This window comes from Nerophis ophidion, linkage group LG28 (genome assembly GCF_033978795.1).
Source record: "Nerophis ophidion isolate RoL-2023_Sa linkage group LG28, RoL_Noph_v1.0, whole genome shotgun sequence".
In the NCBI taxonomy this organism is placed as follows: Eukaryota; Metazoa; Chordata; class Actinopteri; order Syngnathiformes; family Syngnathidae; genus Nerophis; species Nerophis ophidion.
Window position 1 is genome coordinate 21,311,778 of NC_084638.1, and position 72,089 is coordinate 21,383,866.

The 72,089-nt window shown below is 40.8% G+C and overlaps 1 protein-coding gene across 3 annotated transcripts; it reads left to right on the top strand.

Moving 5' to 3' along the window:
• The first annotated feature begins 5,898 nt into the window (after positions 1-5,898).
• On the top strand, positions 5,899-55,065 carry LOC133545251 (cAMP-specific 3',5'-cyclic phosphodiesterase 4B-like). 3 transcript variants are annotated; one of them, XM_061890642.1, is made up of 10 exons: positions 5,899-6,290; positions 33,944-34,037; positions 42,111-42,310; positions 42,395-42,493; positions 44,521-44,685; positions 44,957-45,056; positions 46,806-46,960; positions 48,144-48,266; positions 48,334-48,516; positions 52,067-55,065. In XM_061890642.1, the coding sequence occupies exons 1-10, from the start codon at positions 6,027-6,029 to the stop codon at positions 52,361-52,363; spliced, it is 1,680 nt and encodes a 559-aa protein (XP_061746626.1). In that variant the 5' UTR covers positions 5,899-6,026; the 3' UTR covers positions 52,364-55,065. The 3 variants fall into 3 exon arrangements, with proteins under 3 accessions (XP_061746626.1, XP_061746627.1, XP_061746628.1); XM_061890643.1 differs by lacking the exon at positions 5,899-6,290 and adding an exon at positions 23,788-23,986; XM_061890644.1 differs by lacking the exon at positions 5,899-6,290 and adding an exon at positions 29,553-30,008.
• The last annotated feature ends 17,024 nt before the right edge of the window (positions 55,066-72,089 follow it).

Sequence of the window (72,089 nt, forward strand, 5' to 3'; positions counted from 1 at the left end):
AAAACAATCTTGCCTTCCTTCACGCTTCCTACAAACGGTCTGTTTGAAATTTGCCCCCTTCTGTGACGTTGTTGCCATAGGTGACATCAACGGATTTTCCACAGGTGTACTGCACTAACTTTCAGCCTCATCTGAAGTAAAAAGTACCTTAAAGGGGAACATTATCACAATTTCAAAAGGGTTAAAAACAATAAAAATCAGTTCCCAGTGGCTTGTTGTAATTTTTGAAGTTTTTTTCAAAATTTTACCAATCCCGGAATATCCCTAAAAAAAGCTTTAAAGTGCTTGATTTTCGCTATTTGCGATGCAACTATCCGTTTCCTTGTGACGTCATACAGTGCTGCCAATGTAAACAAACAATGGCGAATAGCACAGCAAGGTATAGTGACATTAGCTCGGATTCAGACTCGGATTTTAGCGGTTTAAGCGATTCAACAGATTACGCATGTATTGAAACGGATGGTTGGAGTATGAAAGTATTGAAGAAGAAACTGAAACTATTGAGCAAATAGCTATTGACGCTATTCATAGCCATAGCATGGCCGAATAGCCGCGTTAGCATCGCCGGTAAAATGTGCGGACCAAGTGATCAGGACTTTCGCATCTCGTGACACTGGAGCAACTTAAATCCATCGATTGGTAAGTGTTTTTTTCGCATTAAATGTCGGTGCAAGGAAACGTAATACAGTTGCAAATGCATCTGCAGGTTATCCATACATCTCTGTGCCGTGTCTGCTTTAGCACCGCCGGTAAATAGCATGTTAGCGTTGATTAGCGTAGCATGTTAGCATCGATTAGCTGGCAGTCAACATCAACAAAACTCACCTTTGTGATTTCGTTGATTTTATTGTTGCAAATGCATCTGCAGGTTATCCATACATCTCTGTGCCATGTCTGTCATCGCTGGTAAAATGTGGAGACACTTTGGTACATTCAATGGGGGTCTGGCGGCAGACACTTTCGCATCTTCGGGCCAGTGGTGCAACTTGAATCCCTCCCTGTTAGTGTTGTTACACCCTCCGACAGCACACCGACGAGGCATGATGTCCTCAAGGTTCCAAAAAATAGTTGAAAAAACGGAAAATAACAGAGCTGAGACTCGGTGTTTGTAATGTTTTGAAAATCAAAATGGCGGCTGTATTACCTCGGAGACGTCTCGTTCTGACGTCATCACCACATGAATGATAAACAGAAAGGCGTTTAATTTGCCAAAATTCACCCATTTAGAGTTCGGAAATCGGTTAAAAAAATAAATGGTCTTTTTTTGCACCATCAAAGTATATATTGACGCTTACATAGGTCTGGTGATAATGTTCCCCTTTAATTTTAACTTTTATGATTCGTGGCAATGCGCCTTCAGCTGTGAGGAGTCGCTTACAAACACAGACCGTCACAAAAAGTAACGTTTAGGGCTCGGTGTCTACTATTTATAGCAATGGAGGAGACAATGAAATAAGTATTAATAGTGGGTTGGAAATGTGTGAATAACACACGTTGGTTCAATTTGTTGTGAAGCTAACTTGGCCATCTAATGTGAGACAATGATGAAATTGTCTCACATTAGAAGGCCAAGCTAGCTTCACAACACCGTCCACTGGCAAAATAAAAAATGATCTTCTTAAAAAGTACTTTTAATTAGTTCAGTGCCAATTGTGTTTGGCAATGGACAAGTTAGTAATTTAATCCGTTATTGATGATGTAGCCCGTAGCATAGCTATTTGTGTTAGCTGGCTCGGGTCTCTATTGTTTACAAGGTTTGAAGCAGCGGTGCAGGAAAATTATTAACATGATTGTAGAAGTTGCTTCCTCGCAGTTCCACTGTACACACGTCACCGAAGCCAAGCATGCAGTTTTTTAACAAAGTTTTAATGCTCAACAATGAATCAAGATGTCTTTTCAGAAGGCTGTGACTTTTCTGTCCCTTCTCCTCCCTTCCCCTGCTCTCGGACGCTTACTGTTAAAAAGAACAGATGTTAGAATAACACGTACTACCTGTGAAATCTAATCATCTGTCAGCTGTGTATCGCCGTCAGCATTTGCCCCACCCCCATCTGATGGTGCTCGTCCTCAGCACCATAGACAGAGGCGGTGACCTTTGCTCCTACAGGCACACTGGCCACACCTCCCTCTACAATGATAAAGAATGGAAAAACATTTTATTTTCAATATACACATGTTTACGTCCAGTATCTAGCATTGGAGAGATAATGACTTGATAAAAGTTTGACCGTTTCCTACCAGAAATGTCCACTAACATTAGCCGACAACATGGTCTCGCGATTCGGCATGTTGTGTTGTCGTGAAAAGTCAAGTAAAAATTAGATGGCTGGTGGTAATCACCGCTATCCATATTCCATACGGACTTACAAAAACAACCACTGCAGTAAACACGCCTCCTGGGGAGGGTACAAAAGCGTAGTCATTGTGAGGGGGCGTGGCAATGATGGCGTCATTTGCACCTAACAACTCCGCCTCTCGAAACTAACCGTTTTTGGAGGTAGCCAAAAATTGACTTGAAGATAGGGGCTTACAACAAAATCCATGCCAATGTTTTCCCCAATAAACCATCATTACATCTTATGTCGGGGGTCAGCAACCCGTGGCTCTTGAGCCGCATGCAGCTCTTTAATGCCGCCCAAGTGGAGCATTTCTAAAAAAAGGTTGAAAATTTAAAGAGATGGGGGAAAAATATTTTTTTGTTTTAGTATGTTTTTTGTTTGAGGACAAACATGACACAAACCTTCTAAAAAGTTAGAAAGCCCACTGTTTAATATGTTTGTGTGTTCAATGATGAGAGAGTATTTGGTGAACATCGTTTTGTCCTACTAATTTTGGTGGTTCTTGAACTCACCATAGTGTGGACTGTGACGCAACAGTTTGTTTACATGTAAAATCTTCCACTCTTTGTCTCATTTTATCCACCAAATGTTTTATACTGTGCTTGAATGCACAAAAGTGTGCTTTGTTAATGTTATTGACTTGTGTGGAGTGCTAATCAGGCTCATTTGGTCAGTGCATGACTGCAAGTTAATCAATGCTAACCTGATATTTAGGCCTGTTGTATGTACATATTGCTTCATTACGCGTCATTTGTAGGTATATTTGAGCTCATTTAATATCCTTTACTTCTATCCTCTTCGTATATCATTTAGTTTTGCATCTCTATTGACACATTATATGTATGTAATATTGGCTGCATTTCAGATAGTTGTTTGTGTGCCATGTTGTTCCAGACCACAGCAAACATTACCCAGCTTGCCAAAGATTGTAATAAATCTTTTAAAAGTAGACAGATTGCCATTTTCTTTAACTTGGACACACACATCTATACCTTTTGGCCATTCAGAGCCAGTCATTTCCAGGAGTTATCTCACCTTCTGAGTAGCTTCTGATATAGTAATGGCTTCTAATCTCGTAAAAGTGTGTAAAATAAATATTACATTTCAACATTTCTGTCAACGATGATTGACTTCAACCTGCAACACATAGTCATTTTGATAGTAGGTCATCGTAGCTAATACAGACACTTACGTCAGTGACACAACAGTTTGTTTACATGTAAAATCTTCCAGTAAAAATAAACACATGTTTATTTTTTTAAATAACAGAGAAGGCACACAGTCTGTAAACACAAACACATAAACCACAGTCACATGGGTGAGCTGAACTTCAGGGTAAACTAAGGCCAAAATAACAAACAAAACAACCCACCACTCAACCAGTCCCTGCTTTGGGAGGAAAAATAATAAACAAACATACTAGCTTCTAAACTCACTAACTGACTGTAAAACAGGAGAAAAATGTGTGAAGAAAATGGCAGTATACCCCTACTGAGACAAACACGCGTATCATTCCGCGACCATTTCAACAGGAAACTCTGCGCGAAATTTAAAATTGTAATTTAGTAAACTAAAAAGGCCGTATTGGCATGTGTTGCAATGTTAAGATTTCATCATTGATATATAAACTATCAGACTGGTAGTAGTGGGTTTCAGTGGGCCTTTAAGAATATGGAGGTAATCCTCCTTTTTCATTGTCCCATTTAAAACACCAGTTCAATTGGCAGCAAAACAGGCACAGAGCATAAAACTACCACCATCATGCTTCACGGTGATCATGGTGTTCCTGGGATTAAAGGCTTCACCTTCTCTCTTCCAGACATATTGCTGGGTATTATGGCCAAGCAGCTCAATTTTTGTTTCATTTGACATCACATGGACAAATATAAGCCCTTCTGGAGGAAAGTTCTGTCATCAGATGAACTGCACCAATTTTGTCAAGAGGAGTGGTCAAAAATTCCACCAGAAGCTTGCCAGAAGCTTGTGGGTGGTTACTAGAGATGCGCGGATAGGCAATTATATCATCCGCAACCGCATCACTAAAGTCGTCATCCACCCGCCACCGAACCCGAACCAACATTTCATCAAAGCCTCACCCGCCCGCCACCCGCCCGTTGTTATATATCTAATATAGACGATGCAAGGCATTAGCGAGGTTAGAAAGTGTAACTCCTTCCAAATAGCACAGACACAATGGCTTTCTTGAACTGATTTATTTGAAGGCTTCCTTTCCCTTCAAATTAACCGTGAAAACTGTAATAACATGCACAGCACGTGGATCAAACATTTTACCAAGTAAAATACCAACAAATGACAAATACCTCGTTGGCCATACCCGGATGTAGCTTCCTTACATCCGTCGACAGACCAAACGAGACACTTCAAAATAAAAGTATGCCCACATACTGTTTCAAGGAGTGCTGCTCGTTTTTCGTATGTGGTTAACAACATTTAACTATTTATAAATGGTTGATTTCTATAGGCTAGTAAGGTAAAGTGTTGAACCTGAAAAGTTTGGGCTACCCTGCTTCTGCAGCCTTCATCAGAGGTATCACGTGATGTTAGCGTGACGTTGTCTGTGACGTATTATATGGATTGTACCATCAAGAGTTGTCAGCTACAACACTTTACCTACTAGCCTATATAAATCAACCAGACGTCAGTAGGCCAAATGAACCTCTTCAACATAACATTTAACTATGTATTATGTAGCGGCTGGCTACGGGGTGTTATCCAATGACTTTGGCGGGACTTCCGGGAGAGATAGGGAAGTGACGTTATCGACAGGAAGTGAAAGTTCGAGTTGTCCCGGGAAAAGCGTTAGAGACATGAGAGCTGTTGTGTGGTTGTATTACATCTTGTGCAATAAAGACAAGACAAACGAAGAAGTTGTATGAGCCTACATTCCTGGGATTTAGTTAAAATCTATTTTTTCGTCATGTCACCCGCCCGACCCACGGTTTATCCACGGACTCCGCAGTTGTGACCGCAAACCGCACATCTCTAGTGGCTACAAAAAGTGCCTTAATGCAGTGAAACTTGCCAAGGGACATGTAACCAAATATTAACATTGCTGAATGTATACTTTTGACCCAGCAGATTTGGTCACATTTTCAGGAGAACCATAATAAATTCATAAAAGAACCACACTTCATAATTTTTTTGTGTGACAAAAAAGTATGTGCTCCAAAAATAAGAGCTGTAGAAAGTATTGGAAACTCAAGACAGCCATGACATTATGTCCTTTACAAGTATATGTAAACTTTTGATCGCGACTGTATGTACGGCTTTTCATTTTGACGGCTCCGTACAGATTTTTTTTTGTATTTTTGGTCCTTTTTCAACATGTGCAAGCCATTTTCCTTAGTAGCCATTTTCCTCAATTAATATTAGCAGGAGTGTGGTCGAGGTAGGAACAATACACGGACAGCAGGAGGCAGCAGACCGCCTGGATTGCATTTTCCTTGTTCTGTAGACTGGCGACCTGGGTTGACTGAGAGCCTCAGAACGGGTGGGGGGGAGAGACAGAGTGGGAGGGGGTTTGCAGAGCCTACGCGTCTGGGGGGAACGCAGGAGCTATGGAGAGAAAGGGGCTACAGAGCGAGAGTCGGCAAACAGTAACTGAAGCCTCAGTTTGTCTGAGAGTTCAACAACCCTGAACTTTCTGTAGTCACTTGGCGCTGCAAGATGAAGGAGCTCTGTGTCCACAACTCCCCGTCTTCCTCTGCGTCTCCTGGGTGTCCGGCAGACCCGTCCACTGGACTATCGAGCCTTTCTGGGACTCTCGGACCTCCGTGCATGGTGCCAGGGGGCTCTGGCATGGATCCCATGGAGCCTGACTACATGTCCATGTGTCTGTTGGCAGATGAGTCCTGCCAAAAACTTGCTATGGAGGCCATGGAAGAGCTGGACTGGTGTCTGGACCAGTTAGAGACCATCCAGACTTACAAGGTACATTTTTTGTGGTTTTTGATGATTCTTTCTGGTGTTGTTTCTCACTGTAATATACTCTGTCCTTTAAAACAAGCAAAGACGAGTTATGTATTAATGAGGTCATGTTATGAATTTTTTCCTGTATTCAACATTTATTTAATTGTGGTGTACATAACATGGTTATTTGGTTAAAATGTTAAAAAGATTGTTTCACAGACCATCTGCAAGCCGCTTTCTGACCGTCTCATTTGGATGCAACATTTTTTTGGCGGTCTTAATTACATGCCTTCTTTATGTTGTAGTATTTTAGTATTTCCATTCAGACTACTGATATATATAAGTGAGAATTAAATCTACATTATATTAGAAATGGCAAAAGCCGGAGATGCATTTGCATGTACGAGCCAGTCTGCCCCACAACAAGAGGATATGGAAAAAGAAAAGGTTATTCGCTATAGAGTTGGACTACAATGGCGGACTCGCGCAATTTACTTTGGGTAAACCTTTACCAAATAAGGAGATATCCGCTGATGTAACTGTTAGGGCAAATTACCCTAATTTTCACACATAACCAAAAACCAGTGTAGTTGGCACTTTGTGTAATTCGTAAATAAAAACAGAGTACAATAATGATTTGCAAATCCTTTTCAACTTATATTCAATTGAATAGACTGCAAAGACAAGATATTTAACGTTCTGAGAAACTACCTTTTCTTTTTTCTAATAATCTTTAACTTAGTATTTAATGGCAGCAACACATTGCAAAAAAAATGGGCACGGGCATTTTTACCACTGTGTTACAAGGACTTTCCTTTTAAAAACACTCAGTAAACGTACGGGAACTGAGAATACCAAATTTTGAAGCTTTTCAGGTGGAATTCTTTCCCATTCTTACTTGATGTACAGCTTAAGCTGTTCAACAGTCTGGAGTCCTCATTGTTGTATTCTGGGTTTCATATTACGCCACACAGGTCTGAAGTACAGTCAGGCCAGTCTAGTACCCCCACTCTTTTACTATGATGCCACGCTGTTGTAACATGTGGCTTGGCACTGTCTTGCTGAAATAAGCAGGGGCGTCCATGATAATGTTGCTTGGATGGCAACATATGTTGCTCCAAAACCTGTATGTACCTTTCAGCATTAATGGTGCCTTTACAGATGCGTGAAGTACCCATGCCTTGGGCACTAATACACCCCCAAACCATCACAGATGCTGGCTTTTTAAGTTTGAGCCTATAACAATTCAGTTGGTTCTTTTCCTTTTTGGTCCGGAGGACGCGACATCTACAGTTTCCAAAAACAGTTTGAAATGTGGACTCGTCAGACCACAGGACACTTTTTCACTTTGCAGCAGTCCATCTTAAATGACCTTGGGCCCAGCGATGGCGGCAGCGTTTCTGGGTGTTGTTGATAAATGTCTTTTGCTTTGCATAGTAGAGTTTTAACTTGCACTTACAGATGTAGCGACCAACTGTAGTTACTGACAGTGGTTTTCTAAAGTGTTCCTGAGCCCATGTTTTATTTGCGGTTTTGTGAATATCTCTGCCATGCCTCCATGGTTTGAGTTCAAATTTTCGGGACTTATGCAAATCCCAAAAACACAAAAAGAGGTACAAACAGTTGGTATGGCATAATATATTTTAATCCAACAAGAAAAAAGGCCACATCAAGTGCTGAAAAGTGTCTAACCAATGCTGAGAAATGTTTTTTTTTATGAGAGTACAAAAAGTTGTCAATATATTTTTATTTTTAAGTTAAGCAATTAGAAACAATGAAGACTACATTTCCACAGATCTCTGAACTTCAATGAATACATTGGAACATGCATCTACCCTTAAAAGGACTATTTCAATATATATATATATATATATATATATATATATATATATATATATATATATATATATATATATATATATGTATATATATATATACATATATATATTGTATATATATTTTGCACTTGTAAAACAGCAACAGTGCGCAATTTAGTAGCAAAATCGCTTCTCCTTTCTCACATAATTGACGTCTGACTCCCTTGTTCCTGTTTTTTTCCCAAATTAAATTGTGATCCAGTCTGTTATTGTTTTGAGGTCAGTGTGACATTGGTTCACTTCTGCCAGTGATGTTTCCACAAAGGGCCACAACTAACTGAGCAGTCGGTTCCCTTAAAAGTAACAATATATACCAGAGACTGGTAAATCTAGCACTTAGCACTTCTGATACGGACAATGCCAACATGTCAGTATTCAAAAATTCCTTTTATCAAGATTTATACATACTAGGGATGTTCAGATCAAAGTTTCATGCGGCAGATTCCGATACCGATCATCCATGAGTGAGATCTGCCGATACCAATACCAATTATATGTAATAACTGTAATTTTTACCATTTACATAGAGTGAGTGCTATTGACAGGTTAACGATGCATTATTTGAAGTAGTTCCTTATTCTATTCCATTGCATACAACTGTTTGAGCAAAACAAAGTACATAGCATACAATAACTAAAGAAAAGGAAAAACTAATATCTCGTGTAGTTTTCAAACTATGGACTGATTTACACCAACGAAATGATAAAAAAAAAAAAAAATCCATTTATTAGTCGCACCTAACTATAAGCTGCAGATATAAACATCGTGAAATTAGTTATTTATACAAAGGGATTTTGTAAATGTTTATTTACATACCTTAATTGTTTCCAAACGGTGTCTGTAACAAGGCAGTAAAACGTTTGATCAAACAAAACAGAAGTCATCCTTCTGGACACATTCGCTGCGGGAGCTAACTCTTTAATCAGATAAACAGACTCAATAACCACACGGTTTTAAATGATTTACTGAGGAATTTGTAAAACTGAAACAAAACAAGGTGAATGCCATTTTAAGTTAATAATCCGACCATGGACAGTCGTAAACGTGTTCGCATATTAGCTAATGCTAACAACGCCAGCTTCATTGCATCAAGATAGCACGTACAATTATGCGAGACAACACTCAGACAGACATCATGCATGGGACGGTTTAGTAAGCAATAATTGTTTTAGTTATATTGTAAAACCAGCAAACGTGGAGTGATGAATGAAGAATCCACACGAGTAGAAATGCCACGGACATCTCTTCCACTTCCGGTTCATGGCTTTAAACAGCAGGAATTCACATTCACCCAGCAGCACCTGCAGTGAGCAAACTTGTCTAAAAGATGGCGCCATAGCACAAACAATAACACACCGTTTAAATGTCTTTGCATGTGTATAATGAAAACTTTTTGCATTACGGACTAGCCGGACCGTTTTATAAGCCGCAGGGTGCAAATTGTAGGTAAAATACAGCGGCTTTGAGTATTTCTTTATTAAGTCCCCCTTTGTCTATGGAATTATTCCGTAAGTTTGAAAACATTGACAAAAACCAACAACCGAACATTTTTGAGAAAATATCGACCAAATCACTACCATCCTTGGTATCAACACCATCGATTTATACCCTCTTATGTGTCGTGTACTGGCTGTACAGCTGCTGTTATTTAATCCTCTCTCCAAATCTTATCAAGATACATGTTAATTTTCCTTCCTGCTGCAATGCGGTTCCATCTAGACTCAACATTATCAAGCGCTTATTTTTTTTTTTTAATTTCAAAACCTAGATAAGCTGTAAGCTCTCTGTGTGTAACATGTTTTTGCCTCGTCGCCCAGTAACAATTAAAAAAAAAAAAGGACGGAAATTGTCCGATACTATTTAGGGGTGTATACCATTGTCCTGACAGATGGGTGACTTTAAAGGCCTACTGAAACCCACTACTACCGACCACGCAGTCTGATAGTTTATATATCAATGATGAAATATTAACATTGCAACACATGCCAATACGGCCTTTTTAGTTTACTAAACTACAATTTTAAATTTCCTGCGGAGTTTCTTGTTGACGTCCCGGGTTGCAGGGGACATATTAGCGCAGCACCATTTGCGGCCAAAATTCGTCTCTTTTCATCGCGCAATTAAACAGTATTCCAGACATCTGTGTTGCTGAATCTTCTGCAATTTGTTCAATTAATAATGGAGAAGTCAAAGTAGAAAGATGGAGGTGGGAAGCTTTAGCCTTTAGCCACACAAAAACGGCGTTTCCCTGTTTAAAATTCCCGGAGGTGAAGCTTCACTACGGATCAGAGTGGTCAAGCGAACATGGTTCCCGACCACTTGTCAACCGGCAGGTTTCGATGAGAAAATTGTGGTAAAAAGTTGCCTCTTTCCGGAGATCAGCTGAACTTGCGCTGTCCATGCAGCTGCCGTCGACTTCCCTCGACTATCAGGTACTATTTAATCTCAATAAAACACTAGCAACACAATAGAAAGATAAGGGATTTCCCAGAATTATCCAAGTAAATGTGTCTAAAACATCTGAATCTGTCACAATGCAATCGCCTTTTTTTTTTTTACTTTATTTATTTTTTGTAGTCCTTCGCTATCAATATCATCATCCACGAATCTTTCATCCTCGCTTAAATAAATGGGGATATTGTCGTTTTCTCGGTCCGACTAGCTCTTGGCGCTGGAGGCTCAACATTATAAACAATGTGAGCACCCTTGTGACGTCATCGTCTGCGACTTCTGGTACAGGCAAGGCTTTTTTATCAGCACCAAAAGTTGCGAACTTTATCGTCGATGTTCTCTACTAAATCCTTTCAGCAAATATATGGCTTTATTGCGAAATGATCAAGTATGACACAAAGAATGGACCTGCTATCCCCGACTGTGCAATAGACTGCAACAGATGCTATATTTTTGCGAAGATTAAGATTGTACGGCGTAAGCAGCCACATCATGATGATTTTCTGCCTTGCCATTGTAGAGAGCATCATTAGATACGGGATCACCTCATGGTTTGGCAACCTAAAAAAGCAAACTGGCCGGCATGCATAAAACGGCAATGAAAATCGTAGGGAGGAAAGAATATGAGCCTATACAGAGCATCTATGAGCAGGCAGTTAGGAAAAAAGCTAAGAAAATTATTTCCAATTCACAACACCCACTCTTCCTTGAATATGGAACCCTGCCACCAGGGAGAAGACTCCGGGTCCCAATATGCAAATCTAACCGCCTTAAATTATCATTTGTCACTGACCAACAATGTGCAATAGAATGTTAATACATAGGTTAGCATTTTTTTTTTTTTTTTTTTAGCACACAGCCCTTTAGCACATAGCACTTTAGAACTAAACGCTTTAGCACACGGCACTTTATCCATGAGCTCTAGTGCAATGCACACTGGTACTTTATCTTTATCTCCATACTGTAGATTTTATGCCTCCATCAAAGTGCCACCCATGTCTATCAAGCTCCATGTTCTGATGTTTAGATGTTTCAATGTTAGTTGTCTGGTTGTGGTTGTGTCTGTGCTTGTGTTTTTGTTCTGTTGTTTTTGTGTATGTTAAGAAAGCAATGATGCACTGTGTCCAAGACAAATTTCCTCGCGGGGACAATAAAGTTGAACCTTGAACCTTGAACCTTTAAATAAGAAAATCTCATTTCAGTAGGCCTTTAACCTGAATTATAAATTCTCACCTGAACAGACTCTTATTACAGGTTCTTACCATTAACACCTTTGTCTGTGTTGTTTCACATTTGGCATACACTTTAATGTTGGCAAATTAGTTGAAAAAGATCAACCTTATCAGACATTTATACTACTACCAAAATGTAAAATTCTTTAAGTTTTATATCCCACCAAAGAGCAGACTTTGCCATATTTTTCTTACAGCCTGCTTTGTTGAAACAATAGTCAAGTTGTCTCTATAGCTTAAAAAACAAAACTTTGCATTGTGGGTGGTCCCGATACCTTTTAATTTAATATACACACAGGACCCAGTGTTTATTTGATTTCTGTGAATTTAAACTGAGCCCACACTGGCAATTATTGCCCCGCCCCCGCACGGACAGAGGAGACAGTGTGCTGGCGTTACGTTCTAAACATTCAAGGTGATGTTGACCATTTCCGACCATACACTATGGTTCGTTGAGGAGGGCTGCTGAAGGCTGACTGTGACCGTGACACCAGTTTCCTGTCTGCGTATTTCCTCTGCTGCTGTTGCCCCGCTCCATTTTTCTGGTTCGCAGACGACAATGGATGGTGCTTTGACTAAGAGTCCTTACAGGCAACCACGTCACTGGAAGACAAGGAGCCCAGGCTCTTGCATACGCTTGACAAAAAGTCTACTTCAGTGGTTCTCAACCTTTTTTCAGTGATGTACCCCCAGTGAACATTCTTTTAATTCAAGTACCCCCAATTTTTGGTTGAAAAAAAGAGATACAAAAGTAAAATAAGTGAAGTGTGAAGTGAATTATATTTATATAGCACTTTTTCTCTAGTGACTCTACACTGAAAAAAGTGACTTTTTGGTGCTATAAACTCTATTAGAGTAACTGTCGTAATTTATACCTAGTATTTTTAACATTCAGTAAGAACTAGAGTTTCTTAAGTAAAATTAATCATTTTATTAACGTAATACATGAATTATGGGGGAAGAGTACGTTTTACTTATGTTTCCTCATACTATTTAAATGTTTAATAGTTGTACGTACATAAACCTAAAAATATTACATAAACTTTACTCTGAAAATCTAGTATTTTGAAACGCATGCTAGACGACACATGCGCACAGCACAACAGGCTCTGGCCGACTGGCTCTGCTCCGGCCGTTAGGATCACTTCACAGAGTACAACAAGGTGGCATTATGGGTAATTCTTATCTTGCATTTATTATGTGCCACAGAGCCAATGCGCTCCAGAAGTGTGCTTGGTGTGGGTTCACAGAGTGTGGCGCATATTAGTAAGAATGTTAAAGTTGTTTATATCACAACCGTCAGTGTAAAAGGTATGGCTGTTGAGCAAGTATGCATTGCAGTTTTGTATGAGAAGCAATGATTCCCATGTGTTCTTCCGGTACTCTGAGAGCATGGTGTAGAAGCGGGCGCTATGACTTGTTGTAGAGCAGCGGTTCCCAATCACCGGGCCGCGGTCGCTGAATAAACATGTAATATATAATTGTTTGTCATTCTCACTTCTTTACTGCATGCAATTGTTGGTGCAGGTTTGAGGAGAGGTTTGAAATGTATTAGCGCCCTGGCTGCTATTCAAGGACATACGTTATTTAAAATTACTTAAAATTTTGAGTAAAAGGATGTCCCTGGCGATGAAAAACAAGTAGACTTTACTTGATTTGTTTAAATAAATATAACTTAAAACTTGGATGTAATTAAGTAACAGCTACTTAATATCTTCACAACTGTTATATGGCAAGTAAAATTTACTTGATACTGGCAAGTCAGTGTTACTTGATATTTGCAGCATTAAATTGTACTTAAATAATTTGCGTGCAAATACTTACAATAATTAAAAAAAATAATCTTATGAGTTCTTTTTTTCAGTGTAGTGGCGCTTTACATAGTGAAACCCAATATCTAAGTTACATTTAAACCAGTGTGGGTGGCACTGGGAGCAGGTGGGTAAAGTGTCTTGCCCATGGACACAACGTCAGTGACTAGGATGGCGGAAGCGGGGATCGAACCGGGAACCCTCAAGTTGCTGGCACGGCCACTTTACCAACGGAGCTATACCGCCACAAAATACAGCCATATGTCATCAGTTTCTTATTTATTAAATTGTATAACAGTGCAAAAATATTGCTCATTAGTAGTGGTCTTTCTTGAACTATTTGGAAAAAAAGATATAAAAATTACTAAAAACTTGTTGAAAAATAAACAAGTGATTCAATTATAAATAAAGATTTCTACGCATAGAAGTAATCATCAACTTAAAGTGCCCTCGATGGGGATTGTAATAGAGATCCATCTGGATTCATGAACTTAATTCTAAACATTTCTTCACAAAAATATAAATCTTTAACATCAATATTTATGGAACATGTCCACAAAAAAATCTAGCTGTCAACACTGAATATTGCATTGTTGCATTTCTTTTCACAGTTTATGAACTTACATTCATATTTTGTTGAAGTATTATTCAACAAATATATTTATAAAGGATTTTTAAATTGTTGCTAATTTTAGAATATTTTTTTAAAAATCTCACGTACCCCTTGGCTTACCTTCAAGTACCCCCAGGGGTACGCGTACCCCCATTTAAAAACCACTGGTGTACTGTATCGACCAGACTATAGAGCGCAACGGTATATAAACTAAAACCTCTTAATATCCGAAGAAAAACATACTTTTTCCATATATTAGCCGTACCAGACAATATACCACAAATACAAAGGTTGGGATTTTTTTTTTTTTTTTTTTTTTTTACACAAAAAGATTTTTCCTTAATTGTTGCCTAACTGGCAGTAAAACGTCTGATCAAACAAAACAGAAGTCATTGTCATGTACCCACGAGCTTCGGAAGCTGGTTCTCCAATCAGCTGAACAGACTCAAAAAATCCACAGTGACGTATTGGGAAATTTACGAAATAGAAACAATACAAAAAGAAAACCATTGTAAGTTAAAATTTCTAACGCCGATGCTTGTAAACGTGTTAGCATATTAGCCAATGCTAACGACGCTAGCTTCATTACATTACAATAGCACCTAAAACATAAAAGTTGAGTTAAAGTCCCAACGGTAGTCACATACACACTAGGTGTGGTGAAATGTGTCTTCTGCATTTGACCCATCCCCATATTCACCCCCCGGGAGCTGAGGGGAGCAGTGAGCAGCAGCGTGCACCACGCTCGGGAGGCACTTGGTGATGTAACCCCCAATTCCAACACTTGGAGCTGAGGCAATGGTCCCATTTTTGTATAGTCTTTAGTATGACTCAGCCGGGGTTTGAACTCACAACCTTCCACTCTCAGGGCAGACACTCTAACCACAAGGCCACTGAGCTGGTCGAGCAACATACGCGTGAAAACCTTCCTACAGACAACCCACAAAAAAAAAATTGTTTTAGATACATTGAAAAACTTACAAATGTTGTTTGTAGGATGAATGAAGAAACCATACAAGTAGAAACACGATGAACGACTAGAGGACTGAAAGTCAGTTCTACTTCCGGTTCAAAGCTCAGTCAAAAACCAGGTGTGTCGTGGGCCTGCGAACAGGTTTTAGCCGGCCCGCAGGATGAGTTTGCTCAGTATAAAAGTAAGTGGAAATTTTTTATTGAAAGAAACTGCTGTTCTAAATGTGTCCACTAGATGTAGCAATAGAAATTATTCGTATCTTTGTAGATTATGCTACATATGTAAACAAAATATATAAACCCTGTCATGTTAGTGCACCAGTCAAGGGATATGAGCAAACTACATAAATAACATCCCGTAATATGATTTTGATATTATTTTTTTATCTTGATAGATTGACAATTAACACCAATCAGTTCACTGATGAACATTATCACATAATTCATTCAGAAAATATAAATTACAACAAATAAAGATAGAATACTATTAACCGCAACATGTAAGTGTAAAAGAACCCCAACAACATTATGAGTTGTACATTTTCAGAATGTGCTTGTTTTATTTTTAAACAAATAAAACAAACTGCAGCTGTCTGCATTTCTAAGTTATCGTGCCATGATTTTACCAGTCCCCGCCCACTTGGGAGTTGTCAGGTTCGTCCCTGACAGTTTGGTTATGTTTTAGTTTTTTCCTCTGCGTTTGTCTTTGTTCCCTCTGTGTGTGTTATTTTGTCTGTTTCCTGTGTTTCTCCCTGAGCGCTGTTTCCCCTCAGTTGTGGCTGATTGGCACCTGGCCACACCTAGGGTCAATCAGCCCGCCCCTATTTTAACCTGCCTTCCCATCCAGTCTGTGCTGGATTATTGTCGTTACTACCTGTCGCTCCTGTCGTGTCGTGTCTATAGCAGTTCTACTTGTCGTTCCTACTGGTCTTGTCATTGCAGCGTAGCGGTAAGCTATATTCGTTAGGGCGGTATATATTGGTTGGTAGAGTGGCCGTGCCAGTAACTTGGGGGTTGCAGGTTCGATTCCCACTTCCGCCATCCTAGTCACTGCCGTTGTGTCCTTGGGCAAGACACTCTACCCCCCCTGCTCCCAGTGCCACCCACATTGGTTTAAATGTAACTTAGATATTGGGTTTCACTATGTAAAGCGCTATATAAATATAATTCACTTCAGCTGTTTGTAGCTTACTGTTTTTTGTTCCCTCCTTCCAGTTTGTTTTCATATTACAAGTAATGACTTCTGTTTCCTGCTCGCTACCCGCTGGCGTCCACGCTAGGCTCGTTTTCTTCTAGCTCCCATGCTAGCTCTTTGTTATCCGCCTCGTGGGCTTCTTTTGTTAGTACCATTTTGTTCGTTTTTTGTCTCTCTGCATCTTGGGGTTCGTCACAAACTAACTCTGACAGGAGTAGCTTTTTCTCCACATGGCCCCGGATCTAAAATGAGTTTGACACCCCTGGTCTTAAACAGAAGGGCAATGCGGAACTTGTCTAAACGATGGTTACTTAAACTATTAAACTATTTACATAATGATCATCAACGAAAAATCTGTAAATTTGACGGGCAGTTTTATAAGCTGCAAAGTCAAAAAAGCATAGGAAAAAAGTTGAGGTTATAGTCCGGAATGTTTTTTTTTAAGTGTGCAAAGTTGAACAAATCAATGTGTTTTATTGATTCAAACTTATTGTTGTTACAAAACTGGAGAAACCTTTTGAAACAAGAAGATATAATTCAATCAATCAATCAATGTTTACTTATATAGCCCTAAATCACTAGTGTCTCAAAGGGCTGCACAAACCACCACGACATCCTCGGTAGGCCCACATAAGGGCAAGGAAAACTCACACCCAGTGGGACATTGGTGACAATAATGACCCAGTGGGACGTCGGTGACAATGATGACTATGAGAACCTTAGAGAGGAGGAAAGCAATGGATGTCGAGCGGGTCTAACATGATACTGTGAAAGTTCAATCCACAATGGATACAACACAGTCGCGGGAGTCCAGTCCAAAGAGGATCCAAGACACAGCAGCGAGAGTCCCGTTCACAGCGGAGCCAGCAGGAAACCATCCCAAGCGTAGGCGGACCAGCAGCGCAGAGATGTCCCCAGCCGATACACAGGCGAGCAGTACATGGCCACCGGATCGGACCGGACCCCCTCCACACGGGAGAGTGGGACATAGAAGAAAAAGAAAAGAAACGGCAGATCAACTGGTCTAAAAAGGGAGTCTATTTAAAGGCTAGAGTATACAAATGAGTTTTAAGGTGAGACTTAAATGCTTCTACTGAGGTGGCATCGCGAACTGTTACCGGGAGGGTATTCCAGAGTACTGGAGCCCGAACGGAAAATGCTCTATAGCCCGCAGACTTTTTTTGGGCTTTGGGAATCACTAATAAGCCGGAATCCTTTGAACGCAGATTTCTTGCCGGGACATATGGTACAATACAATCGGCAAGATAAGATGGAGCTAGACCGTGTAGTATTTTATACGTAAGTAGTAAAACCTTAAAGTCACATCTTAAGTGCACAGGAAGCCAGTGCAGGTGAGCCAGTACAGGCGTAATGTGATCAAACTTTCTTGTTCTTGTCAAAAGTCTAGCAGCCGCATTTTGTACCAACTGTAATCTTTTAATGCTAGACATGGGGAGACCCGAAAATAATACGTTACAGTAGTCGAGGCGAGACGTAACAAACGCATGGATAATGATCTCAGCGTCTTTAGTGGACAGAATGGAGCGAATTTTAGCGATGTTACGGAGATGAAAGAAGGCCGTTTTAGTAACGCTTTTAATGTGTGCCTCAAAGGAGAGAGTTGGGTCGAAGATAATACCCAGATTCTTTACCGTGTCGCCTTGTTTAATTGTTTGGTTGTCAAATGTTAGAGTTGTATTATTAAATAGAGTTCGGTGTCTAGCAGGACCGATAATCAGCATTTCCGTTTTTTTGGCGTTGAGTTGCAAAAAGTTAGCGGACATCCATTGTTTAATTTCATTAAGACACGCCTCCAGCTGACTACAATCCGGCGTGTTGGTCAGCTTTAGGGGCATGTAGAGTTGGGTGTCATCAGCATAACAGTGAAAGCTAACACCGTATTTGCGTATGATGTCACCTAGCGGCAGCATGTAGATGCTGAAGAGTGCAGGGCCAAGGACCGAACCCTGGGGAACTCCACACGTTACCTTAACGTAGTCCGAGGTCACATTGTTATGGGAGACACACTGCATCCTATCAGTAAGATAAGAGTTAAACCAAGACAGGGCTAAGTCTGACATACCAATTCGTGTTTTGATACGTTCTAATAAAATATTATGATCGACGGTATCGAAAGCAGCGCTAAGATCGAGGAGCAGCAACATAGATGACGCATCAGAATCCATCGTTAGCAATAGATCATTAGTCATTTTTGCGAGGGCTGTCTCCGTCGAGTGATTTGCCCTGAAACCGGATTGAAAGGTTTCACATAGATTGTTAGACGCTAAGTGTTCATTTAACTGCTCCGCAACAATTTTTTCAAGGATTTTTGAAATAAAGGGAAGGTGAGACACCGGTCGGTAATTTACCATGAGGTCAGGATCGAGGTTAGGTCTTTTAAGAAGAGGATGAATAACCGCTTTTTTGAATGCTAGGGGAACAGTGCCCGAGGAGAGTGATAAGTTTATAATATTTAGCACTGATGGACCTAATAATACAAAGAGTTCCTTGATCAGTTTCCCAGGAAGAGGGTCAAGTAAACATGTTGTCTGTTTTATTCCCTTAACACGTTGTAACAATTCCTCTAATGTTATTTCCTCAAAACGAGAGAAACTATTTTGGAGGGCAGTATCCGCCGTATATGCAATCGTGTCAGTGTTAATAGAACCCCGTTGTAGCTGGGACGCATTGTCTTTAATCTCCTTTCTAATGACTTCAATTTTCTTACTAAAGAATTGCATAAAGTCATCAGCTGAGTGGGTTAAGCTACTGGAAGGAGTCCCTTGTTGGGTTAGCGATGCTACCGTACTAAACAAAAATTTAGGATCGTTTTTATTACGGTGGATGAGATTTGAGTAATATTTAGCTTTAGCTAAGGTAAGCATGCGTTTATAAGTTATTAAACCATCACTCCATGCTTGATGGTGCACCTCAAGTTTAGTCGTGCGCCATTTGCGTTCCAGCTTTCTGCATAATAATTTCTGAGCTCTAGTTTCTTCTGTAAACCACGGGGTGCGCTTTTTTGGAGCCTTTTTTAACTTTAGCGGTGCTATGTTATCAATGGTTTCGCGCAGGGCGTCGTTAAAGTTGTTAGTGAGGTTATCAATAGAGCCCACATACTTTGGGAATGGTGCCATTACCGAGGGCAGTAGGTCCGCAAGAGTTGTCGTTGTGGCTGTATTAATGTTGCGGCTGCTATAGCAGTTATTATTATTATTAGTTTGACGAACATGCGTCTGAACCTCGAATTTTATAAGGTAATGATCGGACAATACTTTAGTATACGGGAGTATCGTAACTTTGGAAACAGTGATGCCCCTGACAAGCACTAGGTCTATCGTATTACCGTTGCGATGCGTGGGTTCATTTATTATTTGTGTGAGACCACAGCTATCAATTACAGTCTGGAGCGCTACGCACGGTGGGTCCGATGGGGTATTCATATGGATATTAAAGTCCCCCATTATGATTATATTATCGGCGTGTGTCACTAGATCAGCAACGAACTCTGAGAATTCATTAATAAAGTCCGAATAGGGCCCTGGGGGGCGGTAGATAACAGCCAGGTGTAGAGGCAGCGGTGTGACAGACCTCATAGTAAGCACCTCAAACGATTTATATTTATTATTTATGTTAGGACTAAGGTTAAAGTTTTCGTTGTATATTAGTGCGACCCCCCCACCCCTTTTGAGCGGACGGGCAATATGCGCATGTGTAAAGTTAGGAGGACATGCCTCATTTAGCGCAAAAAAGTCGTTTGGTTTAAGCCAGGTTTCGCTGAGACCGATGACGTTAAGATTGTTGTCTCTGATGATATCATTAACTAACAACGTTTTGGGAGACAATGATCTTATGTTTAAAAAACCTACATTATAGGTAGTGGGCTGTTTTAGGGAGTTTTTGATCAAATTATCCGTAGTAGCAATATTAATAATGTTGTGTTTATTATGCCCAGTGCATTTAGTATAGTTACGACCATATCTAGGAATTGATACGACAGGAATTTTCCGATTGTTTGATTGTTGCTTTGATAAACTGCACGCATCATGGTTAGCCACCTCAGTAACGGGGATTTTCCGATTGTTTGTTTGTTGCTTTGATAAACTGCACGCATCAAAGTTAGCCACCTCAGTAAAACACATGTCCAACTCTGAAACACTCAAAGCAGAAACAACTTGTTCTAATTTAACTGACTCCTTACCCAGACCAGTAGTCGCGCATTTTCCATCTAAATCCGTCTTCGGGATGGAGGAAAGTGGTGTTCTGTGGGGATTAGCCTTCTGCTTTGTTTTTAGCCCCGCTCGGCATCCGCGTTTCCGATCACACCGCTGGCGTCTGCTCCGTAGACGGCCCCCACTGCTACTAGACTCCCCTGCTTCACAGGCCGCTGGATGTAGCCGCCGATGTAATCCCATGCTAGTTAGCAAGTCTAGCACGCAAGTGTCTATCGGTCCAAAACGGCCCGATGTGTCCACATCCAGAAGTGTCTGGCGGTCGTACGTGATCACGGAGTGACCACGATGTGAGCCAGCCATAAAGTTTGTGGAATTGTCCGGTATTTCTGCCAAATGTTCCATCTTTAGCAGCAGCTCCTCGAGAGCCCGCCATCTAATTAAATCCAGAATTCAGATCCAGGGTGTCTACTCTCACTCTCCGAGCGTCCGGGACCACACACCCTATTGACCGCCAGCCCGGTCGTTGTGACCTCAGGATGGGGGGGAACTGCCTCCCTGTCCCTCACTATCATTAGCCTCGCCACACCTCCACACTGAGGCCGGTGACGGCCTTGAACAAACATCACCATTTGATGTCGGTAAGCGGCGTTTAGCCTCCTGTGGGTTGACATGCTCGCAAGCCCCTGGGTTGAGTAGGAAACTTTAATTCACATGTGGTCATTTTGTCTTTGAAGAGCTGGCTTCTTTTGAGGAGATAAAAAAAATATATAAAATGATTAAAACAGATGTAGTGAAAGGGTCTGTAGCTGTGGTGAGGGAAACTGGCTTTAAATTACAGTGTTGTGATTCGCAGTGACTGAGAGGGTGATCGGAACTTCAGACAAGCTCCGGTCGTCATTTAATTGACCTTTATTTTTCTTATCCCTCAAAATATTGAAACGTGAAAACGTTTTTCTTGTGGCCTCATTATTTCTTGTGATTTTAAAGTCCTGACCAAGAAATCTCGATCCCCACTCCAGTCATGAAACTGGCCAAAATCTAATGTGTGTTGACACAGTAAACCAGAGGTAGCCAAACTTTTTGACTTGGGGACCGCATTGGGCTAAAAAAATTTGGCCCGGGGCCAAAAGCCAACTGAATGTAAAATATATATATGTATATATAGAGTATATAAACATACATTAACATTGTCACTGAAGGCATCAAGACCATGAATGAACACATGAGGAGTCACATACTTAACAAAAAACAAAGTTAAAATAACTAATTAATTCTTTGCACACCCTTGGCATTCTCTCCATGGGCTTCAAGATGGTTTTCACTTCACAGGTGTGTTTGGAGCACATCGAGAGAATGCCAAGAGTGTGCAAAGCAGTACTCAAAGGGTGGGTATTTTGAAGAACCTAGAATATAAAAGATGTTTTTAGTTATTTCACCTTTTTTTGTTAAGTACATAAGTCCACGTGTGTTCATTAACAGTGTTGATGCCTTCAGTATATATATACATATATATATATATATATATATATATATATATATATATATATATATATATATATATATATATATATATAGTTCACTATTTTATTTGAGGACAAACTTGCAATAAAAAACACATGTTTAATGTACCCTAAGATTTTTTTGTTACAATAAAGCTAATAATGCAATTTTTTGTGGTGTCCTTTATTCAGAAAAGTACCGAAAAGTATCAAACTTATTTTGGTACCGGTACTAGTAACAAAATATTGGTATCGGGACAACACAAGTTGGTTGCATATTTTTTGTCATGACTAGGGAAGGTTATTTAGATAACTCCTGTGCTGATTTCACTTCCATCACAATCCATGGCCATTGACCTGGTTTACTCACGTTGTCCCCAAAATGTCAGTAAATTAGTAACGATCGGATTGTCAGATATTTAAATTTAGAATTGAAATCAGATTTCTTATTAAGCTGTCAGGGCCGTAGTTTGGACACCCCTGCAGTAAACCGACAAACAGACACAAGTCTTTTAAACTATCTACAAAGTTCAGTGAGCCGTTTTTTTACATATAACCATGTATGTTGACATTTTGTGTTGGTTGTATGGTATTAGTATAGTACCGCGATACAAATAAATCATATTCGGTATTATACCGCCTCCGAAAAGTACTGGTCCGCTGTTAAAAGAGAAAGTAAGCAGATATTAACATTAAATGAACAAGTAGATTAATAATTAATTTTTTACCACTCGTCCTTAATAATATTGACAAAATAATACAAGGGAAAAAAACACAAGATGTTACTGCATATGTCAGCAGCTAAATTAGGAGCCTTTGTTTGCTTACTTACTACTAAAAGACAAGTCGTCTTGTATGTTCACTATTTTATTTAAGGACAAACTTGCAATAAAAAACACATGTTTAATGTACCCTAAGATTTTTTTGTTACAATAAAGCTAATAATGCAACTTTTTGTGGTCCCCTTTATTCAGAAAAGTACCGAAAAGTATCAAAATAATTTTGGTACCGGTACTGGTAACAAAATATCAGTATCGGGACAACACTAGTTGGTTGCATTTATTTTTTTTGTCATGACTAGGGAAGGTTATTTAGATAAATCCTGTGCTGATTTCACTTCCATCACAATCCATGGCCATTGACCTGGTTTACTCACGTTGTCCACAAAATGTCAGTAAATTAGTAACGATCGGATTGTCAGATATTTAAAATTAGATTTGAAAACAGATTCCTTAATAAGCTGTAGACGTCGTCAGGGCCGTAGTTTGGACACCCCTGCAGTAAACCGACAAACAGACACAAGTCTTATTGGCTTAATCTGGGCTTTTTGATATTGCAGAGTTGTGGTTTTGAAGTTTCTTACTGTACAACTTCATGTTGCTTTAGCTGAGGTCAAAGCATGCTGCAAGACTTGTGTCAACTTTAAAAGAGTGACTGCGTCAGAGACACAGGCTGCATGGTTTTTGGAATTTTCCACAAAAGCACATCGGCATTACCTGTTTGTTGTGGGGCTTATTTAGTCGTGCGCAGGTATGCTACCTATTTGCTGACATGTATGAGTAAACGACTAAACGGTCTTAAGGAATGACAGTCTTTTAAGACGTAACAGGGGAAGTAGGCGGTGACACATGTTTTTGCCACCGAGGTGGTGGGCGGAGTCATCCGCCTCCTGTTAGACTGTTTAGGCCAGTCAGTCAAGCCAGTTTATCACATTACTTTCTGCATCCCCATAAGAAGGACAGTTAGAGAGAAAGTAATCAGACACATCTCTATTTTGCAGAATTTTTTTTCAAACTTTATTTTTTTTGTCTCACTTTGAATTTTGCCACTTGACAATGGGACTATGTTGTGGTGAAAATGAAAGTATAAACTTGGGGACCAGTTGGACTAAGGTAAGATCTGGATCGAATGGAATAGACAGATTTTTTGCTTGGAATATATGAGTGTGAATGTTGTCCGTCTATCTGTGTTGGCCCCTCGATGAGGTGGCGAATTGTCCAGGGTGTACGCCGCCTTCCGCCCGATTGTAGCTGAGATAAGCACCAGGACCCTCGTGACCCCAAAAGGGACAAGTGGTAGAAAATGGATGGATAGTGATTTACTATCTTGGATCATTTAATTACTAATACATTAGGATGACTATTCAACTAGATCAGGGGTCGGGAACCTTTTTGGCTGAAAGCCTTAGATTTTAAAATGTATTTCCGTGCACGCCATATAATATTTTCTAACACTGAATACAACTAAATGCATGCATTTTTATTAATAACAACATTTGTAGAGTACAGTAAGTCTCTTATTATTTTGAATGACATTTTTATTCTAAAGCTAACCAATAATAAATAAAATACTTATAATCAATAATGTGACTTCTTGAACAGGTGCGGTAGGAAATGGATGGATGGATTAAAATGCATATATTTTTAACGTTATTTTTAACACTGTGATTGTCAGCAAAATTATTCATTACTTATTGCAGTGGTTCTCAAATGGGGGTACACGTACGCTTGGGGGTACTTGAAGGTATGCCAAGGGGTACGTGAGATTTTTTAAAAATATTCTAAAAATAGCAACAATTCAAAAATCCTTTATAACTTTGTAGCTGAGATAGGCACCTGCGCCCCCCGCAAACCCAAAAGGGAATAAGCGGTAGAAATGGATGGATGGAATAATACTTCAACAAAATATGAATGTCAGTTCATAAACTGTGAAAAGAAATGCAAGAATGCAATATTCAGTGTTGAAAGGCAGATTTTTTGTGGACATGTTCCATAAATATTGATGTAAAGATTTCTTTTTTTGTTAAGAAATGTTTAGAATTAAGTTCATGAATCCAGATGGATCTCTATTACAATGCCCAAAAAGGTCACCCTAAGTTGATGATTACTTCTATATGTAAGTTTTTAGTTATTTTTATATCTTTTTTTCCAAATAGTTCAAGAAAGACCACAACAAATGAGCAATATTTTGCACTGTTATACATTTCAATAAATCAGAAACTGATGATATAGTGCTGTATTTTACTTCTTTATCTCTTTTTTTCAACCAAAAATGCTTTGCTCTGAGTAAGGGGGGCCCTGGTATGAGGTGGCAACTTGTCCAGGGTGTACACCGCCTTTTGCCCGATTGTAGCTGAGATAGGCATCAGTGCCCCCCGCCACCCCGAAGGGAATAAGCAGTAGAAAATGGATAGATGATTAGGGGTACTTGAATTAAAACAATGTTCACAGGGGGTACATCACTGAAAAAAGGTTGAGAACCACTGACTTATTGTGTTAAGCAATGTCAGCTAAGATTTATCTGAGAGCCAGATGCAGTCATCAAAAGAGCCACATTTGGCTCTAGAGCAGGGGTCGGGAACCTTTTTGGTTGAGAGAGCCATGAAAGCCAAATATTTCAAAATGTATTTCCGTGAGCGTCGTATAATATTTTTTAAACATTGAATACAACTAAATGCGTGCATTTTTAAGTAAGACTTGTCATTTCTTTGTGATCATGTTCTGTTTGTTTTTGACTCCGTTAGTTCCTGTTTTTGCGCACCCTGGTTTGTTTTTGTTTCCATGACTACCAATCAGTTTACCTGTTTTCACAACTCACACACCTGATTCACTTGAACTAATGTACCTGTTGTCAATCACCACATCACCATTTAAGCCTGCAGTTGCCAGGCAGTCAGCCTGGCAACATCACCTTCTACTCACCCTCTCTCACCTCCTACACACCTATGTTATCCATGCCGATGATCCATGCTCTTTCTCGGTCCAAGTTTTTAACCTCCACTGAGAGCGCCTTTTGTTTATACCCTTTGTTTTTGTAATATTTTTGAGTTAAGATTAAAGATGTCCTTACCTTCACGCCATGTCCGTTCCAATCGCTTTGCACCACGGGAAAACAAACCACACCATAGTCCAGGTCTTGACAAGACCAACATTTTTACAGTATAATAAGTCTCTTATTCTTTTTGATAACATTGTTATTTTAAATTTAACCAATAATAAATATAATACTTCTTACCATTAATGCAACATCTTGGACAGGTGCAATAGAAAACGGATGGTTGGATTAAAATGGATGAGAATGTTTTATAATTTGAACGTTATTTTTAACACTGTGATTACCATCGTAATTATTAATTACTTATCGTGTTAAGTAATGTCAGCTAAGATTTATCGGAGAGCCAGATGTAGTCATCAAAAGAGCCACATCTGGCTCTAGAGCCATAGGTTCCCTACCCCTGAACTAGATGCTATTGATTGTATTGTGAAATCCTAGCCATGGCCTTGCAGTGTTGTCTAAATTAGGTCAAATATATAAAAGCAGGTGTTATTTGGGTTCACTCTTCCACATCAAATAGTTCCTTTCGGATATATTTCCCTTGTGGATCAATAATGTTTGTCTAAGTCTAATGGTTTTTGCCACTTAAGGGAATTTGGAGAACCAACCACAGTTTGTGTTGTCGGTTACCAATTTGAAAAGTAAATTGTTCTAAGCTTTAATTTATTTGTCAGCAAATACACATTTTAAGTAATCTCTTCAGCATTCTGTAATGGAACCCCACTGTTTATGCTGACTGTTAGCGAAACTACCCAACCTGACTGAGTGCTTGAATGGTTTCCTGGAGATCACCTCGACCCAAACCATCCGACTGCTCTACAGGAACACTCAGGAGCCCTTTTAGATAGAATAAAGCCGCCTCATTCCAGGCTCCCAGTTTTTCCCTCGGAGCGCCCTTTGATTTTTATGGACTGCCTCTGGCAGTCTGGTTGTAAGTGCAGCCAAGGCTTTGAAAGTGTTTTTCCAACTTTCCCAGCAAAGTCGATGTTTGCCGCCTGCTTTACAGCAATTAGACAGCTGTTGTGAACTGAAGAAAAAAAATCGACTTTACTGGCACCGATAAAAGATAACATTATGAGGACTAGGAGTAGAAATCCATAATCCAATATCAATGTGTCTTTTTCATCATTTTGTATCGCACATCTATATACTCATATGCATATATACATACAGTACAAGCCATAAGTTTGGACACACCTTCTCACTTCAGTGTGTTTTCTTTATTTTCATGACTATTAACCTATGACACCTGTGAAGCGAAAACCCTTCTTGAAGTTCATCGAGAGAATGCCAAGAGTGTGCAACACGGTAATTGGAGCAAAGGGTGGCTATTTTGAAGAAACCAGAATATAAAAATGTTTTCAGTTATTTCACCTTTTTTTATTCCTTAAGTACATCACTTGTGTTCATTCAGAGTTGTGATGCCTTCAGTGACAATCTACAGTGTAAATAGTCGTGAAAATAAAGAAAAAAACATGTAAGGCCTGTATATATGTAGATAGTACGTTGTTGATTCCTTCAGGAGAGTTCCCTCAGGAAAATTAAAATATTTAATAGATGTGTGTAATATATATGTATAAATATTTAAAATATTTATACATACATACAAATGTTTATAAATTTATATGTAGGTGTATGTATATAATGTGTGTATAAATGTATATACAGTTGTGGTCAACAGTTTACATACACTTGTAAATAACATAATGTCATGGCTGTCTTGAGTTTCCAATACTTTCTACAACTCTTATTTTTTTGTGATAGAGTGATTGGAGCATATACTTGTTGGTCACAAAAACACATTCATGAAGTTTTGTTCTTTTATGAATTTATTATGGGTCTACTGAAAATGTCACCAAATCTGCTGAGTCAAAAGTATACATACAGCAATGTTAGTATTTGGTTACATGTCCTTTGGCAAGTTTCACTGCAATACGGCGCTTTTGCTAGCCATCCACAAGCTTCTGGCATGGACTTGTTTCTTCAGCATTGTCCATGCGTTTAAGTCAGGACTTTCGCAAGGCCAATCTAAAACCTTAATTCCAGCCTGATTTAGCCATTTCTTTACCACTTTTGACGTGTGTTTGGGGTCATCGTCCTGTTGGAACACCCAACTGTGCCCAAGACCCAACCTCCGGGCTGATGGTTTTAGGTTGTCCTGTAGAATTTGGAGGTAATCCTCATTTTTCATTGTCCCATTTACTCTCTGTAAAGCATCAGTTCCATTCTGCAGCAAAACAGGCCCAGAGCATAATACTACCACCACCATGCTTGACGGTAGGAATAGTGTATATATATATATATATATATATATATACTGTATTTTCTTGAATTGCTGCAGGGCATATAGTATGCGCCTGCCTTGAATTACTGCCGAGTCAATCTCGCTACGCAAAATAATTAGCGCATGCTTAGTATTACCACCTGGTTAAACTCGTGACGTCACGAGTGACACTTCCCCTGTCATCATTTTCAAAATGGAGGGAGGCTGATTTCAACACCGCTAACTTGAAATCGCATGAAGGGAAGAAGATTAAGAGCTATTCATTAGGATTTAAGGTCCAAGCTTACATCACACTCAAATTTTTACTGCATGCCTTTGGTAAGTGCCGGAGTGAGAAGAGGCTTTAAAATAATTAGCGCATGCTTACTTTTACCGCATGCCTTTGGTAAGTGCAGGAGTATATATATATATATATTTATATATATATATATATATATATATATATATATATATATATATATATATATATATATATATATATATATCTCCATCCATCCATTTCTACAGCTAGATAGACAGACAACATTCACACTCACATTCACATATACACATATATATATATATATATATATATATATATATATATATATATATATATATATATATATATGTTGGATTTTCAAAATTATAAAACTTCAACTGGAAAAACCTAAGAAGTTGGCTTTGTGAGTGCTGGAAATGTGTCACTCCGTGTGTGTGTGTCTGCGTCTGCGTCTGTGCATGTGTGCGTGTGCGTGTGCGTGTGTGTGTGTGATGCAATGCAGCTTGTTTAAAGCGGGGACCACCATGAACACAGCAGAGGGAGGGGCGGGGGGACACGTTACTCTGTTGCCATGGCGTTCAGGTTGTCGCGCCATTGGTGGTACCCTGCTCGGTTGCAGCCTCGACAACTCATCCGTTTTCACCTCAGCGTCATTTCTGCAGACTCTGTGACGACGACGAAATGACACATACACCTTCAAGTGTGTTTCGGACTTAATTAGGAAGACATCTTTAAAGTATAACATAACGATGGGCTTCACTGAGTCTGAGCCCAGCAGCTCCACCACTAAGGTGAATTGATACCCGGCATTTTCTTGCCCATGTGATAAACACCACCATGGTGCATTGAAATGCCACATTGCGCAGTATGCATCAGAGCTGTTCCGGATTACTGAACCGAGGGAAGGGATTTGTGAAAAGAAAGAAAGCAAGATTTTAGGGGATTCTCCAAACTGACGTTTTCTGCAGTGCCTTTCATTGCTGATCATGTAGCAGGCGGGTGGGAGGCAGGGAAGGAGAGCGAGATCCACCAGTCAGGTTCACCTCAGGGGACTCTATAGCAAGTGCAGACCCCCACCTTTCCCTCGCCGCATCTCTCTCTCTGTCGCTCTCTCTCCCCGCCGTCGAACAATCCGGGCACAAGAAGGCTGGATTTCCCCCTCTATGTCATATCTGGATGGGTGCTAGAAAATGTCTAGAAAGAGGGCCAGAGGCTGCAGGAAGCAGAGCACAAAAGGAAATGTTGGGGGGATTCCACTGGATTCCACACTGGATCATGTGAGGACACGCATCCAACAGAAGATGTGGCGCGCTACCCAAGATGATGTGTTTTTACCAAGCATCGACCGCTCTGGGAGTCTGAGCAATTAGTTTGCACCTGGAGGTTTCAGGCTGGAGGTCTGAGCCCAGCCTTGGGGGTTCACTCAGAGAGGAGCACATAGGGCTTCTGCTGGGGTAGCGCCAGGGGCTCGGCACAGCTCAGCACCATGCCTGAGGCCAACTACCTGTTCTCTGTGTCCTGGGGATACATCAAGGTTTGTCTCACCGTGTGTGTGATTGTTCTTGTACAAACCCTGTTTCCATAGGACTTGGGAAATTGTGTTACATGTAAGTATAAACGGAATACAATGATTTGCAAATCCTTTTCAACCCATATTCAGTTGAATGCACTACAAAGACAAGATATGTGATGTTCAAACTCATAAACTTAATTTTTTTCTGCAAATAATGATTAACTTAGAATTTCATGGCTGCAACACGTGCCAAAGTAGTTGGGAAAGGGCTTGTTCACCACTGTGTTACATCACCTTTTCTTTTAACAACAATCAATAAACGTTTGGGAACCGAGGAAGCTAATTGTTGAAGCTTTGAAAATGGAATTCTTACCCATTCTTGTTGTATGTAGAGCTTCAGTCGTTCAACAGTCCGGGGTCTCTGCTGTCGTTTTTTACGCTTCATAATGCGCCACAAATTTTCGATGGGAGACATATCTGGACTGCAGGCGGGCCAGGAAAGTACCCGCACTCTTTTACTACGAAGCCACGCTGTTGTAACACGTGGCTTGGCATTGTTTTGCTGAATTAAGCAGGGGCGTCCATGATAACATTGCTTGGATGGCAACATATGTTGCTCCAAAACTGTATGGATCTTTTCAGCATTAATGGTGCCTTCACAGATGTGAAAGTTACCCATGCCTTGGGCACTAATACACCCCCATACCATCACAGATGCTGGCTTTTGAACTTTGCGCCTTTAACAATCCGGATGGTTATTTTCCTCTTTGTTCCGGAGGACACCACGTCCACAGTTTCCAAATATAATTTGAAATGTGGACTCGCCAGACCACAGAACACCTTTCCACTCTGCAACAGTCCATCTTATGTGAGCTCGGGCCCGATGTTTCAGGATATTGTTTATGAATGGGTTTGGCTTTGCATAGCAGAGTTTTAACTTGCACTTACAGATGTAGGGACCAACTGTAGTTGCTGACAGTGATTTTATGAAGTGTTCCTGAGCCCATGTGGTCATATCCTTTACACACTGATGTCTGTTTTTGATGCAGAACCGCCTGAAGGATCAAAGGTCCGTAATATCATCCCTTACGTGCAGTGATTTCTCCAGATTCTCTGAACCTTTTGATGATTTTACGGACCGTAGATGGTAAAATCCCTAAATTCCTTGTAATAGCTCATTGAGAAATGTTGTTCTAAAACTGTTCGACAATTTGCTTACAAAGTGGTGACCATCGCCCCATCCTTGTTTGTGAATTACTTAGCATTTCATGGAAGCTGCTTTTATACCCAATCATGGCACCCACCTGTTCCCAATTAGCCTGCACACCTGTGGGATATTCCATATAAGTGTTTGATGAGCATTCCTCAACTTTATCAGTATTTATTGCCACCTTTCCCAACTTCTTTGTCATGTGTTGCTGGCATCAAATTCTAAAGTAAATTATTATTTGCAAAAAAAAAAATGTTTATCAGTTTTAACTTCAAATATGTTGTCTTTGTAGCATATTCAATTGAGTATGGGTTGAAAATGATTCGCAAATCATTGTATTCCATTGTATTTACATCGAACAAGATTTCCCAATTCATATGGAAACGGGTTTGTATTTCTACCCTTCTTGAGATATCAACAAGGAAACGTACCGTCCATATGTTGACCCACAAACAAGTCAGGACCGAAATCATGTTCCCAATACGAAAAAAAATAAATTGCATCTAATAGAGAATGTCTCATTTACAAAATTAGGGTAGTCCCAAAAGAGAGGATTTTTTTCAATTTGACTGTGTGTCGGTTTTAAAAGTGCTCTCTGGTTAACATATGAAATAACAAGTGTGTGTAAAAATTTTAAGTGCTCCCCCTATGGCTAATATATGTATTAACAAGTGGGTGTAAGAATTAAAACGCGCCCCCTTTAGCCAAAATTAATACGAAATAAACAAACAAATATGTATTTGGAGACATAATGTAATAACTTGAAGTAAGTAATGAAGATTAAAATCAATTACAAACAAAAAAAATAATAATACTTTTTTTTTTTTTATAAAAGCATTCTTTTTGTTACGGCTGGGATCAGTTCAATAGATTTATTGAAACTGAGGATGATGATGAGTTGGAGTGTGTATGCAACTCTAGGTGAATGATGTAAGAAGGTGTGTAGAATTAACCATGTAATTGTTACCAGAGGTTGTTGTATGTGCATTTTAAAGTGCATCAATAAGAGAGAGAGAGAGAAAAAAAGGAAACACAAACCTCCTCACGCTGCATTTGTGCACTCCAAAATCTGTATTCCCCCACAATAATAACAACAATGTGGAGCGGTATCGGGTCACGATCAGTCTTTTCCTTTGGATTTAGAACTCCTTCTGTCAATCCACAGAGCCTTTGAATGAAGTCAGATAGATTTGAGCATTTTGTTTCCAGGATTCAACGTCCGAAAATTTATTCGTAACAACTCTTTGCCATCAGTCTCTCTTTGCTTTAGACCTGCATCCTTTCCGAGACATCCCTGGTAGTTGTGTCATGTTCCTAGCGCGATATAAGATCATTTTTTTGCTATTCAAAGGGGAACTGCATCATTCGCAATCATTATGAGAGACAGGGAGACAACTGGTTTTTGTTGTTTTTGCATTCTAAAATATAAAAATTGGCTTGTACTAGGTGGCTAGCAATGCTGCTAATGGGAGCAATCAATTCTACCTCTAAATCACTTTAAAAATGCATTCATAACAGTCAACAATATTTCATTTACGTTGCGTAAACTGTATAGTAACCAAACTGTAGCAACATTGTTATTGTAAGAGTAAACACTGAGGAACTCGTTTTTTCTATTGGAGTAACACATTGGCGCGTTTCGATATTAGGCGTAAAAGTTAACTACGGAAAGAGAGAAGCTGGCTTCTACGACCACACGAAACATGTTTGCTTTTGCAATGCACAGCACTGCGCTATGACACCAATTTGTACTGACTAAAAAACATAAAGAATCATATTACAGTATCTGTAAAGTATTAACCCACATTTCATCTGTTTTAGTCCACAGCTGAGCTAGCTAACCAGACAGCGTAGCTGAACTAACACTCATTGCGTGCTACGTGTATCACGGTCGGTATTAAAGTGACTCACTCAATTGATAGTCCGTCTGGTCCAGCTGGCCAGGGACATTTTCTGTTGATTTTGGGTAAGCAATCTATTTATGTCGCAATAGCTTGGCTCCAAACTCCATACTCGGAGTGCCAAAATCGCTTCCGTCTGCTCCAACGTCTCACTCTTCCTTATAGCTTATAGCTTCAAAACTATTAGGTTGTGAATCCTTATTTGTCCAAAAATAGTCGTTTTCGTTGTCTGTTACCAAGTCTGCCATGATTACAAAACACATTCGTGTTTGATTCTTGAAGTGGGAACACACTTGTTGCCAGAATTTGGACCTGCGCTGCTGTGGAAACAGAAATAAATGCGCAAAAGAAATCAGTCAAGGGTTCATGGGTGGCCGAGGGTGGAGTCGGCTCTCTTGGTTGCTTTGTTGGGTCTGCTCCTGTCTCTGGCCATGCTACCCCTATACCAGCAGATGATGGCGTGGAACACAGCAGAGGCCACCACCGTGTGTGTGGGTGTTGAAATGATGTTTTTGTTTGCATGGTGCAATCGTGCGTGCGCAGTGTATATTATTGGTTGATTATTTTTTTGTTCTTTTTGTTGTTTTACTTGTGTGGCTGTGTTTAGAAGTGGCACTGCTGAAGTGGCAGCTGGTCTTTTAATGTCTTTAATGTTCTTTGATGTTTCCCTCTTACCCACGTTTATCTGTGCTATGGCTATGAGTTTTTTTATTTCCTTGGCCTCAGCCCGAACCCCCTCTCCAGGGGCCAAGGCTGGGACTGAATTTGTTTTTTTCTCTAATCATCTAAAAACTAGCCAGTTACAAATGTTGCTCTTTCAACTCGATGTATGTTTTTTTTTCCAGTTCAAGAGGATGCTGAACCGGGAGCTAAGCCACCTGTCTGAGATGAATCGTTCAGGCAATCAAGTGTCAGAGTACATCTCCAACACCTTCCTAGGTGAGGCCCTGCAAATGTAAAGGTTATTATGCTAGTGCCAAGTAACGAAAGTAAATCACAGCTGGTGTGCACCATTTCTTTCAAACCAGTCTGATCTGGTCTGAAGGAAGCAGACAGAGTACCCTTGCTCTGACTACAGTTCTGAAAGGCGGAATAATGGTGAGGGGCAGGGTCGGGAGCAGGGAAGACTTCCCTGTATGGGGGATTGGGTCAGGAGGGGGAGAATGGTTGTGAGAATTCTGCCCTGTGGTATCATTGGGTTTTAGATAGATACCGTATTTTCTGGACTATAGAGCGTACCGGTATATAAGCCGCACCTTTTGAATTTTTAGAAGTAAAAAATATTTTTTCCATATGTTAGCCGCACCGGACTATAAGACGCAAAAACATACGTTGCGAAACAAGTTATTTACACACAAATAATTTGCAAAATGTTTATGTATATCCCTTGATTGTTTCCAAATGGTGTCCGTAACATGGCAGTAAAATGACTGATCAAACAAAACAGAAGCCATTGTCACGGACCCACGAGCTTCTCTCCAACTCATTTTAGCTCAGGGGCCGCAAGGAGGAAAATCTGTGCACATTAAAATCGTGGCATTAAAACTATGAAGTGAATTATATTTATATAGCGCTTTTCTCTAGTAACTCAAAGCACTTTTACATAGTGAAACCCAATATCTAAGTTATGTTTAAACTTAGATATTAAAGTGGGTGGCGCTGGGAGCAGGTGGGTAAAGTGACTTTCTTTGTCTTACTTCGGCCAAAAATAGAACAAAGGCATTCTAAAAATATACAAAAAAATATCTTTAGTGGAAAAGTTTAGATCCATGGAGGAAAGAAGAAAGTGAATGAATGTTTACAACTGAATACATTTACATATGCATAAAAATGTGTTTTCTTTTGTATAATTTTTTCAGTAATGTTTATGACAACCTTTTTCCTAAACACAATATAGAATATGAGATATAATAGGATAATCCATACATTTATCATTCGTTTTCAAAATGCTTACAAAAAAGTGGGACCCCAAAAATTTACTGTGGGGCCCTATTTTTATGACTTGATAGGGTCCCTGGCACCCCATTTTGTGAATTCCTAGCGCCAACACTGATGGGAGTATTTGGTGCGTGCAAAACAGCAGCAGGCGGTTGTGGCCTGCGGGCCGGTTCTAATACTAATCAAATATCATCTTGGGGGCCAAAAATAATTCATTCGCGAGCCTTGACTTTGACACCACTGAACTAAGCAGACTCAACAACGCCACGGTGATGTTTTGGTGAATTTGTGAAACTGAAACAATACAAAAAAGAATGCCATTGTAAGTTAATAAATCCAACAAAAACACTCGTAAATGTGTTAGCATATTCACTAATGCTAACAACGCTGGCTTTGTCACACATATGCATGAAAACAGTCTGACGGACATCACATATGGGACGGTTTAGTATGTGTGATTTGTTTTAGTTATATTGTAAAACTTACAAACATTGCTTGGAGTAAATGTGACGCTTGTGTGGCATTGTAATGCCGGATTGGTTCTTCCGGGGATGCGTCGAAGCGATGAACACAACAAGGTAAGTTATAAATGGATTTATTAAATAATAAAAGGCTAGGAACAAAAACACTGCTGTAAAGAGAAAGCAAACCAAAAACAGAAAAACAGTTCCTCAGCATGTGAGCTGGAATCAACAAATGGCTTAGCGTAAAAGCTAGCGAGAATATACATACAAAGATGCAGGTCGAGAGTCGTCACTGTTGCGCGTGGGCAAATTAGGATCCGAGACTGAACAAAGAAAAGAGGAAAGCTTATATAGGGAGAAATCAAGGAGAACCAGGTGTGTAGAAAAACGAGGAGCAGGTGAAATCAATGTGTAACCATGGTAACGGACTAAACAGGAAGTAAGTGGGTCAGAAGAGAATGAAACAAAGATGGAAAAATAAACATGTGAAGATCTGAGTCACAGATCGCAACAGTATTCCCCCCCCCAAAAAGACAGATTCCAGATGTCTCAAAGAAAACAAAAACAAATAAGAAACAACTTGAACCCCCTCCCCAAAAACAGAGTCCACAAACGAAGGGAGGGCGGAGGGAGGCCACGGTGGAGGGTCGCCAAGTCGTGTGTCCCCGAATCCACCGAGGACAAGTCAAGTGGCGGCGGCGGATGGAACGCCGCTGCCGAAAAAGTTTTGGCGGGCGACCTCGAAAAGGCCACATTAGTGGCCGCATCGCAGGATGAGGTGCCCGGCGAGGCGGACGACCCGGGCACGGCCACATCCGTGGCCGACATGGAGGAGGGAGTGTCTGGCGAGGAGGATGACCTCGCAGAGGCCACGCCCGTGATCGACGTGGTGGACGACGCCTCAGCACCGAAATCCCAGCAGGCTTGGAAGCAGCAGACGAGGGTGCGGGGACTGCAGCCAAAGCAGGCCCGAGTGCAGCTGGCGAGGATGATGCGGGTGCTGCAGCCGAAGAAGGCGTCGGAGGCGGCCTGGGAGCCGCAGGAGTCGTCGGAGGCGGCCTGGGAGCCGCAGGAGTCGTCGGAGGCGGCCTGGGAGCCGCAGGAGTCGTCGGAGGCGGCCTGGGAGCCGCAGGAGTCGTCGGAGGCGGCCTGGGAGCCGCAGGAGTCGTGACTGGTGTGAGCTCCAGCCTCATCGTCGGCGCCGGTGTGGGCTCCAGCTTCTTCGTCGGCAGTGCTTGGCGGCGTGGAGCTGGTACCGGCGCTTGTCGAGGAGCTGGCACTGGAGTGGGCTCCAGCCCTGTCGACATAGGTGAAGGTTCCAGCCCCGTCGTCGACGCTGGTGTGGGCTCCAGCCCCGTCGTCGACGCTGGTGTGGGCTCCAGCCCCGTCGTCGGCGGTGCTTGGCGGCGCGGAGCTGGTACCGGCGCTTGGCGGCGTGGAGCTGGTACTGGAGTAGGCTCCAGCTCTGGAGCTGGTACTGGAGTGGGCTCCAGGCTAAAGTCTGTAACTGGTATGAGAACCAGTTCTGGGTCGGAGGCTGGTGTGAGAACCAGGTGGGAGTCTAGTGCTGGCTTGAGAACCAGGCTAGAAACATTTTCTGGTGTGAAAACCAGGCGAGAGTCTAATTCTGGCTTGAAAACCAGGCGAGAGTCATGTGCTGGTGTGAGAACCAGACTGGGAGCAGTGCAGAACACCGGTGGTGGAGGACGTGCTGGAGGTAATGACCTCGCGAGTCCGAACACCGGTGGAGGAGGTCTACAAGGCCGTTGAGACTTGGCCGGGGGAAAAACAGGTGGAGGAGGTCTACAAGGCCGTTGAGATTTGGCCGGGGGAAAATCAGGTAGAGGAGGTCTACAAGGCCGTTGAGACTTGGCCGGGGGAAAAACAGGTGGAGGAGGTCTACAAGGCCGTTGAGACTTGGCCAGGGGAAAAACAGGTGGAGGAGGTCTACAAGGCCGTTGAGATTTGGCCGGGGGAAAAACAGGTGGAGGAGGTCTACATGGTGGCTGTGGTTTAGAGGGTAGTATCTGTGCTACCTCCGTAGCACAGCTATAGGTCATAGCCCCTTCCTCCAGACGGGGATCCCAGACCCGTTCCCTATGGTCAGGGACTGACCTTAAGGGAGGGTGGTGGGAGGCTTGGAGGCGGGCCGACTCCTCCCCTTTAATTTGTCCAGAATTTCCTTTAGAAAAGGGAGGAAACACCTTGGACTTGGCCGGAGAATGAGGTTTTAAAGGAGGTGTAGGAGAAAAACTAGGTGACTGAGGTTGACTAGAATAATGAGAAAAAATATCCTGATAATTACGTATTTTATCATAAATGTTATTGGTATTCGAAAAAGGTTGGGAATGAAAAGTACTGTCCACAATATAAAAATCTTCTGAAAAAATGTCATCAACAGAGGCCGGTGTTGCGTCACCGGTGGGCGTTCCCCAATTGACGTCATCGCTTGTGTCAGAAAAAGTGTCATGGCAGCTTAAGGAATGATTTGAAAAAAAACAAGCAGGATTACCGGTAATGACGGGTGAATCCTGGACGGGGTGAAACTTGCTGTGTCCATGGGGAGGAATAAGTGGTGCTGGAACATTACTGCCGTGCGGGGGGCCTCTCCACTGGACCCCCCGCCTCTTCGGGGCAGCGCGAACGGCTTCGGAGGGGACTTCAGGCCCACAGTCAAGTCTTTCCTGCTCCCAAGCCACGAGCTCCAACCACAAACCCAAGTCGAAGGGTTCCTCCCGTGGTTTCGACGCGGAAAAACATTTTGATGCTCGGATCCTACTGTGACGCTTGTGTGGCATTGTAATGCCGGATTGGTTCTTCCGGGGATGCGTCGAAGCGATGAACACAACAAGGTAAGTTATAAATGGATTTATTAAATAATAAAAGGCTAGGAACAAAAACACTGCTGTAAAGAGAAAGCAAACCAAAAACAGAAAAACAGTTCCTCAGCATGTGAGCTGGAATCAACAAATGGCTTAGCGTAAAAGCTAGCGAGAATATACATACAAAGATGCAGCTCGAGAGTCGTCACTGTTGCGCGTGGGCAAATTAGGATCCGAGACTGAACAAAGAAAAGAGGAAAGCTTATATAGGGAGAAATCAAGGAGAACCAGGTGTGTAGAAAAACGAGGAGCAGGTGAAATCAATGTGTAACCATGGTAACGGACTAAACAGGAAGTAAGTGGGTCAGAAGAGAATGAAACAAAGATGGAAAAATAAACATGTGAAGATCTGAGTCACAGATCGCAACAGTAAATACGCTTTGGAAACCTAAGCGACGGAACGGCACTTGTACTTCCGGTTGAAAGCCCACTCTAAACATAAGGGCAATGCAGCAACTTCAGTGAGTGAACTCATTCAAAAGATGGCACCATAGCACAAACAATGGCACGACTATTCCGTGTCTTCGCTTCTTCTTTTTTAAAAACTGCAATTGCTAAATTTGCATTAAGACCGTCAGCAAAGAGAAATCCATAAATCGGTTGCACCGTTGTATAAGCCACTGGGTTCAAAGCATAGGAAAAAAAGAGCGACCTATAGTCCGGAATTTGCGGTACAGGCATGCAACGCAGTCTGACAAAACAAGCCACTACCGAGCAAGTAACTTCTCTAAACAGATCAGCTTAGCGATCTTAGTGAGCTAATTTCTTCCACTATCCTGTGGATTGTTATTACAACATGGTTGGCAGGGACCTCTGGAATATCCTAACATGTCATTAGTATCACTCGACCCCATTTTTGGCTTTACCACACACTCTCTGGAAATAGATGTAATTTAAACTTAATTTGGTGGGGTTTTACTGTTGTCAGGAGACATGTCATTTCAGTGAGAGATTACTTGCTTATTAAATAGCTGACTGCCGCTTTGAAGGGATCGTATTGTGACTTTATTGGGATTTTACAGGATTTACAGAATTTACAGGACACCTTAACATTTTTTCTTAGTCATTACAGGCATAGAGGGGTTTATGTACATGTTTTCATTGTAAACTTTACGCCAGGGGTGTCAAACTCATTTAAGATGGGGGGGCCACATGGAGAAAAATCTACTCCCAAGTGGGGCCGGACAGGTAAAATCACAGCATGATAACTTAAAAATAAAGACGACTTCAGATTGTTTTCTTTGTTTAAAAATAGAAAAAGCACATCCTGAAACTGTACAAATAATAATGTTGTTGTTTTTTTTACACTTACATTTTGCGGTTAATAGTATTCTATATTTATTTGTCATTATTAATATTTTCTAAATAAATGATGTGATAATGTTCATCAGTCCACTCTTTGGTGTTCATTTTTAATCTATCAAGATAAAACAATTATATCAAAATTGTTTGTTATTTATGTAGTTTGATCATTTTTCTCAACGGATGCACTAACATCATGTGGTTTATTTTGTACATTTGTAGCATCATCTACAAAGATACAAATAATTGCTATTGCGACATCCAGTGGACACATCAATAACAGCAGTTTCTTTATAAAAAATTTTTAGGTTAATTTTTATACTTAGCAAACTCATCCCGCGGGCCGGAAAAAATGTGTTCGCGGGCCTGATCCGGCCCTCAGGCCGTATGTTTGACACCCCTGATTTACATTGTGTGTTTAAGTGTGCTGGAACTGATTGCAAGCAGCTATTTAACCAATATGGCGCATTAAAGGTGCATTCATTTTTAATAGCTCACTTCAAGGAACATATTGCGCAAGACCATGTTGTGAGTTGTCCAGTGAAAGGTTGTACGAATAGTTTCAAAATCAAATCCTCATGTACCGATCATATGTCTCAGAAACACAGGCATTTTTACAAATACTAGAACTGATGACGGGGCAGCACGGCGGAACTGTTGATAGTGTAGTGCCTCACAGTGAGAAGGTCTCGGGTTCGATTCCCGGGCAAGGGGTCTTTGTGTGTAGTTAGCATGTTCTACCTGTGCCTGCATGGGTTCACTCCGGGTACTCCGTAAATTCAATAATTGATTTTGTAAACCAGTTAACAAAATACTCATTTTTTTATAGTAAATTACGGTAAACAAAACAGTTAGACTTAGACTTAGACAAACTTTAATGATACCTAAGGGCAATTGTTACACACAGTAGCTCAGTTACAAAGGGTGGAAAGGACAAGGATGCAAAGGATAATGCACACAAGGGCACAAAAAGAGGGCAAAAACAAAAGGTGTAAGGTAAACTAAACTGTACCATAATAGCAATATAAATATAACATTTATGTAATATTTACATATTATATACAGTCACGGTCAAAAGTTTACAAACACTTGCAAAGAACATAATGTCATGGCTGTCTTGAGTTTCTGATCATTTCTACAACTCTTAAGTTTTTTGTTTGTCACAAAAACATTCATGAAGTTTAGTTCTTTTATGAATTTATTACGGGGCTACTAAAAATGTCACCAAATCTGCTGAGTCAAAAGTATAATATTTGGTTACATGTCCCTTGGCAAGTTTCACCACAATAAGGCGCTTTTGCTAGCCATCCACAAGCTTCTGGTTGAATTTTTCACCCCTCCTCTTGACAAAATTGGTGGTAAATGTGTTGCTTTTCTGACATGGACTTGTTTCTTCAGCATTGTCCACAAGTTTAAGTCAGGACTTTGGGAAGGACATTCTACCTTAATTTCAGCCTAATTTAGCCATATCTTTACCACTTTTGACGTGCGTTTGGGGTCATTGTCCTGCTGGAACACCCAACTGCGCTCCAAGCCGATGATTTTAGGTTGTCCCGAATAATTTGGAGGGAATATTAATTGTCCCATTTACTCGCTGTAAAGCACCAGTTCCATTGGCAGCAAATCAGGCTCAGAGCATAATACTACCACCACGATGCTTGACTGTAGGTGTGGTGTTCCTGGGATTAAAAGGCTCACCTTTTATCCTCAAAAAATATTGCTGGGTATTGTGGCCGAACAGCTCATTTTTTGTTTCATCTGACATCACATGGACAAAGATAGGACCTTCTGGAAGAAGCCATGGCATTATGTTCTTTACAAGTGTATGTAAACGTTTGACCACGACTGTATACAGTAAATAATATATACAATATCCATCCATCCATCCATCCATTTTCCACCGCTTATTCCCTTTCGGGGTCGCGGGGGGCGCTGGCGCCTATCTCAGCTACAATCGGGCGGAAGGCAGGGTACACCCTGGACAAGTCGCCACCTCATCGCAGGGCCAACACAGATAGACAGACAACATTCACACTAGGGCCAATTTAGTGTTGCCAATCAACCTATCCCCAGGTGCATGTCTTTGGAAGTGGGAGGAAGCCGGAGTACCCGGAGGGAACCCACGCATTCACGGGGAGAACATGCAAACTCCACACAGAAAGATCCCGAGCCTGGATTTGAACCCAGGACTGCAGGAACTTCGTATTGTGAGGCAGACGCACTAACCCCTCTGCCACCGTGAAGCCCATACATACATACAATATATAATATATATAATATCCACTGTAAGATCCATACATTGTGACTGTATTTTTTTTTTACAGTGAATTCCTGGCAACTATTTTACCGTTACTCTTAATTGTGCAGTTTTTTTTTTTTTTAACAGCGTAAAACACTCATCCAACACCTCCCTTTATTCTCAACAGACAAACAGAATGAGCTGGAGCTGCCGTGTCCTGTTCCCAAGTCCAGGGAAAGGAAGCGGAGGCAAGGCCAGCAGCAACAGCAAGGTGGAATGATGACTCAAATCGGGGGGGTGAGGAAGGTCGGCTACTCACCCTGTATCTCCGGAAGCACCAACAGTCGCTTTGGAGTCAACACGGACCAGGAAGAACTGCTGTCTAAGGTAGCAGCTTGACATTTGAAGAAGTAAAACTACCAATAGGTAGAAATTCTCACATTCTTCTGTATATTGTGTCCTCTTTACCAGGATCTGGAGGGCATCAGTAAATGGGGACTGAATATCTTCAAGGTGGCAGAGCACTCTCACAACCGGCCCCTCGCATGCATCATGTACGCCATCTTTCAGGTGTGTCCTCCTCGTCTTCCTCAGGCCAGGGGGAGCTCGCACACAGTCGGAAAGGGCGAGGCGGAGACCACCTTACACAGCAATATGCCAAAATAAAGCAAGGACATGGGGCAATATAGCTCGGTTAGTAGAGTGGCCGTGCCAGCAACTTGAGGGTTCCAGGTTCGATCCCCGCCATCCTAGTCACTGCCGTTGTGTCCTTGTGGAATACACTTAACCCACCTGCTCTTGGTGCCACCCACACCGGTTTAAATGCAACTAAGATATTGGGTTTCACTGTGTAAAGCGCTTTGAGTCACTAGAGAAAAAGCGCTATATAAATATAATTCACTTCATTAATTTATTGCTTGACAAAGGCACAATTAACTTATATTTGCCAGTGATTAGCTTCTTGAATCAAAATAGTGCACAACTTGGCTACAACCAACAACCAGGTAGTGACCTCTATTTAATAATACAACTCTAACATTTGACAACCAAATAATTAAACAAGGTGACTCTGTAAAGAATCTGGGTATTATCTTCGACCCAACTCTCTCCTTTGAGTCACACATTAAAAGCGTTACTAAAACGGCCTTCTTTCATCTCCGTAATATTGCTAAAATTCGCTCCATTCTGTCCACTAAAGACGCCGAGATCATTATCCATGCGTTTGTTACGTCTCGTCTCGATTACTGTAACGTATTATTTTCGGGTCTCCCCATGTCTAGCATTAAAAGATTACAGTTGGTACAAAATGCGGCTGCTAGACTTTTGACAAGAACAAGAAAGTTTGATCACATTACGCCTGTACTGGCTCACCTGCACTGGCTTCCTGTGCACTTAAGATGTGACTTTAAGATTTTACTACTTACGTATAAAATACTACACGGTCTAGCTCCAGCCTATCTTGCCGATTGTATTGTACCATATGTCCCGGCAAGAAATCTGCGTTCAAAAGACTCCGGCTTATTAGTGATTCCTAGAGCCCTAAAAAAGTCTGCGGGCTATAGAGCGTTTTCCGTTCGGGCTCCAGCACTCTGGAATGCCCTCCCGGTAACAGTTCGAGATGCTACCTCAGTAGAAGCATTTAAGTCTCACCTTAAAACTCATCTGTATACTCTAGCCTTTAAATAGACCTCCTTTTTAGACCAGTTGATCTGCCGCTTCTTTTCTTTCTCCTATGTCCCCCCCTCCCTTGTGGAGGGGGTCCGGTCCGATGACCATGGATGAAGTACTGGCTGTCCAGAGTCGAGACCCAGGATGGACCGCTCTTCGGGACCCAGGATGGACCGCTCGCCTGTATCGGTTGGGGACATCTCTACGCTGCTGATCCGCTTGAGATGGTTTCCTGTGGACGGGACTCTCGCTGCTGTCTTGGATCCGCTTGAACTGAACTCTCGCGGCTGTGTTGGAGCCACTATGGATTGAACTTTCACAGTATCATGTTAGACCCGCTCGACATCCATTGCTTTCGGTCCCCTAGAGAGGGGGGGTCGCCCACATCTGAGGTCCTCTCCAAGGTTTCTCATAGTCAGCATTGTCACTGGCGTCCCACTGGATGTGAATTCTCTCTGCCCACTGGGTGTGAGTTTTCCTTGCCCTTTTGTGGGTTCTTCCGAGGATGTTGTAGTCGTAATGATTTGTGCAGTCCTTTGAGACATTTGTGATTTGGGGCTATATAAATAAACATTGATTGATTGATTGATTGACTTGTCCAGGGTGTACTACGCCTAATGCCCAAATGCAGCTGATATAGGTTCCGGCACCCCCCCGCGACCCCAAAAGGGACAAGCGGTAGGAAATGGATGGCTGGATTATGGCCGTTAGTGAAGAAAAATCCGTAGAGTAGTCGCACCGTTTTATAAGCCGCAGAGTTCAAAGCATAGGACAAAAGTACGACAATACAACAGCAATGGGAGGTTGATATAGCACAGACCGTATCATAACAGTTGTTATTGTTACATTAAAAAATGTAAATCATATTCAAGCAAGCGGCACTTAAAAAGGTCAACTAACTAACTATTTTCTCTGCACGTCATACACAGGAGCGAGACCTGATGAGAACTTTCAAGATTCCAACGGACACTTTTGTGACGTTCATGCTGACCCTGGAGAGCCACTACCACTCTGACGTGGCCTACCACAACAGCCTGCACGCCGCAGACGTGGCGCAGTCCACTCACATCCTCCTGTCCACACCAGCACTGGATGTAAGTGTGTCATATTTTTTTTTAACACAACACACCCTTTCATTGCCAAGCCTAGATAAATATAACTACATTGTGAAGCTTGTAGGCAAAAACTCTGCTCTGAATTAAGGTCGACGCCTTTTTGTTTGGGTTTTAATTAGGCTGACAGCAATGACGTCAAACATTCTGAAACCGCATGCCAGACAGTTGATACAGAAAGGAAAGGGCCGTCCTGCTCAGCCAGTTTACAAAATGACTCTAATTGTTTTATTCCGCCTCCATCCACATGCAGGCTGTCTTCACCGATTTGGAGATCTTGGCAGCTATTTTTGCAGCTGCAATTCATGACGTGGATCACCCGGGAGTGTCCAACCAGTTCCTCATCAACACCAGTGAGTCTCTTTTTCATTTGGTTTTGTCAGTAAGTATCGTATTTTACGGACCATAGGCCGCACCGGATTATGGGGCGCATTAAAGTGGTTATATAACGATTTTTACTTTTTTATTTAAAACACTTCCTTGTGGTCTACATCAGTGGTCCCCAATCTATCGGGCCGTGGCCCGATTGGTACCGGGCCGCAGAAGATTTGTTTTATTTTTTATTAAATCAACATAAAAAGCACAATATACACTTACAATTAGTGCACCAACCACAAAAACCTCCCCTTTTCATGACAAAAACGTCCCTTTTTCATGACAAAGAAGAAGAAAAAAAAAAAAAAGAAAAAAAAAGGACCCCCCCCACCCGGGCCGCGGATACAGAAAGGTTGGGTGGTGGTTCTTTGGTCAAAATGTTGCATAGATGATGTTGTACAGACCATTTTCAAGTCGCTTTAGGGGCGGTCTTATTTACGTGCCTCCACTTCGACAGCGTCTTCTCCCAGTCATCTCTGTTGTAGCGGTGTAGCGTGCAAGGACGGGAGTGGAAGACATGTCAAAAGATGGAGCTAACAGTTTTAATGACATTCAGACTTTATTTGAATCTATAACGGAGCAGCATCTCCTCATCCGGAAACAACAACAACGCCCAAAATGTGAAAAACAGTCCGACCGGAACTCTCTAATAACTAAAGAACCTTGGGTGAATAATGTATACTCACTACACAGGTATGTTTTGGCGCTTTCATGGCGAGTTTACTGACATATAAAAGTAAGAACTTTACACTACTTTATATTAAGAAATGGCAACCGCGGAGGATGAATGTCCCATAACAAGAAGATAGAGGAAAAGGAAGAATGCTTACCGTCTACAAAGGCGGATGCGTGCAAATTTTCAGGACTTATGCAGATCCCAAATATACATCAGCAGGTACCAGGAAGTAAGAAAAGTTATTTTGCATAATAATGCGAAACAAAACACCCGATAAAAAGTTTGCTAATATGTGGCCTTTTGCGGTCCCTATACATAGTATTACTCGTATGTTGAAGAGTACGTCTGACTACTGTAGCCATAAGGCGCCGAGAATCCATCAAGCGGTGCGGCTTCATAGCTTTTTGAGCGCCGTGTGCAATGTTCCATATTCTCAATGGAACATTTAAAGTTTTGGTGTTGTTTACTGGCGTCATATTGCAGTCTACACATATCTCTTATGTGTGACTGCCATCTACTGGTCACACTTATCATTACACCGTGTACCAAATAAAATGGCTTGGAAGTTGGTAAGCACCACCAAAATGATTCCGTACATTAGGCGCACGGGCGCATTGTCGAGTTTTGAGAAAACGAAAGGATTTTAGGAGCGAATTATTAGTCTGAAAATTTCAGTAAATATAATTTGCATAGAAATGATAAGAAACATTTTCAAAACCGAAGCATCGGGTACAACAAAACTAAAACAGGCACTGAGAAACTCCACATGAATGGTTGGACACATTACATCATTAAAAGTTCGATATATATAAAAGACGTTAACCACTGAAGAAGAACGCCAGAAAACCCCTTCACATATTTAAAGTCGATCAATCTGTTGAGATCATTTTTAGATGATACTCCAGCTTCTTAGTATACAGGTACAAGCTTTTGCACGGTTTGTGAGGCTCTGCCTCCAAAGACAACCGTGTGGGTGTTTCGGGAGACGTTGTATGGTTACCATAGTTACCTGAGCTCCATTTTCATTTCCCTGTCATCCCTGCTGCCGCAGACTCCGAGCTGGCTCTGATGTACAATGACGAGTCGGTGCTGGAGAACCATCACCTGGCGGTGGGCTTCAAACTGCTGCAAGAGGAGAACTGTGACATCTTCCAAAACCTCACCAAGAAACAGAAGCAGTCTCTCAGAAGGATGGTCATGGACATGGTGAGGTTATTTCCCACTTCATTTGGGACTCACCGAATTTTTTTGGTCCTGTATCAGGGCGTCTCCCAGATAGCAAAAAGGGATTGAATCAACATTGAAATTTGTGACAATGAAAAGAACATTGAAAAGACAATGAAAACATTGATAGCTATAAAGAACCATGAAATAATGGAAAATTTTCAACAAATTCTGACATTGAATCAACTGTGTTTTAACAATGAAAAAACATTGATTCATATATATATATATATATATATATATATATATATATAATACTGTATATTTACCTATATATATATATATATATATATATATATATATATATATATATACAGTGGGGCAAAAAAGTATTTAGGCAGCCACCGATTGTACAAGTTATCCCACTTAAAATGATGACAGAGGTCTGTAATTTTCATCATAGGTACACTTCAACTGTGAGAGACAGAATGTAAAAAAAATCCAGGAAATCACATTGTAGGAATTTTAAAGAATTTATTTGTAAATTATGGTGGAAAATAACTATTTGGTCAACCATTCAAAGCTCTCACTGATGGAAAGAGGTTTTGGCTCAAAATCTCACGATACATGGCCCCATTCATTCTTTCCTTAACACGGATCAATCGTCCGTGTCTCTTTAGCATAAAAACAGCCCCAAAGCATGATGTTTCCACCCCCATGCTTCACAGTAGGTATGGTGCTCTTGGGATGCAACTCAGTATTCTTCTTCCTCCAAACACGACGAGTTGAGTTTATACCAAAAAGTTCTATTTTGGTTTCATCTGACCACATGACATTCTCCCAATCCTCTGCTGTATCATCCATTTTGGTATAAAATCAACTCGTCTGACCAAAATCCAACATTTAATCAATTTCTTTTGACGATGGTTGAGAGAGTTATTTAATATTGATTCAACAACAGTTTTTCAATCGTTGAAAAGGTATTGATTTTTCAACCGCAACCAAAAATCAACTAGTCCGACCAAAATCCAACATTGAATCAATGTCTTTTGACAATGATGAAGAGATTTATTTAATATTGATCCAACAACATTTTTTAATAATTGAAATTATACCTATAATAGAAAATTTAATCAACATTTTTTTTTTTTAACCGGAATCAAAAATTAACCAATTTGACCAAAATCCAACGTTGAATCAATGTCTTTTGCATTCTCTCTTCCAGGTTTTGGCAACTGACATGTCGAAACACATGAGCCTGTTGGCCAACCTGAAGACGATGGTGGAGACAAAGAAGGTGACCAGCTCTGGGGTCCTTCTGTTGGACAACTACACCGACAGGATGCAGGTAAGCGGCAATGGTCACTTGCTCGGAGAACACCAAGAACCACTTCTATAACCGTTATTTCCTGCAGGTTCTACGCAACATGGTCCACTGTGCAGACCTGAGCAATCCCACAAAACCTCTGGATCTGTACCGACAGTGGACGGACAGGATCATGGACGAGTTCTTCCACCAGGGAGACAGGGAAAGGGAGCGGGGGATGGAGATCAGCCCCATGTGTGACAAACACACGGCATCAGTGGAGAGGACCCAGGTAGAGATGAGACATGATAACACATAAAAGACTGGAAATAGTAAAGAAGTATCATATTTTTCGGAGTATAAGTTGCTCCGGAGTATAAGTCGCGCCTGCCGAAAATGCATAATAAAGAAGGAAAAAGACATATATAAGTCACATTTTTGGGGGAAATGTATTTGATAAAACCAAACACCAAGAATAGACATTTGAAAGGCAATTTAAAATAAATAAAGAATAGTGAACAACAGGCTGAATAAGTGTACGTTATATGAGGCATAAATAACCAACTGAGAAGGTGCCTGGTATGTTAACCTAACACATTATGGTAAGAGTCATTCAAATAACTACAACATATAGAACATGCTATACCTTTACCAAACATACTGTCACTCCTAATTGCTAAATCCAAAGAAATCTTAAACGTCTAGTCTCTTACGTGAATGAGCTAAATAACATGACTTGATATTTTACGGTAATGTGTTAATAATTTCACACATAAGTCGATCCTGAGTATAAGTCGCACCAAAACTATGAAAAAAACTGCGACTTATAGTCCGAAAAATACGGTGTTGGTGCTCAAAAGAAGTGATTCACATTTGAAGCGTGTTTATTATTTAAATTGATTCGTAATTCTAAAAAATCTAAAGGACATGTTTTCATGTCTTTCATACGTCAGCAACCAAAAGGAGCGTTTGTAACCTGTAACCTGTTTTGCAAAGGTCTTATTATCATTACTATCATACATTACATTGCCAGAATCGCTTTGAACAGAGAAACCTGTTCAATCGAGAATCGAATATGGATCGAATCGTCACCGAAGAATTAGTCACTCTCAACTGCATGCTGTATATCATGGGTGTCAAACTCTGGCCCGCGGGCCAAATCTGGCCCGCCGTGTAATTTAATTTGGCCGTTGAGGCAATATCAAATTAACATTAGAGCTAGCCCACCGGCACTATACAGCGGTAGCGCCACTCTAACACCGCATTTACCGCTAATACTCATACTTGCCAACCATCCCGATTTTCCCGGGAGACTCCTGAAGTTCAATGCCTTTCCCAAAAATCTCCCAAGGCAATCATTCTCCTGAATTTCTCCTGATTCTCCCAATATTGGGGGCGTTCCCTAAAGGCACTGCCTTTAGCGTTCTCTACAAACAGTGCGGAAAAAGTTAATGTTGATATTTACCTTAGAAAGCTGCAGATAGAAAAGAGGCATTACATTTTTTATTTCAATTTTATTTAATATACCATTGATGTTTTTTGTTAGTTTTTTAAAGTTGATTTTGCACCATTAAGTTATATAAGCGTTGCTTGTTCCATATTCAGTGTTAAAGCAAATCAGTGTAGCAAACTGAGCAATAATTAACAATTTATTTATGCGCTTTCTCTTACTATTTGAATGTTTGATTCATTCATTATTGTTATTTTATTTTCAGATGTATTATTAGTCTGTGGAAAAACTTTATTTTGATATTTACCTCATAAGGCTGCAAATAGAAAAGAGGCATTCAGTTTTTATTTATATCTTATTTCATATGCCATTGATATTTTTAAAATTATTATTATTATTATTTTTGAAACTCGATTTTGCATGCCACTATAAAGTTATATAAGCATCGCTTGTACAATATTAAATGCAAAACTTGTTTGGGTCCCTATTAAAAGGTTAATTTGTTCAACCTTGGCCCGCTGCTTTGTTCAATTTTAAATTTTGGCCCACTCTGTATTTGAGTTTGACACCCCTGCTGTATATGAATGCTAAACAAGAAAAACAATATTATGTGCACAATAGAACAATGACAGTGAATAATGACAACAAAGTCAAGTAAACAGGTGTGGTGAATTATGTGGTTAAAGCAACCGCTGCAATAAAAACATCATTGCTATGATTCGCTGCCTGGATCATAGTTCATTTACGTTTTCGGTTCACTTGTGTTTTCAGCACCTTTTGAGAGTTTGTGTGTCTCAGTTGCCATGACGACAAATTACATTCACCTGCCTCTGGTTAGGTGGGTTCTTCCGAGGATGTCGTAGTCGTAATGGTTTGTACAGTCCTTTGAGACAATTGTGATTTAGGGCTATATAAATAAACATTGATTGATTGATTGGTTAGTGTTCGGGACATGCACCTGTTGCCTGGGCACTAATCAGAGGGCTGTTTAGTCCATTCCCTGGCTTCACTCGGTCTGGGTTCCTAGTTTTTTTTTCATACAATAGATGACAACTTTTGTTTCCTGCTCTAAACCCACGCTAGGCTCTTTACTTGCTAGCTCTCATGCTAATCCCTTTGGTTTTGCCTTCTGTGCTCTGAGCACGTTTTTGTTTCTTCCCGTATAGTTTATTTCTTAAATAAATAATTTCTTATCTGCACGCTTTGTCCGAAGCCCGATCTGCATTCCTGGGAGAACAAACCCCGCATCACGATGCGACCCGGTCGTCACAATCAGTTATTTATTTTACTTTCAATGCTTAAATCTGTAGTGGAGCAGTTCAAGTACCTAGGAGTCTTGTTCACGAGTGAGGGAAGAGTGGATCGTGAGATCGACAGGCGGATCGGTGCGGCGTCTTCAGTAATGCGGACGTTGTACTGATCCGTTGTGGTGAAGAAGGAGCTGAGCCGGAAGCCAAAGCTCTCAATTTACCGGTCGATCTACGTTCCCATCCTCACCTATGGTCATGAGCTTTGGGTCATGACCGAAGGGATAAGATCACGGGTGCAAGCGGCCGAAATGAGTTTCCTCCGCCGGGTGGCGGGGCTCTCCCTTAGAGATAGGGTGAGAAGCTCTGCCATCCGGGAGGAACTCAAAGTAAAGCCGCTGCTCCTCCACATCGAGAGGAGCCAGATGAGGTGGTTCGGGCATCTGGTCAGAATGCCACCCGAACGCCTCCCTAGGGAGGTGTTTAGGGCACGTCCAATCGGTAGGAGGCCACGGGGAAGACCCAGAACACGTTGGGAAGACTATGTCTCCCGACTGGCCTGGGAACGCCTCGGGATCCACCGGGAAGAGCTAGATGAAGTGGCTGGGGAGAGGGAAGTCTGGGTTTCCCTGCTTAGGCTGCTGCCCCCGCGACCCGACCTCGGATAAGCGGAGGAAGATGGATGGATGGAGATGGCTTAAATCTGTAGATCAACTTCCTATCAGTGCGTTGATTATACGTGTCTATTATTTGTGTTTGCTTGTTGATTTTATGCTCTTTTTGTCATAGGGAACATAAGTTTCCCCACAAAAAAAACATTTCAAAGTGGAATATTAAATGTGAAGTCATTGGAACTTTGACTTGGTCAATAAAACACAAATAATCCACAAAAACACATATTTTGATTCATTATATTTTTTTCAGCAATGACAGTTTTAAAGAAAAAAAGGCTTTGCGTTATTAGAGTCAACATTGCAACTTGCCCTTGTTATATTCCCCCTGTATGCTTATTTATTCCAGGTTTTTTTGGTCTAATGTTATTTTTCAAATGTGCCACGGATTGCCGCACTTTGCACACCCTTGTCTTCCAGGTACTACCTGTAAAACACCTCATCCTCAGTGACGTCTCCGTTTATCCCTTTCAGGTGGGCTTCATTGACTACATTGTGCATCCTCTGTGGGAGACGTGGGCAGACCTGGTCCACCCGGATGCCCAGGACATCCTGGATACGCTGGAAGACAACAGGAACTGGTACCAGAACATGATACCGCAGAGCCCCTCGCCTCCCTTCTACTCCAGCAACAGAGAGGGCGGCTCACACGGGGACTTGGAGGGGGACCCTGTCCCGAGCAGGTTTCAGTTCGAACTGACGCTGGATGACCAGGAAAGCTTCGACTCAGAGATGGAGACGGCGGTCTGCGACGCCACGGCGGAGACCTGAGTGGTCGATTAGAGAAGGAACGCGGCATCTTTTTTTGCTGTTTTGGCTTCGTTTCATTGCAGTGGAGCAATCCTGCAACGTGGCTCTTTGGGGCTTCCTGGCTGAAAGGGGCTTACTGAAAACGGGGCAGCCCTGCTCAAGAGGCTTAGAAACCCTCCAGCAGTTTGTTTTGGAGCCCCCCCCCCCCCCCCCCCCCCCTCCCCCCGGGGGAAGATGTTGGGCGCCTTCTGTCCAAACACGGAGACTTGGGAGTATCCTAGCTGCCACTGACAGAGTGGACAATGTACATTTGTGTACTGGGACAAGTGAAAATTCCAAATTTGCACCTCAGGATGTTTGTTGTATTCCTTCAAAACAACTTTGTATTGTGTTTGGACTGGATGTCATGTGGTTAAATGTCCAACCAAAATGACTGGTCAGCAAGTAATTAATATTCTTTTTTTTTTTCGAACATGTTTTTTTTTACAACCATGCCCTTTTATAAGTGTATTGATAATTTATTGAGCACATCCATGTAGCTGTAAAGTGTGTAACGTTTTCTACGGCCAGGACATATCTGTCCCACACAGACTTCCTACTGATCTGGCAATAGGAAAAACTCGTCCTCACTGCGCCTCTAAAATCACTTTTGACTTCCCAGCACACTTTGCACTTTGTGGCCAAAAGAATCGTGGGTAAAATTATGCTCATTAACATCAGTTTCTATTTTTTATCACAAATTACCACCTACTGTAAGCAATTAAGTAACTCGTCCAAAGATCAATTTGATAAGATTCTGCCGCCTTGTAAAAGTTATCAAAAAAAATAAAAATAACATTAATTTTAAATATAAAACATCTGATTGTTTCTAATTATCAGCCAATATGAGTAAAGCAGGTCAATGACCATGAATTGTGGGTTGAAATGAAACCAGCACAGCATTGACCTATTTCAAACAACCGAAAATGCAACAGACACAAACGGTCAACACGCATGGTCGCACATAACACAACCTGCTCATTGAACTTTGTGGATATTTAAATCTTTTGCAATGCATGATGGGGAAACATGCAAAAGACTCTCTCCGTGCTAATTTTAGCTACATGATATTTCTGATTGGCTACAAAACTTTAAGGAGGTCGTCACAGATGTAAACAAAGTAGGAGTTGAACTTCCACATACTCTTAATATCCAATTATATTAATTGTATATCCATTATATTAATATAATATGTACACGTGTGTATATATAAAAATATATATATATATATATATAATGTATATATGTAGTCGAGGTTACTGTGGTTTATCCATTATGCAGTGCTCAATACCAGGGTAGAGCGAAATATACGTTACGTCGGGAAAAAATACAGAGGCTATTTCATCCCTACAAGCCTGTGACATAGACATAGAGGTGGCTTGTTGGGATGAAATAGCCTCTGTGTTTTTTCCCGACCTATTATATATATATACATATATATATATATATATATATATATATATATATATATGATTATAAGTTTTTATCATTTTTGTTTGCTTGTTGATTTTATGCCATTTTTGTTATAGGTAACGTTATTTTTTTTTTTTAATGGCAAACACACAGCATATGTTATATTTCCCCCCCAAAAAACATTTCAAAGCGGAATATTCGATGTCAAGTAATAGGAGCCTTGAATGGGTCAATAATCCACACCAACACTGATTTGGATTCATTATTATTTTTTGAGCAATGACAGTTTTAAGGGGGGAAAAAAAGGCTTTGCGTTATTAGAGTCAAATTCGCCTGCATGCTTATTTATTCCACTTTTCGGTCTGATATTATTTTTCCATTTTAGAATAAAAAAAATCTGTTTCCTATGACAAAAACGGCATTAAATCCACAAGCAAACAAAAATAATAAAAACTTATAACTCCCAATGCGGCCACCAAATCAACATATTCAGTCATCCTTGGTTTATAGGACAAGGAACAATTCGGTTAATCTCTTTTTAATTATTTCTCTGACAAAATCCCATAAATTTGTCTCAAGCTGAGCTATTCCGTGTCGGAAAAGAAATTAGTGTCTGCCTTAAAAAGTCAATTTCCTTCCATGAGCTCACACACTAAAACACCTGCTGTGGTTTGCAGCCCCACCAGTCCTGTATACTCTGACTTATACCAAACTGTAGACACTTGTATGCACACTTAAGACACCTGTCGGCACTTTTTTCTGACGGTTCTGCAGCTGGTTGCCGATCCGTCCGACGCTACCTTAAAGGTACCATGTTGTGAAGTGGAAGGGGCAGCACCGAGGCGTGAACGTGGTCACGTGATCGCACCCGGACATGAACTGTTGACCCCTCAGCTGTGTGTAACACTGTATTTATTATTCCCTTCCATGTACAGTATGCTATTGATATTGATGACAAATGGTCACTGTGTGTTTGTTATTTATATGCACGACCATGTGTCGAATCAGTTCGACTGGTTTCCCCTGGTGGTTGTGTTTTATTGTGCTTCGGACATTTTAGTTACAAGACCGTGACGTTATGCAGTTCCATTTGCGACTGTACGTTTTGGGTTCGTATGGATCCACCTCCTTTTGTGCACGAGAAGTTTTGTTTTGCTCAAAGTGCAGTATCATGTGTACAGTGAGATTTTCAGTGTTTTGGTCAAATGCTATATAATGTGCTCAACACATGTTTTCTATCAGGTGAATAAAATGAGCATGTATCACGGACATTATCTGACTCTTGATTTTTTGGGGGGTTGGGAGGGTGGTACAATGAACGGGCATTAGTGTTGCGAATCGATGTGTATGCGTTTTTTATTTTTTTTATTTTTTGGTCCTGTCCAGCTTCCTCCCACTTCCAAAGACATGCACCTGGGGATAGGTTGATTGGCAACACTAAATTGACCCTAGTGTGTGAATGTGAGTGTGAATGTTGTCTGTCTATCTGTGTTGGCCCTGCGATGAGGTGGCGACTTGTCCAGGGTGTACCCTGCCTTCCGCCCGATTGTAGCTGAGATAGGCGCCAGCGCCCCCCGCGACCCCAAAAGGGAATAAGCGGTAGAAAATGGATGGATGGATGGATGGATGTCCAGCTCTCCCGTCCAAAGACAAAACCTAGTAACTCACTTCTAGCTGATTTTGAGAAAACAAAGGAAAACCAATCTATCTTGATGCTGTCTTACAAAGATCTACAAAGTCATCAAACGTATAGATGTTTTCTTGAGCTTTCATTTTCTTGCCGATTGAGCCATGGATTGAATCTGCTCTCATGAACGTGTGCCCTTTCTCCAGATTGTTACGACTCGGAGTAAGGAGAGGGCCCAGATGCAGAGAAGAAGTTAAAAAAAATAAAGCTTTTATTTTGAAACAACTTTTTACCTCCAATGTAAAAAGTTTTTCACAAGAATAATCAACACGCGGAAAAATAATTCCGAGGATAAACAATTAACTTAAAATCACTCCACAAAAATAAGGAGGAATACTAATCTAAGGAAATTCTAACAAATAAAGAATATTAATAAGAATAAACGAAAAGCGCTCCAACAGGAGGAAAAAACACCAAACACGACCTATATATAAACACTAACTATAAATAACAAAAAAATCACTCAATCAATGAGGCAATAAATTCGAAATTTGGAAAAACAAAAACTCACCAATTAGGAAGACGAAGGATAACCAAGGACGCTCGAAGGAGGAAAAAGTAAACTCAAAATTACAGCAAAAACTAGGGTAACTAGAAAAACAGGAGCAAGACAAGGAGCTAATCAAGGACATGGACATGGACGCTAGAAAGGCACGATAGACGAGACGATCTGGCAAAGGACAAACGGAGAAGTGAGCTTAAATAGGATGTGGGAGTGATGGGGAACAGGTGGAAACAATCAGGAATCAGGGATGACGTCAGACTGGTGACACAAGAGGAAGGGCCCGTGGTCTGAAACAAGAGGGTAGCTTTTCAAAATAAAACACATAAATCACAAGACAGAAAAACCAAGACAAGACTTCCCTCACCGTGGTGTGACACAGATATTTTATCACAATCTCGGGTGGGCCCCATTCTGCGTTTGCACATTGGGCAAGAGCCGTGTACAGTGTCCAGTTTTTATTTTGACCTCCACAGTTATCTGCCCAAAAGAGTATGCAAGGGGAAGAATCAAGAACAATAAATTTAATGAAGGTGCTTGCAACGTCCTGGGCCAATCTTCCAAATATCCCCTCGTGCCATAATATCACATAATCAGGTTGACCGCCGGCCCCCATTCGTGCAAATGTCTCATTAAAGACAATAAGGCGACTGACAAAGAAGCTTCGATTGGTCCCTTGAGATACTAGGTTTTTCTGTTGTATCTACGCGGTTATTTGGTAGTTGCTAGGTCCTGCCATGCGCGTAACAGCTTACTTACGGAACAAATTACAATATCACATACACTAATGTAAAGCATATCACCTAGGAACTCCAAAATTATTAGCAGCTCAGTTTTGACCAACATTTAGTTACTGGGTTTTGCCTTTGGACGGGAGAGTTACTCAGGCTACTTTATAAAAGAGAAGTGTGGAATACTTCTGCTCAGTGGCCTCGTGGTTAGAGTATCCGCCCTGGGATCGGTAGGTCATGAGTTCAAACACATCAACGATATGACTTGCCTGCGAAGTTGGACAGGACAAAAAAATAAAAAATAAATAAAAAATAACCTTGACCGAGTCATACCAAACACTATTAAAATGGGACCCATTGCTTCCCTGCTTGGCAATCCCTATCAAGGGTGTGAAATCGGTGGTTAAAATCACCAACATGATTCCCAAGCTCAACCACTGCTGCTGCTTACTGCTCCCCTCACCTCCCAAGGATGGGTCAAATGCAGAGGGTAATTTCATCACACCTAGTGTTTGTGTGACTATCAGTGGTACTTTTAAGGAGAACATTATCACAATTTCAAAAGGGTCAAAAACAATAAAAATCAGTTCCCAGTGGCTTGTTGTATTTTTGAAGTTTTTTTCAAAATTGTACCAGTCCCGGAATATCCCTAAAAAAAGCTTTAAAGTGCCTTTTTTTCGCTCTCTGCGAAGACACTATCCATTTTCCTGTGACGTCACACAGTGCTACCAATGTAAACAAACAACGGCGAATAGCACAGCAAGATATAGCGACATTAGCTCGGATTCATACTCTGATTTCAGCGGCTTAAGCGAGTCAACAGATTACGCATGTTTTGAAACGGATGGTTGGAGTATGAAAGTATTGAAGAAGAAACTGAAGCTATTGAGCGAATAGCTATTGACGCTATTCATAGCCACAGCATGGCCGAATCGCTGCGTTAGCATCGCCGGTAAAATGTGCGGACCAAACGATCAGGACTTTCGCATCTCGTGAAACTGGAGCAACTTAAATCCTTCAATTGGTAAGTAATTTTTTTTCGCATTAAATGTGGGTGGAAGGAAACGTAATAAAGTTGCAAATGCATCTGCAGGTTATCCATACATCTCTGTGCCATGTCTGCTTCAGCACCACCGGTAAATAGCATGTTAGCATCTATTAGCGTAGCATGTTAGCATCGATTAGCTGGCAATCAACATCAACAAAACTCACATTTGTGAATTTGTTGACTTTATCTTGCAAATGCATCTGCAGGTTATCCATACATCTCTGTGCCATGTCTGCTTTAGCACCGCCGGTAAATAGCATGTTAGCGTCGATTAGCGTAGCATGTTAGCATCGATTAGCTGGCAGTCACGCCGCAACCAAATATGTTTGATTAGCACATGAGTCAACATCAACAAAACTCATCTATGTGATTTAGTCGACTTTATCGTTGCAAATGCATCTGCAGGTTATCCATACATCTCTGTGCCATGTCTGTCATCGCCGGTAAAATGTGGAGCCACTTTGGTACATTCAATGGGGGTCTGGCGGCAGTCACTTTCGCATCTTCGGGCCAGTGGTGCAACTTGAATCCCTCCCTGTTAGTGTTGTTACACCCTCCGACAACACACCGACAAGGCATGATGTCTCCAAAGTTCCAAAAAGTAGTCGAAAAAACGGAAAATAACAGAGCTGAGACCCAATGTTTGCAATGTGTTGAAAATGAAAATGGCGGCTGTATTACCTCGGAGACGTCACATTCTCACGTCATCGCAAAAAGAGCGATACACAGAAAGGCGTTTAAATTGCCAAAATTCACCCCTTTAGAGTTCGGACATCGGTTAAAAAAATATATGGTCTTTTTTCTGCAACATGAGGGTATATATTGACGCTTACATAGGTCTGGTGATAATGTTCCCCTTTAAATAGATTTATATTATTATTTGGTGCAGTCGGGGATGGAATGAGAAAAAAAAGAAGACAGAGGGGGAAATGCGGGTACAAGAGGGGGATAAGACAGAGAAACAACAACAACAGTAAACACAACAATAACAACAACAACAACAACAGAACAACATCAGCAAATAGGATATGTACATATATGATGGTAAAAGTGATAGCCAAGAAGCAGTTGGTGAAATAAATATTAATAATACAGAAATTATAATGAGCATTGTTATAATACAAATGGGGCAATAAAAATAGCTATAGAAATAACACTATTGATAAGAAATAATGATAACATTTACCTCCATTATCAACAGTACAATTGTTTCAAATGCAACAATACATACGCTATATTGCCAAAGGTATTTGGCTATCTATCCAATTGATGAGAATCATGTGTCCTAATCACTTGGCCCGGTGTATAAAATCAAGGACTTTGGCATGGGGACTGTTTCTACAAACATTTGTGAAAGAATGGGCCGTTCTCAGTGATTTCCAGCGTGGAACTGTCATAAGAGGCCACCCGGGGAACAAATCCAGTCGTGAAATTCCCTCGTGCCTAAATTTTCCAAAGTCAACTTTAATGTAAGAAAAGCGAAGAGTTTGGGAACAACAACAACTCAGCCACCAAGTGGTAGGCCACATTAAACTGACAGAGAGGGGTTCGCGGATGCTGAAATGCATAGTGAGAAGACTTTCTGCACAGTCAGTTGCTACAGAGCTCCAAACTTCATGTGACCTCCTAATTAGCCCACGTACAGTATGCAGGGAGCTTCATAGAATTGGTTTCCATGGCCGAGCAGCTGAATCTAAGCCATACATTACCAAGTCCAATGCAAAGCGTGGGATGCAGTGGTAGAAAGCACATTGCCACTGGACCCTAGAGCAGTGGAGACACTTTCTCTGGAGTGATTACTCACGCTTTTCCATCCGGCAATCTGATGGACGAGTCTAAGTTTGGAGGTTGCCAGGAGAACGGTATATTTCAGACTGCGGAGGAAGACTGGTGGAGGAAGAATTATGATGTGGGGTTGTTTTTCAGGAGTTGGGCTTGGCCTCTTAGTTCCAGAGAAAGGATCTTTGAATGCTCCAGGATACCAAAACACTTTGGATGATTCCATGGAATGGCACTTCAAGTTCATATGTGAGTAAAGGCTATCTAATGATAACTTGAAATACAAAAGAAAGCAGATAGATGGAGGGAAAGAAAGAAAAGCCAACTATATTTACCTTGTAGATTGTTAAATGCTGATATATATATATATATATATATATATATATATATATATATATATATATATATATATACATATATATATATATATATATATGTATATATATATATACATAAAACCCCGCCTTCCGCCCGATTGTAGCTGAGATAGGCACCAGCGCCCCCCGCGACCCCAAAGGGAATAAGCGGTAGAAAATGGATATATATAAATATATATATAAAAGGAGGATACACGAAACCGGTATTCCCGGTTGTTCGATAAGAAAAGAACAGAGTCCTCGGACTCGAATCCTTTTTTGAGAACCGGTACCCGTTATCGAGACCATTATATTCAAGACAAAGAGTTGGTTTATTGTTCGAATCCCTGGGATCAATCCTGTCCCGACCAGATATGCCCCGCGAGACATCACAAGAAATTATGTCACGTAGCTCAGTCATTAGGCGCAGATAGGGAAAGCAGGGAGAAACGCCTGTTGAACAAGTGGGGGGGGATCCAAGATGGCGCCGTGAACGGTCCTACATGCGGGAGCAGCATCTAAAAAAAGGAATATAACCTTGCAAAAACTGGTCGTGCATAATTATAAAAAGCCTAAATAGTTTATTTATAGTATTTGGATCGTTTTATGATACTTTTGGTTGGACTTTGACGACTGCTTCCTCGAACTTTGGCGATGTCTTCTGGCTCGAAAAGGAAAGATAAATCGAAGAAAATGGCGGATAACGATACAACTGGACTTTCAAACTTGCTATTCAAGAACTGCCATGACTATTTCATCGGTGGAGACAACATAAAAGTGCATCTCATTAGTGAAGAAAATCTCCCTTCCCTACCAGTAACACCGGAGAAGCCTCCCACCAAGAAAGGTAAAGATGAAATGAACAACAGTGACATTGTTGCTACGCTATCCACGCTAATTAATGCCCGCTCGGATGAGCTGAGCGCCCGCTCGGAGGCCCGCTCAGAAGAGTTGAAAAAGTTGATCCAGGCCAATGCTATTCAAATTGCTAGCGGAAATGCCAAAGTGGAACAAATTTGCAAACAAGTAAGCGAGATTATGGGGAGAGTGTCTGGGCTGGAACGGGCTGTGGAGGGGGACAAGAAGCTAATCAATACACTTCAAGAACGCATCACCGAGATGGAGAGATATTCAAGACGATGGAACCTGAGACTGCACGGTGTGGCCGAGCGTGTGGAGGACAGAGTTTTACGTGAAGAGGTGATCCGAGTTTGCCAGGCTCTGCTGCCGTCCGATGCTGAACGGTTCCCTAATGTTATCGACACCGTGCACCGCGTTGGAATGAAGAAACCGAAAGGTAACAGGTGTGTTTTGCTGCAGTTTTCCTCCCGGGTGCACAGAGCTGCAATTTGGGCCGCTGCAAAGAATTCCTCCTACCTACGAGACAACGGATTACGCTTCGCCGAGGATCTCTGCAAAGTCGACAGAGATGCAAGAATGAAGTTATGGCCACTGGTAGATGAAGCTCGCAAGGCAGGGAAAATCGCCTATTTTGTAGGCGGTCGTGCTTTTATTGAGAAAAAAGAAATCCTTCCTCCAATCTGAAGATACACCTTTCAGGCTTTAACTTTCTCTTGGCTGTACTTTGGTAAAAGAAAAGGTTTGATAGATGAGGAGTCACAACTCACACACCAGCCAGTTTTTTTTGCACTTTCTGAACTTTCATATGATGTTTTTCCCGCAGCGTCTAGTTGCTTTGTTTCTAACTCAAAGCATTTTCTAATTCCAATCGTTTTTTTATTTAAATCTGTCTTTATCTATAGTTTCTCTCAACGCCAGGGGGTTAAGGCAGAACTTGAAACGCATAGCTTTATTTTTATTTCTTAAACAATGTAGAACAGATTTATGTTTTTTACAGGAGACACACAGGTAGTTTTGGAGATCTCAATGGGGTAATGAGATATATTGCTCTCATGCATCACAGCGCTCTGGAGGAGTTGGCACATTCAAAAACAAAATTACAGGAGTCTTATTGCATCATAGTGATTATGATAAAAATGGCCATTATATTTGTCAGGTTTTTGAGATTCAGAAAACAAACTTTATAGTTGCTAATATTTATGGATATAACTCTGTGCCTGACAATACTATTTTATTCGGGCTCCAGTACTCTGGAATGCCCTCCCGGTAACAGTTCGAGATGCCACCTCAGTAGAAGCATTTAAGTCTCACCTTAAAACTCATTTGTATACTCTAGCCTTTAAATAGACTCCCTTTTTAGACCAGTTGATCTGCCGTTTCTTTTCTTTTTCTTCTATGTCCCACTCTCCCTTGTGGAGGGGGTCCGGTCCGATCCGGTGGCCATGTACTGCTTGCCTGTGTATCGGCTGGGGACATCTCTGCGCTGCTGATCCGCCTCCGCTTGAGATGGTTTCCTGCTGGCTCCGCTGTGAACGGGACTCTCGCTGCTGTGTTGGATCCACTTTGGACTGGACTCTCGCGACTGTGTTGGATCCATTGTGGATTGAACTTTCACAGTATCATGTTAGACCCGCTCGACATCCATTGCTTTCCTCTCCTCTCTAAGGTTCTCATGGTCATTATTGTCACCGACGTCCCACTGGGTCATTATTGTCACCGATGTCCCACTGGGTGTGAGTTTTCCTTGCCCTTATGTGGGCCTACCGAGGATGTCGTGGTGGTTTGTGCAGCCCTTTGAGACACTAGTGATTTAGGGCTATATAAGTAAACATTGATTGATTGATTGATTTATTCAATGAAGTGCAAAATAAGATTTTACACTGGCTTGCCAAATTTCCAAATGCTTATATACTTGTCGGAGGTGACTTCAATACTGTCATTGACAATTCACTTGATAGATGGCCACCAGGCTCTCAAAGTAGTGTCAGCTCAAATCTGAAGTTATTAATGCAAAGGTTTGATTTAATTGATGCCTGGAGATATAAAAATCCGAATAAGACATCCTTTACCTGGTCCAATAAATCAGGTTCAAAAAAGTCTAGAATAGACATGTGGTTAATTTCTAAATCACTTCAAAACTGTGTTACTGTTCAAATTCTCTCCACTCCTTTGACTGATCATAGGGCTATTCAGATTCACATCTCTTTGCATCCCTCTCACAATCCTTCAAAAAGCTCATACTGGAAACTCAACAGTTCAGTTTTATGTCATGAAGCAGTTAAAATTAGGATTAAAGATCTAATAAAAATTTTTCTTAATAAAGCCAAACCCCAAAATAATTATTGTACTAATTGGGAACTCCTTAAATATGAGGTAGGTAAATTTATTAGAAAATATTGCAGCAATCTAGCTAAGAATAAGCGTTCTGAGGAGGAAAATTTGATTTCCATCATTACTGCATTATCCTCTATATGTCCAGATAATATGTCAGCAGAAGTAAAAGAAAGTCTCTTAGAAAACCAAAATAAATTATACAAAATGTATCAATCAAAAGCAGAAGGAGCCTTTGTAAGATCTAGAAAACAATGGCTGGAGGAAGGTGAACAAAACTCTGCGTATTTCTTTCGTTTAGAAAAATCGCAGGCTCAAAATAACACCATTGATCAATTGAAAATAAATGATGTGGTTTGCAATGACGCAAAACAGATTGCAAATTTTTGTTCTCAATTTTACAAAACATTATACAATAGTAAATACTCTGAAAGTGATGCTGTTAAGTTTATGGATACCTTAACTGAAACTAAATCAATCAGCACAGCTGACCAAGTATTCTGTGATCTGTCTCAAGGAAGTAGTGGAATCAATTAATAGTTTAAAAAATAACAAATCTCCTGGAGTGGATGGTATTACATCTGAATTCTATAAAATATTTTCAGAAGAGCTAGCTCCTTTCTTACTAGAAGTATTTTGTGAAAGTATTGATACAGGTGCCCTTCCTCCAACTTTAACACAGGGCCTTATTACCCTTATACCCAAGCCAAACAAAGATTTACTAATCATTGATAATTGGCGTCCAATTAGCCTTCTAAACAATGACTATAAAATTGTAGCTATTATTTTTGCTAAACGTTTAAAATTGGTTCTGGATGACATAACTGATGAGACACAGTCAGGTTTTATGAGAGGAAGACACATATCTAATAATATCAGGCTTGTACTTGACATTCTGGATTACCCAGAGGTCATTAATGATGAAGGCTTCCTTCTTTTCCTGGACTTTTACAAAGCTTTTGACTCGATCGAACATGAATTTATATTCAGGACACTTGAGAAATTTGGCTTTGGCAATTTTTTCCGCAAAACAATTAAGACTTTGTACTGCAATGGTAATAGTTCTATAAAGCTCAAATCTGGTACATCTCCAAGATTCGAGTTAAAACGTGGGATACGGCAAGGTTGTCCTATTTCTCCATATTTATTTCTGTTGGCCACCCAACTGTTATCGGTTCATATAAAAACTAGTCATTTAAAGGGGATTTCTGTATTAGACAGAGAAATAATTATCAGCCAACTGGCTGACGACACAACACTCTTTTTGAAAGACTCTTCTCAAATTCCCCTAGCCTTGGATGTGATTCATGTTTTTTCCCTGGCTTCTGGTCTCCGTCTAAATGTGAATAAATGTGAACTAATGGCTGTGAAGAGATGTGAAATTATGTCTGTATCTCAAATTCCAGTTAAGGATAGTATTAATTACCTAGGAATACATATCACTAAAAATCAAACTCTAGATCGGCATTGAACTTCAATCCAATTGTAGAAAAAACTAAGAAAAGATTTAACCAATGGCTACAGAGAGATTTATCCTTAAAATGCAGAACCTTACTTTCCAAAGCAGAAGGTATCTCCAGGCTTACGTATGCAGCTATTTCTTTAGATGTTAACCAAAAAATATGTAAAACTATTGACAAAATACTGATTGACTTTATTTGGAAAAACAAAATTCATTATATTAAGAAATCTGTTATAATGAGCAATTACAATCAGGGTGGTCTAAACTTTCTTGACGTCACTACACTAAACAACACCATTGAAATTAATTGGATAAGACACTACTTGAAAGACCCTACCTCAATTTGGAACTTTATTTCTCATCATGTATTCTCTAACCTTGGAGGCCTAAAATGTTTGCTATTGTGTAATTATAACATTGACAGGATTCCTGTTGCGCTCTCAAACTTCCACAAACAAGCCCTTCTAGCATGGTCTCTTGTATACAAGCACAAGTTTTCACCTACCAAATATTTCATCTGGAACAATAAAGACATACGTTACAAAAGGAAATCTCTTTTTCTCAACAATTGGTTTAACAATAACATTATGCGTGGGTTCCCTCCGGGTACTCCGGCTTCCTCCCACCTCCAAAGACATGCACCTGGGGATAGGTTGATTGGCAACACTAAATTGGCCCTAGTGTGTGAATGTGAGTGTGAATGTTGTCTGTCTATCGGTGTTGGCCCTGCGATGAGGTGGCGACTTGTCCAGGGTGTACCCCGCCTTCCGCCCGATTGTAGCTGAGATAGGCGCCAGCGCCCCCCGCGACCCCGAAAGGGAATAAGCGGTAGAAAATGGATGGATGGATGGATTATTTTAGTGAGTCAGCTTTTCAATAAGGAAGGTCAACTTTTTAATTACCAAGAATTTCTCAACCAATTTAAGATACCTGTGACTCCCAAACAATTTGCTATTGTATTTGGTGCCATCCCAACAGGTGTTATTATGTTGTACAGGGCTTACACACCTCCTCTTTCTGCTGTAAAAATTGTGAATGATCCACTTGACACTCCCGTGGGGAAACTTTGCTTTGATCAAAAAAATAACAGAAATATCCGCAGCTTATTCCAAAATGATTGTGTGTCTGTCTCCTATGTAATTTTCTTATGGAATAATGTTGTAAATGACATCTGTTGGACCAAAACGTGGTCCCTTCCTAACAGGTATTTACTTACCAACAAAGTCAAAGAGATATCATTTAAAATCATCCATGGCTATTACCCTGTAAAGACTGTGATGGTTAGATACAAGAAGGACATTGATGTTACCTGCACCTTTTGTAACATGCACCCAGAGACTGTCAACCACTTGTTTTGGACTTGTGAAAACACTCGATCACTATGGCAGGGCATCTGTCGCTTCATCCTGGACAATATTTATGACAAATTTGTGCTTTACTTTAAAGATGTGATTTTTGGTTTTACACTGTATGAACAAAAATGTGAAAAGGAATTCTACCTTTGCAACCTCATTATTTTATTGGCTAAGTTTTATATTCATAAATGTAAGTTTCTTAATACCCGTCCTATCTTTTGTGCCTTTAAAAAAGATCTGGAACTTTACATTAAAACGCTCTCTACCTCTAACAACAAAAAAGCTGTGAAAACGATGATGCTGTGTTCCAAATTTAAGTTGTTTGATGAATCTGAATAAGCCTACGGCTTTGCATTTTGTTATTATTTATATATATATGTTTGTATTCTTTTTTTTATTATTTTGAACTTACAACCCCCTGGCGCTGTTTTGTACTGTTTTCATAATGTTTTATAATGTTGTATATTGTTGTTTGTCTTACTGTTTGTAATTGTCGAAATTTATAAATAAACCTTTAAAAAAAAAAAAAAAAGATAGGGAAAGCAGGAAAAACAAGCGCTCCAAAGTGTAATAAAGTTCAAAACAAAAAGACATGATCCAATGAATAACTTTACTGAGAGATATGAACAGGGTACAAACACCTGACCAACACTTTTACGACCAACCGGAAACATAGCAACCAGGCTAGCAACGCACCTCCTTTACGGCAGCTGTCGCAACGTTCTTAAAGCAACCGGAGCATATACATATATGACATCTCCCTTTTTTAACTTTTGTTTTCCTTTCCTTGTAAACAAAGCAAAGTCACACTGTATATGTGTTGTCATTCTAATTATAAATAATGCAGACGAGGCGTGTTGGCTGAGTTCTTGAAGTTTACCTTCACAGCGTGCTCATAACCTCATTCTTCTTAGCTGCCGGGTGACGTTAGCACTTTTCGGGGCTACCGCGCATGCTCGTCACTCCCGTTGCATGCTGGGTAGTGTAGTTGTCATATTCATAGCTCATAACATCACATCTTTCCCCTTATATAGAAATAATTTTAACTCAATAAAGTGTATTATTTTTTTTAGCTTTAACTTTTTATTTTTTAAGCATTGTAACCACATTTGCAAACAACTTCTCTCTTCATAGAATGTTCTTTAAATAAAGGAATAAAGTGCAAAAATGTCAAAGCATCATAACAAACAGTTATGTCAAATATCAGCAGAAGTGCACTTTTTGGTGAGCTGTATTATTTTCAGTTTTGTGCCCAAGGGACTGATTTTATTTAACACTATATTATTATTTATACACCTATAGTGATCACAGAGACAGGTTGTTTTTGTGTTACTGTATATATGTTTTTCTGAAAAATCCCACTTAATATACTTTGGGTAACAACAGTCGATATTTATTTTTTCTATTTTAATTTTTTTAGGGGGGTAACAGTTAATATTTTTTTATTTATTAGATTTAGTTTTTTTCTTATATAATAAAAATGTGAGTTTAACCAAATATTGTGTTTTTTTCACATGTACAACAACCTATCTGGACTCGATAAGACAATCGATAAGGAATGGGTTCGAAAAGAGGATTCGATAATAGGCTCAAACTCGATAATTTCTTATTAAACATCATCCATATATACACTGTATATATATATATATATATATATATATATATATATATACATATATATATATATATATATATATATATATATATATATGTAGGTGTGGGAAAAAAATCACAAGACTACTTCATCTCTACAGATCTGTTTCATGAGGGGTTCCCTCAATCATCAGGAGATTTTAATGGAAGCATTCACATACAATGGTTTATATAGAGCACAGAGTGGGTGGGTACAGGCAGGCGTAGGGTGTGGTGATTGGCTCATGTGTTACCTAGGAGGTGTTTCCGTCTCTGGCGGCATGTTGAAATGATTTCGCTGCGCTTGTTGAGGGATGATAGATCTGGATGATATATAATAAACAGTTTCTCTTTTAAGCATAGGTTGCATCTTTTATTACCACTGTTGTAAGGTGTGCTGGATGCAAGAATTTGCCATGTTATTGAATATTCAACATTATTGTCTTTGAGGTTCCAAATGTGTTTGCTGAGTTCTGTAGAATTCTGCAAAGTCTGGTTTCTAAAGGAGGCGTTGTGATTATTCCATCTTGTTTTGAACGCTCCTTCGGTTAATCCTACGTACGTGTCGGATGTGTTAATGTCCTTGCGTATTACCTTTGTTTGGTAAACGACTGATGTCTGTAAGCACCCTCCGTTGAGAGGGCAATCAGGTTTCTTGCGACAGTTACATTCATTATTGGTTTCAGAGTCGTTTAGTCTGGGGGTAGGCAGTCTTTTTGCAATTGCTTTGTTGTGGTTTGAAATGATTTGTTGCATGTTATTCATACAGCTGTAGCTCAATTTAATGTTGTTCTTGTTGAATATTTTTCTTAGGGTGTTGCCTTTGGGGAAGTGTTTGTCGATCAGAGTGAGGAACTTGCGGCCGATGTTGGTTGAGACGTCTTTGCTGAATGGCGGATTGTACCAGATGATGTTGTTTCGTTTTCTGCTCTTTTTTGGTTGGTTTCCTGGAGTGGGTTCATAGGTGAGGGTGAAGTTGTATCCGCTTTCATCAAGTGCTTTCTGGTACGGGGGGGTTGCTTGGTCGAATTCAGCTTTGCTGGATGACAGCATCGATAGCCTTTTATTAATTCCGGTAGGTATTCTTTTCGTGGTGGTGGGTGGGTGGTTGCTGTCATGGTGCAGGTATCGGAGTGTGGTGTTGGGTTTCGTGAATGGTTGGTATGTTTCTCCAAAACTTGTATGTACCTTTCAGCATTAATGGTGTGTAAATTAAGCATGTATTGGGCACAAATACACCCCCATACCATCACAGATGCTGACTTTTGAACTTTGCGCCTATAACAATCCGGATGGTTCTTTTCCTCTTAGTTCCGTAAACGTCCACAATTTCTGAAAACAGTTTGAAATGTCGACTCGTAAAACCACAGAACATTTTTCCACTTTGCATCAGTCCATCTTAGATGAGCTAGGGCACAGCAAAGTCGGTGACGTTTCTGGGTGTTGTTGATAAATGACTTTGACTTTGCAGAGGAGAGTTTTAATTTGCTCTTACAGATATAGCGACAAACTTTAGTTACCTACAGTGGTTTTCTGAAGTGTTCCTGAGCCCATGGAGTGATACCCTTTACATACTGATGTCACTTTTTGATGCAGAACCGCCTGAGGGAGCAAAAGTCCGTAATATCATCGCTTACTTGCAGTGATTTCTCGAAATTCTCTTAACCCTTTGATGATGTTAGGGACCATAGATCAATCAATCAATCAATGTTTACTTATATAGCCCTAAATCACTAGTGTCTCAAAGGGCTGCACAAACCACTACGACATCCTCGGTAGGCCCACATAAGGGCAAGGAAAACTCACACCCAGTGGGACGTCGGTGACAATAATGACCCAGTGGGACGTCGGTGACAATGATGACTATGAGAACCTTGGAGAGGAGGAAAGCAATGGATGTCGAGCGGGTCTAACATGGTACTGTGAAAGTTCAATCCATAATGGATCCAACACAGTCGCGAGAATCCAGTCCAAAGCGGATCCAACACAGCAGCGAGAGTCCCGTTCACAGCGGAGCCAGCAGGAAACCATCCCAAGCGGAGGCGGATCAGCAGCGCAGAGATGTCCCCAGCCGATACACATTCAAGCAGTACATGGCCACCGGATCGGAGCGGACCCCCTCCACAAGGGAGAGTGGGACATAGGAGAAAAAGAAAAGAAACGGCAGATCAACTGGTCTAAAAAGGGAGTCTATTTAAAGGCTAGAGTATACAGATGAGTTTTAGGTGAGACTTAAATGCTTCTACTGTGGTGGCATCTCAAACTTTTACCGGGAGGGCATTCCAGAGTACTGGAGCCCGAAATTAAAAAGCTCTATAGCCCGCAGACTTTTTTTGGGCTTTGGGAATCACTAATAAGCCGGAGTCCTTTGAACGTAGATTTCTTGCCGGGACATATGGTACAATACAATCGGCAAGATAGGTAAAACCTTAAAGTCACATCTTAAGTGCACAGGAAGCCAGTGCGGGTGAGCCAGTACAGGCGTAATGTGATCAAACTTTCTTGTTCTTGTCAAAAGTCTAGCAGCCGCATTTTGTACCAACTGTAATCTTTTAATGCTAGACATGGGGGGACCCGAAAATAACACGTTACAGTAGTCGAGGCAAGACGTAACAAACGCATGGATAATGATCTCAGCGTCTTTAGTGGACAGATTGGAGCGAATTTTAGCGATATTACGGAGATGAAAGAAGGCCGTTTTAGTAACGCTTTTAATGTGTGCCTCAAAGGAGAGAGTTGGGTCGAAGATAATACCCAGATTTTTTACCGTGTCGCCTTGTTTAATTGTTTGGTTGTCAAATTTTAGAGTTGTATTATTAAATAGAGGTCGGTGTCTAGCAGGACCGATAATCAGCATTTCCGTTTTTTTGGCGTTAAGTTGCAAAAAGTTAGCGGACATCCATTGTTTAATTTCATTAAGACACGCCTCCAGCTGACTACAATCCGGCGTGTTGGTCAGCTTTAGGGGCATGTAGAGTTGGGTGTCAACATAACAGTGAAAGCTAACACCGTATTTGCGTATGATGTCACCTAGCGGCAGCATGTAGATGGTGAAGAGTGCAGGGCCAAGGACCGAACCCTGGGGAACTCCACACGTTACCTTAACGTAATCCGAGGTCACATTGTTATGGGAGACACACTGCATCCTATCAGTAAGATAAGAGTTAAACCAAGACAGGGCTAAGTCTGACATACCAATTCGTGTTTTGATACGTTCTAATAAAATATTATGATCGACGGTATCGAAAGCAGCGCTAAGATCGAGGAGCAGCAACATAGATGACGCTTCAGAATCCATCGTTAGCAATAGATCATTAGTCATTTTTGCGAGGGCTGTCTCCGCGGAGTGATTTGCCCTGAAACCGGATTGAAAGGTTTCACATAGATTGTTGGACGCTAAGTGTTCATTTAACTGCTCCGCAACAATTTTTTCGAGGATTTTTGAAATAAAGGGAAGGTGAGACACCGGTCGGTAGTTTACCATGAGGTCAGGATCGAGGTTAGGTCTTTTAAGAAGAGGATGAATAACCGCTTTTTTGAATGCTAGGGGAACAGTGCCCGAGGAAAGTGATAAGTTTATAATATTTAGCACTGATGGACCTAATAATACAAAGAGCTCCTTGATCAGTTTCCCAGGAAGAGGCTCAAGTAAACATGTTGTTTGTTTTATTCCATTTACACGTTGTAACAATTCCTCTAATGTTATTTCCTCAAAACGAGAGAAACTATTTTGGAGGGCAGTATCCACCGTATATACAATCGTATCAGTGTTAATAGAACCCAGTTGTAGCTGGGACGCATTGTCTTTAATCTCCTTTCTAATGACTTCAATTTTCTTACTAAAGAATTGCATAAAGTCCTCAGCTGAGTGGGTGGAGCTACTGGAAGGGGTCCCTTGTTGGGTTAGCGATGCTACCGTACTAAACAAACATTTAGGATCGTTTTCATTACGTTGGATGAGATTTGAGTAATATTTAGCTATAGCTAAGGTAAGCATGCGTTTATAAGTTATTAAACAATCACTCCATGCTTGATGGTGCACCTCAAGTGTAGTTGTGCGCCATTTGCGTTCCAGCTTTCTACATAATAATTTCTGAGCTCTAGTTTCTTCTGTAAACCACGGGGTGCGCTTTTTTGGAGCCTTTTTTAACTTTAGCGGTGCTCTGTTATCAATGGTTTCATGCTGGGCGTCGTTAAAGTTGTTAGTGAGGTTATCAATAGAGCCCACATATTTTGGGAATGGTGCCATTACCGAGGGCAGTAGATCAGCAAGAGTTGTCGTTGTGGCCGTATTAATGTTGCGGCTGCTATAGCAGTTATTATTATTATTAGTTTGACGAACATGCGTCTGAACCTCGAATTTTATAAAGTAATGATCGGACAATACTTTAGTATACGGGAGTATCATAACTTTGGAAATGGTGATGCCCCTGACAAGCACTAGGTCTATCGTATTACCGTTGCGATGCGTGGGTTCGTTTATTAATTGTGTGAGACCACAGCTATCAATTATAGTCTGGAGCGCTACGCACGGTGGGTCTGATAGGGTAT

What these genes read in the sequence shown, in the direction of transcription:
- LOC133545251 (XM_061890642.1), top strand. Translation starts at nt 6,027, where the DNA reads ATGAAGGAGCTCTGTGTCCACAACTCCCCGTCTTCCTCTGCGTCTCCT. An exon ending in AGACCATCCAGACTTACAAG is followed by an intron (nt 6,291 to 33,943) that starts GTACATTTTTTG and finishes TTTTTTTTCCAG; the next exon opens with TTCAAGAGGATGCTGAACCG. An exon ending in GAAGGATGGTCATGGACATG is followed by an intron (nt 46,961 to 48,143) that starts GTGAGGTTATTT and finishes TCTCTCTTCCAG; the next exon opens with GTTTTGGCAACTGACATGTC.